General features: G+C 44.9%; 2 protein-coding genes across 2 annotated transcripts; one reads left to right on the forward strand and one right to left on the reverse strand.

Moving 5' to 3' along the window:
• Positions 1-17,136: 17,136 nt before the first annotated feature.
• On the forward strand, positions 17,137-18,247 carry LOC120848190 (zinc finger BED domain-containing protein 5-like). The gene is made up of 2 exons (XM_040220178.1): positions 17,137-17,370; positions 17,939-18,247. Exons 1-2 carry the CDS (start codon positions 17,137-17,139, stop codon positions 18,245-18,247), a joined length of 543 nt encoding a protein of 180 aa, XP_040076112.1.
• A 30,037-nt stretch (positions 18,248-48,284) lies between these two features.
• Positions 48,285-50,490, reverse strand: LOC115323400. Its single transcript, XM_040220175.3, has one exon. The coding sequence runs from the start codon at positions 50,488-50,490 to the stop codon at positions 48,346-48,348; it is 2,145 nt and encodes a 714-aa protein (XP_040076109.2). The 3' UTR covers positions 48,285-48,345.
• Positions 50,491-66,640: the final 16,150 nt, after the last annotated feature.

Consider the following 66,640-nt stretch of genomic DNA (forward strand, 5'->3'; position numbering starts at 1 on the left):
TGATGATTGAGAAACAGTGGTTGACCTGGACGTGTGTCATACTCGGCTACCTTGAACTGGGGTGAAAGGGTAGTCATCTGCGCTGCGAAGTCGACATTATATCCACCACCGCTAAAATCTTGGAGCGTACCGTTTTCTCCACGAAAGTAGCCCTCAGTACGTCGTATCTCGCACTTTTTTCTCGTGAGGATCATTCTGTTCGTGGAAAACTGAGAGCTTTCCACTGGCCTGATATTGGTTTGCTTGGTTTTGTAAAAAATAAAAAAAAAATAAACACCAGGCAAGGGAGAAGCTTACGGATTGTTGCCATGCCTAACAACACGCTCTCTGCAGCTTTGGAAAATGAGCAGGCTACAAAATTGCTTCTACTCTGGGGCCGTACAATACCCTCCCGGAGAACAACGAAACCAAAATAAAAAAATAAAAAAGAAACAGATATTTAAAGCACTGAACAAAAACACGTTTTCTTAACGCCGTGGGCACGCTGTCGTGTAGAATGAACATGGGAATTGGACTGAAAACGCCGCCCCTCCTCGTGTTCCATTCTTCAATGGGCGGACCATGCCGCCGTAAATCAGACATGTACAAGTTACTCAAAAAAGTAATTAAGTAAGTTACTCAGTATTGACGTCAAAAGTAATTTGAGTAGAGTCGAAATTACTCAAATGGTAAAAAAGTGCGAATTACTTTTGAAGTTACTTTCGAAATTGCTTTTATATGTTTTTTATGGTAAAAAAGTGAAAGCCGTTTACAACTCCCTGTAACGCCGAATTAGAGCGCAGCTCTTGAGGAGGAGGAGGAGGGAAGGGTACTGGGGGGGGTCACGTGACCTGGGGGGGTTACGTGACCTGGGGTCACGTGACGATGACAATGCCGATGATGTCATCACTGACGTCACTGATGACGTCATCAGTGACGACGACGATGCGGATACCGATGACGTCATTAGTGACGTCACTGATGACGTCATCAGTAATGATGACGATGCTGATTCCGGTGACGTCACTGATGACGTCATCAGTGATGATGACGATGCAGATGTCGGTGACGTCATCAGTGACGTCACTAACGACGTCATCAGTGATGATGACGATGCGGATGCCGGTGACGTCATCAGTGACGTCACTGATGACGTCATCAGTGATGATGACAATGACGATGCGGAAGCCGGTGACGTCATCAGTGACGTCACTGATGACGTCGTCAGTGATGATGACGATGCGGATGCCGGTGACGTCATCATTGACGATGACGGCATGGGGGTCACGTGACCTTGGGGGTCACATGACCTCAGGGAGTCACGTGACTTCGGGGGGTCACGTGACCTCAGGGAGGGGGGGGGGTCACGTGACCACGGGGGGGCTCGCGCGACGCATTATGGGACATTTTCCATAATGCACCGCGCGGTTACGCCGACGCCGACGCCGCTCAAGCCGGAAACGGGCGCCTAAGAGCGGCGCTCTAAAAGAAAGTGCAGAGTTATGGGCTTAAGCTGAGCAAGTTGGTTCATTGCTTGTGAATGGAACCAGCTGAACATAAAAAACACACAGAGAAAAAGTATAACATTCGCACCGCTGGACTAGCAACATTTAACGATTCCTCTTTTTCCTTTTCTGTGAATCTTTGGTTCCGGTTTTCTTTTTCTTTGCACTAACTTAATTGTTTTAATCCTTTACACTTGATTTAGGTTTTCTTTTTCTTTACACTTAATTCGGAATTTCTTTTCCTTAAACGCACTGACTTCTCTGCTGTCAGAATGTTCTCATCCCTTTTCTTCTGTCTTCTTTAAGCGGTCTTCCTCTTCTTCTACCTTTTCCTGGAACTCATGTCACTCCGCAGGAAAATCTTCTCTGAGTTGTGTAGTGCAACGGAAGGGGCACTAACACAGCCCTCGCCTTCCTCTTCGATGGCTAGGGCTTCCAGTATTTCACGGGCAAGTTGATTTTTATGTCGCCCCACGATGTTTACGTTGCACAACGTTGCCTCGCATTGGCATGCGCGACAATGGGCTGCAAGGTGTCCTGCTGCTGTCAAGTTCCGTAGAGATGTGGCATGCTCCCTGGTTCTATCATTAATACAGCGCCCTGTCTGCCCAATATAACGCCTTCCACATGTTAATGGAATGTTATAAATGACTTCTTTTTGACATTGGGCGTACCTTGTTTTGTGTGCGATGTTACATGCCTCTTGGTGCCTACGTTGGTTCTCGTTTAGCCTGCCGCGCATTGAATATCCTTTGTTCGGCGCGGAGCTTATCACGTGGACCCCTTGCCGGCCCGCGACCTTTTTTAGCCGGTGAGTGATCCCATGGAGATATGGTGCTACCACTATGGGATTGACAGTCTTTTTTTTTTGTTGTTGTTCGCTCGATGCCTTCCTGCCCGCGCTTCAACTTCTGTGAGATATTTTCACATATTGATACCAGTAGTGTTTCCGGATACCCAGCATCAAGTAGCCTGGATATCTGAATGTCAAAACTCTTTTGGATCTGGTGTTTGCATGACTTCTTTAAGGCAGATGTTAGTGACGTGGTGGCGACCCCACGTTTCACGTTCTTTGAGTGTCCGGATTCGAAGGGAAGAAACCCTTTGCGGGACCGAGCTTGGTACCACCAGCAGACGTGGCCATCTTTAAACTCTAAGGCAAGATCAAGGAATCTGATAGATTTGCTACGGGTAGTTCATGAGTGAACTCAAGTCCTGAGCAGCTCTGTTCAAAGCACCTCATGACACACTCGCGGCAACCGTTGCCTTGTTCTTCTACCTTCGTGTTACAAAGTAATAAAAAATTATCAACGTAGCGGAAGATGACATCAATCCGGGGATCTTTCATGCTTCGTTGGATCGCAAGTCCGCATGTTGCGAGAAACACATCGCTGAGGTAAGGAGCCACTCGAGACCCGATGCAGACACCCCTTTTCTGCACATACTGCTGATCTTGATAGGACACCATCGTCGCCTTCAGGTAAACACTTGGCAATTCCAAAAAGCTGTCGAGGGACATGCCAGCCGCACTTTGGAAAGATGCGAGACCTTGCTGTTCAATTGTTTCTCGAAGTATGTGTAGGAGGTCTGCGTGGGGGATGGAGTAATACATATCTTTTATGTCAAGGGAAAATCCAGAGGCAATGTTTGGACCATTTTCTTGCAGAAAGGAAATCACACTTTCTGAGTTTGGAATCTTGAAAGTGTCTTGTACCTGCACTTGGGACAGTTGTTTGGCCAGAAATGTTGACACTTGTGCTTGCCAAGTACTTCTTTCTGATACAATTGCCCGGAACGGTATTCCCTCTTTATGTGTCTTGGCTGAGAAAAAGACCGACAGTTGGTTATTCTTCGATCCTTTAACTTTCGTGACGAGACTCCCTAGCTGGTTATTTTCTAGTATCTTCAAAATGGCTTTTTTTTATGTACTTCTTTTTTGATCCACTGGAATGAAATTCTCTGCAATGGCTTGATTAGCTCTTTCTCTGTACTTTCCTTTATCGAGGACGACAAACCCTCCCTCCTTGTCTGATACGCATAGTTTTAGATCTTTGGTCCGCAATTCTTGCACTGTATAGACAAAACTCATTTTCTGATGTTGAGGGTTCCTTGGGCTTGCAAGGCAAGCAATCCCTTCAATTATGATCGGCGATGCTTTTTCTTCTTGAGCTTTGGCCGCGATGTGTCTTACTAGTCCAACCTTGTCAACGGCCTTAAGCTTTGGCGGTACTGCAAACTTTGGACCCTGCTCTAATAACTTCTTGGCTTTTTCTGTAAGATTGACGTCACCAATGACGCGAAGCGAAGGCCTTTTAGTGTTTGCTGTGGTTCTTCTTGCTAGGTGGTGTTTCCATGCTGGGAGGAACTGTTGCGTCCACATCCATTCGGTTGTGATCCTCGTCATTTTCAGTTGAGCTTGATTTTTTTTAGTTAAGTAGTTAAACTACAGTAACTTGAGTATAGTAATCCTATTTCGTAAATATAATTTTTAATAGTCTACATCCTACAGATTAAAAAAAGAAAATTGGGTTGTGCGGATGTCAAGACAGCGTGTAGTTTGACAGCCATTTCGAAGGAGGGACGAGTCTCTCGCTATATATAAGCAGTTTAGCCAGTGCGGTACGACCTTAGGTACACGAACGCGTGATACACGAACGCGTGATACACGAACACGTGCCTGCACGATGCTCATCCAGATTGAAACGGACAGGGGCCGGAATTCTGCACATAACTAAGCTTAAAATTATATCTATTTTGTTCTTTTTTTTCGAAAGCCCTAATGAGATGCGCGCAGGAATGCATATGTGTGCGCACGTATCCGTCAGGGCTGTCATCTTTCTGCTATCGTGTTTGTGAGCGTATGAAAGTTCTGCCGCGCGTTTTCTGTTTGTGGAGCGTTCGAAACTGAAAATCGCCGTGGCAGTTAACGAAGTGGGGATCAGGGCGGCAGCTATGATTAAGCGATTAGTTGTTTTGTGTTAAATTTCACGAGATAGAGCTGATCCGTCATACTTTTCATGCATTGCATAAGCCACACTAATATGCAGACGAATCTCCAAAGCAAAATGGCACCTTCCTATCCGCATATAGCTCAAAAAGCAATAGAGCGAAGATCCGGGCTAGTTGGTACATAATTAATCTTTCATGCAGCAGCTAGCCTATCAAAGAGATATGCGGACATCATTGAGCGAGCTCTTGCTGAGCTTTCGTGCCCAGTCGCTGAGATGCGTGCTTACGCGAGGGTCACACTTTTGCGTTTCATCTGTTAACCCTAGCGCACGGCACCAATGGCTCATCGTGTTTTGCGAAAGCAAAAGAAATAAAGCCAAATTAGCAGCTGAAATAATACGTTGGCGTCCACAGCCAAAGCGTTCCGCGCAAACATCCGTACAGTTGCCTGAAAAGGGAAACTCGATTGGGATACTGATTTAAAACGGGTACGAACCCGAAAGACTATGGTCGATAATCTGGTGGCATCTTTATAGGTAAGTCTGATATGCGACCGCCTTGAACACAGCCATAGTTATCTCAATACTACTTTTATATATTTAGCTGTTAGCGTACGTAAAAAAAGCGAGCATAAGCCATCAGGTTTGCCTTCATAATGATGCGATCAAAATAAAAACAGACGTGAGCCTTTGTTATTGTGGCGGCATCTGTAGTAAACGCCCTTCAAATACTTGGAGCTGGCAGAACTATAAAGAAAAGATTGCGCTAAAAAAGGGAAACAAAATTCTGCGGACATTCCTAAAAATAGAAAAAAAAAACATTACGTTAGTGAGCATCTTCTGGCAAACGAATCGAAGAAAAACCGGCATGCGTTGTATAATGATGTCTTCCACCATAATATTTTTTGTCGGAGCCTGAAGAGTTTCTGGTGCCCACCACAAGTAAATACTAAAGATCCGTTCCTCGTAAGTAAGCTCTATAAACGACGGCGTCATTTTAATAAATACATACACTTGTCACGAGGCACGAACCTACCGCTCTGGACTGGGGTTGGTATTGCGAACACATACAACAATTCGAACACCAAGGCTTCGTTCATAACTGATTATAATTTAAAGACACGTACCGGCACATTGCCGTCCCGAATGACCATGGGTGAAATAATCCAGGTTTGTGCAGGAGCGTTGTAGGAGTTTAGGACATTTTGGTGTCGTTACGTTTCGGTGCATGGCATGTCGGTGCGGTCGTGTTAATATTCAGGTTTTTATGCAGAGAGGATAATTTTTCTGAGAATGGCGCATCCGAGTTTTATAGTTCGTTTTTCTTTTCAGATAAGAATATTTGCTTAAGTGCTATAGAAGTTGTGTAATTAACTAAATAATCAGCATCCAGGAAAAACGTACATGAGGATTAATGCAGATTTTCCAAGTACATACATTTTGAGGCGTATTTATTTAGATTTGAGTAAACCATTTCGTGATAATAAGACACACGCAGACTTGTACACGTTTCTGAAAAAAGTAAGGAATTACAGTTACAGTTACTCAGGTCCGAAATGTAATTTATTACAATTACAATTACTCTTCCGTAAAAGTAAGTGACCGTTACTCCAAAAAGTAATCCGTTACTTTCGCGGCGTTACTTTCAACTTTACCGCATTATTAACAGGAAACAAACGAAGAAAGGGATTACAGAACTATTTATTGTTTGAGCAAGTCACACTTTGTTGATCTTCAGCAGTAGCTGACTCTCAAAAGTTGCATCCGACATCTTTCCCCGCTTCTTTGTAAAGATGTCAGCCGCCACGCTGAATACCCTCTCCACTGAGGCACTGGATGGGAGCGCAGTATTATAGCGCACAAATGCTTGACGCACGCCATCGTACCTCTAAGGTGAGGCGATGGAAGTGCACTCCGCGTCCTGGAGGAAACGCGAAGCTTCATTCTGGGAGATGGAACTTCCCAAGCAGCAGAGAGTTGGCCAGTCATCGGCCAATGGCTGGCAATGGTCCTTGGCCAAATGGCCAGACAGTGGCCAGAGACTGGCCGGTGACTGGCCTTTATCTGGCCACTGGCCATCAGTCATCGGCCAAGCATTGGCCACTCCCTGGCCACTGGCCAAAAGACCATCGCCAGATATTGGCCATTGCTTGGTCAAAATCCGTGCTGCTTGGGTTGATGTCGTTGTCATTGCAAAGCTGAAGTAATCGCTGGTGGAGCGGTCCGCGCCGTCTTCCTGGGCAGATGGTGCGCCAATCGCAGTTGTGCTCCTATAGCAAGGGCGACTCAGCTCGTCCGTCAGCTGCTCGGCGATTCGCTTTAAGCCCCGGCTATCTTCACTTCGATTTCCAATCACCTGCTGTTTTCGACAGACGGTTACAAGACGCCGCCAGGGTCAAAGCCTTCAAGATACGACGCGGCTGGAACACCATCATTTGGCAGCAGCAGCGGCGACTGTGCATATCTCTGATCTGCTTAAACCATTTCAGGTTGGAATTTTATTTTACTACTCTGTGAAATTTTCATATTATTCACGTTTTGCTGCTGCTGCCACAGCTTTCTGTTACGCTACCCTGTTGCTGTTAGTTGCCCGGTCTTTTTTCCTGTGCTGGTGCCATGCCTGATACTTGTCCGTGTTGTGATGATGAACTGCAAGTTGAAAGTAACTCGTTGAAATGTGTAGAATGTGGCTACTTCTACCACCTAGGAGCCTGTTCCGGTGTTACGGACGAAACGTTTAAGTCAAAACGGGAATTCTGGCGTAACTCCTGGCGTTGCCAGACGTGCCAGACGGCGAAATCGAGGGGCAGTCAAAGCGGAAAACAAAAACAAGATGATTGCAACATAGCAGCTGTACTTGCTACTATAAACAGAAAACTGGACTCCCTTGTGACATTGCAGGATACGGTTTCGGCTATCGAACAATCCGTGAATTTGATGTCCGCTAAATACGACGAGGTTCTTCTACACATGCGGCAACAGGGTGGCGAAATAAAGGATTTGAAAAAACGTGTAGCTAACATCGAAAAACGCGAGAAGGACGTGAACTTAATTCAAATGCAACAGGACATGAATGCCCTTGAATGGCAAACCAGGAAGATGAATTTGGAAATCCACGGCATTGCGGTATCTGAACGCGAAAACTTGCTGAGCAAGATAAACCAGATGGCAGATAAACTGGGCGTACCCGAGCTATCCGAAAGTGATGTCGTGGCTGTACATAGGTTGCCAGCTCGGCCAGAAAAAATCCCTGGTATTATCGTTCGTTTTGCGAAGCAGGCCACCCGAGAACAGTGGTTTGACAAAAGAAAAACACTTAATCGCACGGATGAGGATGGGTATATCCTTGAGAACATGACAAATCAAAACCGTGCTCTGCTGTGGTCAGCAAGGGAATGGGCAAGGCAAAGTAACTATCGCTATTGCTGGCATAGAAATGGCAAAATTTTTTTGAGGCGAAAAGATGGTGATGGAGTCATTCTTATCAAATCTGAAGCAGATTTCGAGCGCTTGAACTAATTCTTTGATGATGTTTGTGTGTTTCATTAACGTTAATGCCGGAACAAAATTATTTTTCGGCCTCCGAACTTAAAACCTTTATTGTAACAGAAAACGATGAGTCACTTAAATGTTTTCATTTAAACACCCGATCCGCTCGGAATAAAACTGTTGAACTTGGTTTGCTTTTCGATGAATTTTGTTTTGAGTTCGATATTATTATGTTATCGGAGACGTGGTATGCTGATCAAAGTTGTGCTTTTGAATTACCTACGCATCATGGGTATTTTTTGAATAGGACATCCGGTCGCGGAGGAGGGGTGTCCTTATTGATTAATAAAAGTTTTCGCAGCGAAATGTTAGGGGAATACTCGTGCACCAATGATGATTATGAAGTGTTATCCTTGCTTGTGGACAGTAACATTGTGTCAGTCTTTTACAGACCACCAGGTGGAAATCTTGCGGCCTTTTTTGCCTTCCTTGATTCCTACTTTAGTTTTGCTAATGACAATAGGTATAGCATTATTGCGGGGGGTGATTTTAATATTAACATGCTCGCGGATACCCCAACCAGCAGACAAATGAACTTGGTAATTAGCAGCAATGGTTGCACAAATCTCATCACGTCACCGACGAGAATAACATCAGAATCATCAACTTTGCTTGATTTACTTATAACAAACTATGACTCGGCACGTACAAAATCAGGAGTGATATGTACTGATATTAGTGACCATCTGGGTGTGTTCATGTGCGTGACAAAAGTAATCAAGAATAAGAAAATTCAAGAAAGTGTTTCTTTTCAGAATATTACCACAAGCAGCCTTTCCGAGTTTAGACACAAACTTGCAGCCTTTGACTGGAGTGAAGTCACTCAAAAAGAGGATGTAGATGGCGCTTATAATTTGTTTTTAGAACATTTTCAGCAGTTGTATAAACTCTGTTTTCCTTATAAATCTGTTCGATTCTCTAAGAAAAATCGTAAGCCTTGGGTCACTTCAGAACTTATAAACAAGATTAATAAAAAAAATTACTTGTTCAAAAAATTTGTAAAAACAAAAGATTCAGAAAGCCTTAGAGCGTTCAAATCCTTTCGCAACAGGCTTACAAAGGAACTCAGAAATGCTAGATCAAGATACTTTCAAAATTACTTTTTATCAACATCACACCGAGCAGATATCACTTGGAAAAAACTGAATAACGTTCTAAACTTGTCACCTGAATCAAAACCAATTGAAAGAATCTGCTTAGGTAACGTAGAACTAACAAAAAGACGGCTGGCAGATGCTTTTAACGATTTTTTTGTGAGCTTGGCACGAGATAATCCCGACGAAAATGCTTGTGTGTATATTGAACACGATAACAGTAGCTCTCTTTTTCTTCACCCTGTCGTAGATACGGAGGTGACGCAGACCTTTTTGTCGCTAAAAAATAGTAGCAGCTGTGATGCCGACGATTTTCAAATAAGTCCGATTAAATATGTAGTTGATATAATCTCTCCTTGTTTGACGCACATTTTCAATTTATGTTTTCTGTGTGGTAAGTTTCCTAAAAAAATGCAGATCGCAAAGGTCACTGTTCTTTATAAAAAAGGTGACAGGAATGACTTGGGAAATTATAGGCCCATTTCAATTTTATCTGTATTTTCAAAGGGTTTCGAAAAACTTTTGCTAAATCGAATGGTGCATTTTTCTGATAAATATAGTTTGATCACACCATCGCAGTTTGGATTCCGTAAACAGCTGTCTACAGAGCTCGCGTTGCTAGAACAAAAAGATTACATTTTTCAAACATTTGAGGATAAAAAAATTGCTCTTGGTGTTTTTGTGGACTTTACAAAAGCTTTTGATCATTTAAATCATGATTTGTTAATAAAAAAACTAATGAAATACGGATTCCGCGGAAAAGTCGCAGCGCTCATTGAGTCTTATCTTGCGCATCGTCAACAATACGTATATATTAACGGGTACTCCTCTGACATTAAACCAATCGCATCTGGCGTTCCACAGGGCAGCATTCTAGGTCCCTTTCTGTTCAACTTGTACGTTAATGATATTGTTAACATAAATAAAAACATTAAATATGTCATTTACGCTGATGATACCAGCCTTTTTTTTACAGGATATGGCTTTCACGACCTTGTAATCAGTGCTAATAAAACTTTAAAAGATCTAGTCAGCTGGAGCCAAGATAATGCTCTAAAAATTAATGTTAGCAAAACCAAGGCCATTCTATTTCACTCCAGAAATAAGAGCATTAATATTACATGTGATATTATTTTAAATTCAACTAAGGTCGATATTTTAAGTAGCTTTAAAACACTGGGTGTTATCTTCTCAGAAAGTATGTCATGGGATGAACATGTTCATTACATTTTATCAAAACTGGCACGGGTTGTTGGCTTACTCTACCGTCATCGCTCTATTTTTCCGACGAACGTTAAATTAATGCTTTACCATTCGTTATTTCTTGCTCACATAAATTACTGTCACTTAGTATGGGGAAATACTACGCAAACAAACATACACAAAATTTTTATGCTCCAGAAAAAAATGATTTGAAACATCTGTAACGTTCCATATGATCACCCTAGCAAACCTCTTTTTGAAAATTTGAATCTGATGCAAGTAAGTAGTTTTTATAAGTACCATCTATGTAGAACTTATAAGTCTCATGAGCAGACAAATGTTGCAAATCTTATTCAATTAGCTTCTCTAACACCTAAAGTGACGACGTACCTAACTCGCAGCGTAGAAAATTGGAGAGTTCCAACTTATAGGACAACGTATGGCCAACAAATGATATCTTATACCCTTCCTAGCCTACTTAACTATCTTTCCGTAGCAAATGTGCAGCTATCGACGACTTCAAATAAAGGTCTTCGATTGTTTTTTTCGAATTCCGATGTGTAAATTATAAAGATTTGTAATTAATTGTTTTGATTATGTTGTGTTGATAGTTAGTTTACAAGTTGTTCCTGTGGATCACGTGAATCTATTTTTGCTTTTCGTAGTCACTTTGAGCACAGTCGTGCCATATGTATTGTTTTTAGATTCTTCAACTATTCAAATGTTACTTTTGTGTGTGTTTATGTGTGTATGTTTTTTGTAACTAATTAATTTACCACATCGCCGCTGTGTGCCAAATTGTGTGGGGGCCGAGGGCTAGTCAAGCTGCTTGATGCAGCTTTTTTCCTCGGTCTCCATCCGTCATTGTATGTGATGGAAAATAAACAATTTATTATTATTATTATTATTATTATTAAAGCGCGGGATGAGCGCTGAGGCCAGCAGGAGCTCCCGGTCGCCGTGCAAGTGATCAAACCTGGAAGACCTGTGCACCTACATATAAATCATTTCACAAATATCGCCAACTTTGAACAGGTTGAAACTCGGTAAAGACGCCGGTGGCTAAGTTCTTTTCAGAATGTGCCTTGCAAATCTAAAAAAAAGAAACTGATTTTTTATTATTATAGATAACCAATGCAAAAATCAGGGCGCTCCCACATATAGACTAATAAAAACGAATATTAAAACAAGTAAATGTAGGCGCACGTATGCCATACTTACCGCTTCTTTATGCCGTTAAAGATCGCATGGACCAGGGGCCGGCAGAACTACAGTCCAGTGTTTTCCAGATGGCGAAGACGCAGTTGTAAAATGGTTATTGTTGGGAGCAAATACCCGATGTACATGCTCTCGTTTTTGTGTATGACGTCTATGGCGCACACCAGAAGTTTCATGACCTGCAAGAGTTACGTAGCAGTAAAAAACAGATTATTAAGCATGACATACGGCAGCGACGCAGAAAGTTGTGCGAGTTGGTTGATCATCTAACAAATTAAAACACCGCAAAAATATGAGACAGGAGAAACAAGGAAGGCACAAACAGTCACAGCCCTGTGTCTCGGCCTTTTTGTCTCGGTTTTTTAGCTGTTGCGCTGTTTTATTTTGCATTATGCGATACGGATTCAGTGCGCATTACTTTCAGGACTTGTTTACTCCGTAGGAATACACAAATAAATATATCTGCCCAATGTGTGCAGACATCGGGGTAACGGCATTTCCCAAGAGCTCCAAATACTAAGTAATAAGTTTGAACTACATATAGATTACTCATAAGTGCATGTCGAATTGTTTCCGTGTACCACAATACACTTATTCTAGTTTTCGTATTGCAATTTTTTGTTCATAAAACTTAGCGTTCACGAAAATTAGTATTCAAGGGAACCTGCACTTACGCCGAGATGAATATTTCTGGTTAACTTCCCACCGAAGAAAATATATTTACAGGTCTTTATATATGATATAATCGAGACCACGGTCTATTATAAAAATATGTTTCCAGATTCGGGCTCCTATTGAGAGCATGCAGCCTTGAGCGGTTCTGATCACTAATGTTTCACAGCTCAATTATGCACGCTTAGCTCTCATGCAATAGACGCGCCAGACGCAAGAATGCAACACCGCCGTTTCCTTCGCAACAGCGGACGTAAGCAAGCATTTCAATTTGCTTATAAACATTGTATTGCAGCATTTCAAGGTGCCTTGAAAATAATACTTGTGTTGTATGTATTTTTATGCAGTCGGAAGTTAGTCATTATAATAGACGTCTGGTATATCAGCTGTAGATAAGAAATTTAGCCAGTGCAGTACAGCTGTTAGCCTAGGGTCTTTAACGTGAACCTCACAGTAGTGATACACGACCGTTCGCCGGCACGATGCTATCCAAATCGAAACGGGCAGGGGTAGAAATTCTGCAGCGAGAGCTTTCACTACGCCTTCCAAGCTGAGGTGCGCTAACCCACTCGGCAACCGATTTCCCTTGTAAACGCTTTGAGAGGCGTTTGCACACAAACGAAACGTAACTGATCGCTATGGCTAACCTAAGCATTCCAACATAAGTGGGCTGAAAACACGTGCTTTCAAGTGGCACATAGATGTCGTACGTTGACTTTCAATGTCGTACATTGATAAAAATTAAATAAGAATATGTGTCTTACCTCACAGTATTCCTTCATGAACAGAAGGTCTCGCGGTCGCTGGAACTGCGGCACATGTCACAGTCCGTTGATGTCTTCCCCATCGCAGTCCAGGGCAGTAAGGCAGTCTAGGGCGTCAAAAAATGAATTCCACCGCGTAGAGACTGGTCTCTGGAGGCTCTTCCCGCAGTACTTCATGATGGTTTCCGCGGCGATGGCCGACTGCCCTTGTTTGCACCATAATGCACGACACGTGCCGAAGACCGATCTAAGGGGCCTTGAAAAAATCTCGTGCCGCTCAGCCTCCGACGCATCCGCCGTTGCCACCAAGTTCAAGGTGTGTGCAGAGCACCGATGATGAGGAGGAATGCGGGCTTCGCCTGCGGCTACGTTGTCTAGCAAAGGCGCCACCTCCACGGCCTCGGTAAAGGCTTCTTCGGCGTGATGCGCGTCTTTGACATTCTTTTCGCCAAAAAGTCTGCACGAAAAAGCAAATAGAAATGTTTGAACCGAACTTGCACCCATAAAATTAAAGTGCGATAAACATACCTGAAGGCTTTGACGAAGTTTGCACTGTTGTCCGTTATCACCTTCGTAACCTTTCCTCGCAGACCGCAATCGTCAAAGGATTTCTGGAAGGTGTCTGCAATTTTGTCATAGGTGACTCGTCCGGTCATGCGGCGGCAGAGGAGAACGGCGGATTTCCTGCTGAGGGCTCAAGCCAGGAAACGATAGCTGCCAGGTAGCTCCTAGGATGAAGAAATGGTGCATAGAAGATAATTAACCCGTATATTTCGCCAATTTTGCTCCGTCAGGTCAATACCAGACACGCTGTGTTTTAATAGCATTTAACTACAGAAGCACAAATAAAAAAGAAAAAAAAACTGGTCGAAAACGACACGGTCAGTTGGCCAAAAACTGGTCTACTTCAAGGAGGTAAAGACGTCAGGGAGGCCTTCCAGCTGCCCAACCTCCTGCAAGGGCTTTCTACGTCTTGTAACGGTTAGCGTCTTGTGACCTTCGAGCTTGCACGCACACACCTTGAACTCGAGTTCGAGGGTTAAAAAAATGAAACGCCCAGCGTTCTTGTTCCTTTTTAGCTACACGAGGCCTCAGATTGAAAGCATGCAGCTCAGGCATAGCCGAAATACGGTTTAGATCAGTAGTGAAACAAAGGCACGCCCCCCGTATGACTCAGAAAACGATCGGTGCTTCGGGGAAGACACCATGTCACGTCTGCTTTAAATGCAGTTGAGAAACACATTAATTGAGCTCGCGTTGATAGCTTGAACTGTTTTCCAAGCTATTATGAAACAAGCTGAAGACATACGCCATTATTAGAAAGCCACTACTGGTTGTTCAAAATCGATCAACGCATACTAAAATTCAGGGTTCAGTAAGTAGCTGTCTTTTGAGAAGCTGTGCCAACAACACAGCAGCAAAAATCAGATGCTATAAAAACTTGTGCGCTTTCTACAGGCAGGGGACCAAGAATCCCGGAGAAAAGCTCACCGGAGATAAGCTCACCGGAGAAAAGCTCACCGCAAAACCGGCGGGTGCGGAGAAAAGCTCACCGATTTTTTTTTTCTTTTTCTATGGAGGCTGTTGGATCATGCGTAACATATATAAATTTATTATCATTAAAGTTTGTCAGCTTTGTCAAAAAGAAAATGTCCTTTTTTGTATTATTTGCCAAGCTTATTAAGTGTATTGCTCCCAAAATAATAATGGCGGGTTACTGTTTCCTGCGGCTTACTCTCTAGGCAACTAAAGCTTAACTGAAAATTTTATGAACTTGAATAACATGAAAAAGTTCGTAAACTCGTAAAAGTTCGCATCAACAAATACCTACTTAACTATTAGGCACTACAAAATATTTGAAGCTGAAACGGTTCACACGCCGCTATTCATATTAGCTCACTAAGAACAAACCTCTTTATTTGACAGAGCTACCGACGGCGAACCCTCAGTTGCTAATACATTGTTGTCTTTTTTACCGGTGTACGATGTTCTGATATAATTTTTGCGGCTTAATTAATATACAGAATGGGTGATTACTAATTTCTGAGGAATTAGCAAATATGCCCAAGAATATTACAAGAGGAAATATTTTTTTTAAATGAAGTGGCGAATGCGAATTGTCTTAAATTGTCATGTTTAACGCAGAATCCGCTAAGTTAAACAAAAAAAAAAACACATCGGTGAGCTTTTCTCCGCTTCTGCCGGTTTTGCGGTGAGCTTTTCTCCGGTGAGGTTATCTCCGGTGAGCTTTTCTCCGGTGAGCTTTTCTCCGCCGCCCGGGGACCAAAACCCTTACCGTCGAAAGGTCGTCCAACAGTCCGCTGTCACCGTCACGTAGGTCACCTCTCCCAAAGTTGCCTTGAGCCGCAGCTTCATTGCTTCACAGCTGGCCTCCATTCGCGCCATAAGAATCCTTCGAGTCAAAACGCTGCAGTTCGGCGCCAGTGATTTCACGATTTTCAGAAAGCTTGGTGCCTGAACAACTGAAAATGCTTGTGACGTATCCACTACGAATGTCAGGACAAGTTCGTCAAGCTTGCTTTGCGACACTGCACCTCTCAAAACCAATGGACCTTTTGTAGAAACATCGGTTCGAGAGTAAATGCTCTTAGTACCCTTTCTCTCTTCCTTCTGGCCGAGCAGAGAGGGAAGATGGTTTCCTCGTGTCGACTTCAGCGCAGAAGTTTACTCACGATGGGGACAAAGGCGAGTTTGGGGGAGCCGTATCTAGGTCACAGCGTCTCAATGGGTGAACAGGATGTGGCTGACTGTTAAGGTGTCGAACTAAATGGCTAGAAAACAACGCGCCATTACGGGCGCGTTGTTTTCTAGTAATTTAGTCTCGAACGCAGTCGCGTGCCTAGGTGGCAACACATATTCGCTAAAAGGTCCATTGTCAGCTGCTTCTGAGCTGTCAATGGGGACTCGGGCGCCTTCCTTTTCTTTAGGACACTTTGAAAGCCAGACAGCTGGCTAGAGTGTTGCCGCCAAAAAAAAAAAAAAGAAAAGAACAAAAACAACACTGCGGGTGGGAAATTTATTACATTCCACGGCAGTGGTTCTCGAATGGGGGTCCGCGGACCCCAGGGAGTCCGCGAAGCCACTTGTGGGGTCCGCAAAACCCTTAAGAAAAAAATTTTTTTTTTTTTTTTAGTTGGCACGTTTTTTGTATTTCAGTCCGGCCGTGACTGATTTGCAACCTGCTTCCGGAACTACGGCAGCAATCCGCACAAGGTCATCTCAGTCACCTCCTTTCCCTCTTCCCCACACCTTCCCGAACTACGTGTCTCGGGTGCCCCGCAGCGGGATTATCATACACAGTGTTGCCAGATTGGGCTATATATAGCCAAATTGGGCTACATGTTTTTATAGTAACTTAATCAAAAGTTGTAAGTGATTTTCTCTAAATTTCAATGGGAAAATGGCCGCCGACGGAGTTTTTGAACACATGGGGCTCTGTGACACCAGAAACCGAAAACGAGCAAAAATGGGCTCCATTTTCCTATTGAAATTTTCAGAAAATCACTTATAACTTTTGATTAAGTTACCGGATCGGGCTGAAACTTTGGCATTGTGCTTGGACCGCTAGGGTTACATTCTGGCGGAATTTGAAAGTTCTGCGATGCGTACTTATTTTACGCCGGCCGAAAAGTAGGGTTTACTTTTCTCGATCTGACCCTGTACTAGGAGGGGGCACGTTGCAATATTGGAGCCTAGTCACAAAAAGTTTAAACGATGTTGTGGCCAACATGACCGTGGACCTCTCTGGCTATTAGTACGCGTGACATGTCACGTGTGAGATGGATGGTTGATTCTAGAAGAATTCCTGCAGGCTTGCCCGCGCTCCGTCCGGTAGGTTTTATCAGATCGAAGGCTAGCTACGGTCACGTGATGTGGTCACGTTGGCCTGATAAATGAGGAGAGTAAGGAGGAAAATGAGAAAGAGGCGAGGCGTCAAGGAAGCATGGCTTGTGGAGGCTACGCGGCTGACGTCATGCCCTCTCCTACCCTTGTATCCTCCTTGGCAGGCCCGGTAGCGCGTCTTCAACCCGGACGCATATTGCTCTGCCTGGACGAATGACTACCTTCCAGTCGTCGCCCGCCCCAAGAAAGGACAACACAATCGGCATCGGTGGCTGTGCCGTGGAGTCTCACCCGGTTGGCCTCGGACGCAAAGGTAGGTGTTTGTCTGAGCCGCGTAGCCATGTCCAAGTTACGTGGCTACAAAGAAAGTTATCTGAAGTTTGGCTTTGCCGATATCGGCGGCAAACCGCAATGCGTTTTGTGTGGTGAAGTACTCGCTCAAAGTTGCATGGTGCCGACGAAGTTGGCACGCCATCTCCGGACAAAGCATCCAAGCTTCCAAGACAAGGACATTGAGTTCTTCGAAACCAAGAAACGAAAGTTGGAATCCCAAAAGCTGGATAATCCAAACAAGGTGAGGTCGAAATTATCAAACCACAGTTTTAAATAAGTTATTGATCAATGGCATCGCCTTGTCGTGGACGTGCCTGCGGTGTCCGACCGGCCGCTAGCCTTGATCGGTCGCCGAATGCTTGTTCGCCGTGCTTGTGCTGACGATGTTCACGGCAGGCCGCAGCCGGCAACCCTCAATGTGCGTTTCGTTCGCCGTGCGTACGCTGATCGGCACTTCAGAGGCTCAGGCCTCGCGGTTAGGTGGCAGATTTTGCTAGTTCGCTTTGGTGCATGTGCCGTCAACTTCCGACATGTATACAACGCGTCGCGGGATGGGGAAAACGAACGGGGGAGTTGCGCGAGATCGGATGGGGGGGGGGGGGGGGGGGGGGGGGGGGGCTCGCGGCGGCCTACCGCCCCGGGCGCCGCTGACCCTCGTGACGTCACTGGTTCAGCGTACACAGCTAGACTTGTGTTTCAGCCAGCAAGCTCGGCGGATGCTATCAAGGCAAGCTACATGCTCAGCTACCACGTGTCCAAACAGATGAAGCCTCACACCATCTGCGAGACTGCTTATGCCCTGCATGAAGGACGTCGTCGGTGCTCTCATAGGCAATGAGCACGTGAAAAAATTGGACAAAATACCATGCTCGAACGACACCGTAGCACGGAGAATCAAAGAAATGGCGTCTGATGTGCAGGATCCAGTAATTGAAAAATTGAAGTCGGCTGGGAAGTTTTCCCGTGCCATGGATGAGAGCTGCGACGTATCCGGGAGCCCACAGCTTGTAGCATTTGTGCGCTTTGTGGGTGGCCTTGTCATTGCCGAAGAGCTTCTTTGTTGTCTGGAACTCGAGACCAGACACAACAAGAGGTCAAGACATTTTCAATGCCACTAACATTTTTTTTTTTGTTTCGTGCGGTCTTCGTTGGGACATGTGTGCAGCTGTGTGCACCGACGGCGCTCGAGCCATGGTTGGAAACAATGTAGATTTTTTAGGGCTCGTTAAGGATGTAAACAGTGCCGTAGCATTCACTCATTGTATGCTTCATAGGGAGGCTTTGGCATCAAAGGAGTTAAGCCCAGAGCTTGCGAGTGTCATGCAACATGTCGTCAAAGTCGTGAACAGCGTAAAGGCAAGGCCTAAGGCCAGTCGCCTCTTTAAGGTTCTGTGCGAGGAGATGGGTGCTGAGCACCAACACTTACTCCTGCACACCGAGGTGCGCTGGTTGCCGCGCGGAAAAGTGCTCGCAAGGGTGTTCGAGCTTAGAGAGGAGCTGAGTGTTTTTTTGTTGTTTTTTTTTTGGCAGAAGATGGGGCGCTCGCAGATCCTTTTCATGACTCTTCTTTTGTGACTAAGCTTGTGTAACTGTGTGACCTGTTTGAGCACCTGAACCAGCTTAACAGCAGCATGCAGGGGATGGGCACAAATGTTGTCTCTTCTGGGGACAAGGTGAGAGGTTTTTGTAAAAAGCTTCAAAGTTGGTTGAGCCGCGTAAGCAGAGACGATTATTCTCTTTTTAAGCTGCTCAGTGATCTTGCAGGCTCTGGGGCAGTACCTGGGAGTGACAGAACCACGATCATGGCCCATCTGAGAACATTAAGGTGCCACATCAAGAACTACTTCCCAGAATCTGCCCCACACATATGGCTGACGTTGCTTGCTTGGCATATATATGAACGTGTCGAAGCTGAAAATGAGTTGATGGAGCTTCAGGAAAACACAGTGATAAAGGCAAGGTTTCCCACTGTGAGCCTTGAGGCATTTTGGTTGGGGACTGCAGAAATGTTCCCCCTTCTCCATGAGATGGCTGTAACGCTTCTATTACAGTTTTCTACAACGTATGCATGTGAGCATGCTTTTTCCAGGCTTGCATACCTGAAAAGTAACTACCGGAACAGGTTGAATGTGGCCGCAGATATGCACCTCTTTTTAAGCGCGACTGTGCCACGTATTGATGAACTGACCAAAATGAAGTGGTGTTGCACTCTTGTTTTATGTTTTTCTGCTACGTAGCAATAAAAGGCACCTGTTTCATATGCTCCAGATGTGTTAACTTACTAACGTCCCCCCCCCCCCCCCACTGGAAGGGGTCCCCCATCACTGCCTGCGGTCCGCAAGGGGTCCCCGACACATCCATGGCTGAGAACCACTTACGGGATTAATATTAGAAGGTCCTAATTTTTGCAAATACGCAATTAAAGAACGATTACGAAAAAACAAGTTTACAATGACGAATACATTGCATATCACCCCCATGAAAACATTTAGTGCTCCCAAAATATTCGCGAAACTGACACCTTCCGAATTACAAGAAATATTGACCCAAGGGAAATTAAATGCGTGCGTAATATATTCGTTATGAAACTAATCAAGGTGAACTTACCTGAACGTGTTTCCTCAAGTTGGCGTTGGTCGACTTCGCGCATGACCAGAGCTTCTGTTTTGGTTTGCAAAGCAATCATTCAAAGATGATATTACCGTCACTCCTCATTTCGCTCACTGAGAACATAGAAACTAGCTGAGGCCACGGCGACTTCGGGCAGCGGTGCTCCATGGCGAACGCAAAAGACAGGGTTCATGACGACACCCCCGATTTATATACCATCGGTGGTGATTCACTGTAGAATCAGCAGACCTCTCGCCTCTAGTCCGGAATCTTCACTCCTAGCATTGTCACAGCTTACGAGCCTACTTGAGCCATCATATGTTGGTTAGATATTTTTAGAAAAAAAAAAGAAGAAAAAAAAACACAGCGGTAAGTTCCACTTCAAAATCCTTGTTGAAGTGATAATGCATTTTTTGTTGCAGAAGTTGTTGCTCAAAACATTTTTTTGTTTGGTAACAGTAACGGTAACAGTACAAAAGTACTGTTACCGTTCTCAAAGTGCTCTAAGAAACTTGACCTATACGCTCCGTGCGGGAACTATAGGGGGCGCTTTGAAAAACGCGTGTAGCGGCGCTAGCGGAGGAGCTGGTGTTCGACAGTGAGGCGCGTTCAGCAGCCTGCGGCGCCTTTTCGCATGCCAAGCTGTGGCGGCGGAAGCGCGCACGGACGAAACTTTTGCTTTTTGAGCCGATAAGTTGAGCGTGACGTTGCATGAGTGCTGGAAAAGACATAAGAAGGGTATCTAGCTGTTCTCCACTTCTTATATATTGAGTTTGAGTCGTTATTAGGGGTAATTTCTCTAGTTGCGACCGAAAAAGGGTTTGGAGCAATTTTCCGAAAAGCAAGACGGCAGCCACCATAATTGTTCTGAGTGGGAAATTTGTTTCGCTCGTCGCTGTAAACGGGACTGCTCGAACGATGATATTTGAAGGTGAGTGAGATGTTAACTAAGTTTGTGTACGGAGTGTGCCAAGTTTCATTAAAACAGCAGGTGGGAAAGTTATGTTTCTAACGAATAACGAAATAGAGCTGTACGGGATATCCAATATTGGACCCAAAATGTTGTGTAATAACCGGGCTGTGCGAAGCGCAGGTTTGGGCACACAGATGCTTGGGCTTGACAGTAACATGACACAGCACTTATTATACCAAAAATAGGTGGCATAGGGAAGCCAGGTAAGAATTTCGTTTGGGCGGCGTAACTCAATGGTAACCGGTTTCGACCATGAAAGAAAGGGCTGTCAAGAGAATACCACTCGTCGTGGGTGGTGGAGACTTTACAAATAGGAAGGGACTAGTGGACTGTACTCCCGATTGAAACAATTGTACAAAAGGTGGTTCTAAAGCCGAGAAAACAACGTTGTCGGTCAACACACGGTTTGGCCGTCAAGGGCTTTGCGGTCAGCTGTTGTGTAATAACCTGTTGCGCGAGGTGCTGATTTTCGGCACACAGGTACTCTGACATGATCGTAACTTGACGCAACACTTATTATACCAAAAAGAGTTGGCATAGCGAAACCAAGTGGAAATTTAGTTTGGGCGGCGTAACTAAATGGGAACCAGTTTTGACCGCCAAAGGCTGTCAAGATAATGCACTTATCGTGGGAGGTGCACACTTCAGATGCAGGAAGGGACCAGTGGATGGTACTTCCAGTTCGAACAACTTTGTGATAGGTGGCTCTAAAGCCGAGAAAAATATTGTTGTCCACAGAACTCGGGGTGTCAGCGTTTCCGCGTCCAAAAGGAGGCTCATCAAAAAAGAAAGTACACCACATAAACTTCCATACTCAATCGTCGATTCTCCAGTGATTCCGAGTTTCATTGTAGTTTTCCTTAGATTCATATTTGTCACTTTTTTTTTTCGTTCCAATCTTTCTACATGAAGTACAGGTTGGGTGCCATACTTATTTATTTATTTATTTATTCAATACTGCAACCTCATTGAGGTTTTAGCGGGGTGGACACTGTGGTACAACAAAATACACCAATCTTCACGAAAAAGTACATGTGTCCGGAAATATAATCGACACGTACGATGGGGACGAAACTTCTTTGAAGGGCATTCCTCCAACGAAATGGGCACCGCATACCCGCGAGTGTGGGATGGCATTTCAGTTCGTTCCATTGGCGGTAACACATGTAGGCGTCACTGGTACGAAAACAAACGCAGAGCGCAAAGCGGCAGTGTAGAATATGTCAGCCGTGCCGACACAATGGCAGATATGATCGGGAGACTAAATTTCTTGCGTAGTACGGCACGGGTCCATCGTTGTCGCTGTCCCGCAAAACATCCCTTACAAAAAAATTAACTGACTTTCAATTGAAAGTGTAAAGGACTCACTCAATAGACCTCATTCAGTCTCAATTGAAACTTAATTGACTTTTTCTATTGAGTCGCTATTGATCCGTCCCAGACTATTGGCCACTGAGTCTTAATTGAATTTTTAGCAATTGCATTTCAATTGAATTTTGGCTATAGTGTTTCAATAGAACTTTTGCTATTGAGTTTTAATAAAAATATTGCAATTGACTTTCAATTGAATTATTGCAACGTGCTTCAATAGAATTTATTGCAATTGCATTTAAAAAAAATTGCTCTGGTTGAGAATTTTTGTTTCACAATTCTTTAAAGCATGCAACATGAAGGACACAAAGCACATAGAGGAAACGAACACAAACATCGTAACTAAGCACTCACAACCCACTAATCATACTCCCTTGACTACCCCACCGCCTTATATACCCTACATAAGAAAGGTATTCATTTGGCCGGTGTCCAACTCAGCATCTACTTAGGTTCCCAGTTTCCTATTTCCTCCTTGAAAGTCTCATACATGATAAACAGTGTTTCGACGTCATTGGACTCTATTTTTTAATAGAAAAACATTGGTACAAGCAATAATCGTTCGGTGCACATGGGTGCAGTAATCTACAAACGACCAAACTCAATTGCATTCCTAATGAGTAAATTCAATAGAATCGATATTGACTTTCTTATGACCAAACTCAATTGCATTCCTAATGAGTAAATTCAATAGAATTTATATGGAGTTTCTAATGATCAAACTCAATTGCATTCCTAGTGAGTAAAGTCAATAGAATCGATATTGAGTTTTTTATGAGCAGTCTCAATTGCATTCCTAATGAGTAAATTCAATAGAATCTAAATTGAGTTTTTTATGACCAAACTCAATCGCATTCCTATTGAGTAAATTCAATGGAATTGATATTGAGTTTCTAATTATCAAACTCAATTGCATTCCTAGTGAGTAAAGTCAATAGAATCGATATTGAGTTTCTTATGATCAGTGGCAGAAACTAGAGTTTTTGCCTGCCGTCGGAGGTCGCGTGTTTGACACCCTCTGCTGGCGCCATTGTTTTCTCTACACCTTTTTAACTTTCCCCACTCATTTAATAGGTATTATAAAGATACCTTGATGTATTCAAATAGTTTTAAGAATTTGATTGTTTTCTAAAAAACATGTCAAACTCGTAACTCCGGTCGTTTTTCGGTCAAATTTGACAGGTCATTACTTTGTCTGTACTTAAGGTAAATTTTCTTTCTTCGGCTCTACAGAAAGCCCAAAGCAAGCCCATTTTAGATATAATATTATCATTATTATCTGCCAAGTAGCCGCTTCGCTACTTTCACGTAAACGTTGTGAAAGATAACAAATGTTCACACATTTCACGCGATTGCGGCTCAAACAGAGGACATACAACCAAAATATCACATTTCTAGACTGTTTTTTCTTGTAGTCGACTAATATGTCTAAAATAATTTAAAAAATAAAAATTTACAAAAATGGGGTTTTTGAGAAAATCGACCTCAAACTTTCAACATTTGTTATTTCTTACAACGTTTACGTGAAGGTAGCGGAGCGGCTAGTCCCTCAAGTAATGTACAACAAACGTAGGTGAAGGTATCTAGCCCGTTATCGGTCCCTTAGACTCTCAAATTGAAACCTTAGCTAAATCAAATTGTCCTGAAGCTAAAATACCAGAAGCTATCACGCAAACTGTCACCCTTCAAAGGTTCCATATTTTCTTGTATTAGTGCAGCAGCTACCACTGGACTGCTGTTTTCCTCTGTTGTCAAAGAGTCCAGCTGTAGGGGGTTTGGAAGCTGATGAGGCTTTTGGGAATCCGCAGCAGTGTATCTTTTAATTGGAAATGACAGTTCATACTAAACGGCGTATTTTTCGAATACACAAGGCTGGAATAAAGGAAGAATGTCAGGAAAGGAGTATAAACATACGGTACTATTGCTGTGAATATTTTGGGCAATTCAGTACGTCTCATACAGGCAACTAGGGGTAATTTGGCCGTGTTTCCTGCTACCATATAAACTAATTTCGAGTAACTGTACGTGTTCTAGCTAAAAAATAAAAAAAGTGCCTGCATACATGTACGAACCACATCGTTAATTCACGAAGAATTTGCATTTATGTAAAACAACCCTTCTCCACGAGCATTTCAAAGGCCCTCAGACCCAGGGCCTTTAAACCACATGTGAACCAGCGTATACATAGTACAGAACGCGCAGAGTCCGGGTCTCGAGCTAATTTGCCGACCGTCCAAAGGCCTTTGATATAAATGCCATTCGAAATGCCTGCGAAGCGGTATGTAATATTTTCCTAAATCATGAACATACAAGGAACAGAATTCCAGCGTCCGAAACACTCACACCGCAGCTTCACCGACCCCTCGAATGATTGCCTTGTACCGGTGGGCCGACAGGGAGGTTCATCAGCGGAATTGCTTCCGCCGATAGTTTTCGGAATTTTTAACCAAATTATAAAGGTAAAAGTTACAAGGAAGCACGTCGGTATTGGCCAAACCCAGCGTTTTGTACACCGGGCAAACGAGGCCCGCTCCTCGAAGTGCTTGCGGCACAGAACGGCCAAACCAGGAAGCCGGTGCAGGGAAGCGAGCCGGATGCGAGATCGCAAAGCGCAGTCCTTCGCCTGTCGTCGCGGTGCACCTCACCCAATTAGGGCGCGGCGGCCGCAGCGACGCTTGTGTTCGTTCTCGGGGCCAATAGACTTTCTTCGCACTGCCGCCGCCATCTTGATTGGCGTCACTCCTCTATGGGTGAAAACATCGTTTTGCTCTCGCTAAGCCATTGAACGGTGCTCACGCTCTAAGCGCAATCGTCACTCTTTTTTGTTTCTTGCCTATATTTTGCGTGTCTTTTCAAGGCTGAAGCATTCACTTTCTTTTTCGTCGCCCATACCCTAACCGAAAGCATACGACTGGAGACGGGGGGCAGTGTCTATACTGGCGACAACCATTTTATGCTATGTTGTCAAAGCTAGCATAGCTTCAACAGCGCAGCAGCCTTTACTGCTGAGGGAGCACGTGGCTTTGTCTTGCGTCCCATTCGTGCGCGTTCCCGTCACTTGTGAGTCAGGACATGTCGTTGGAGCGCTGCGCAAACTACGCTAGTCTTGACAACATAACACAAAACAACCTATTTTTTTCTTTATAGATGCGCCTTGGTTTTACGAGTGCTCAGGCTACCGAAGCATTTTCACCTATGCGCTTATAACTGTGCCTCGCTGCATCCAGCTCGTAACCACCGTAGCGAAAGCAGAGTCACAGGTCTCAAAGCTTCGGTAGTTTCTCCCGCTGTACGCGGGTTAACGCAACCGAGGTATGTCCTTGAGTAAGGAACACGTGTTTCTAGGTTTCGCTGCGCTATATCTTAGGAGCTGGTTCACATATTTGCGTCGGTCGCGAAGAAAGGCGACCAACCTCACAATAACGACAGGGCCGCGGGGACAACATGAACCCATTACTATTTGACAAAGCTGCTTCTTGCATTGAATTGTGATGTCCTGTACGGCGAACACTTTTCACGGCAACTTTGCTGTTGCTATCTTTGCAGTCGTGCTGAACTGAACATATATGCAAATGTCTGAACTTGAGGCGGGACACGTTTTCTGCCTGTTGCCCCAACCGACTCTGTACCGTATGATTTACTTATGGTTATTGGCTTACACTGTATCTGGAAGAGACACATGGCAGTGCGGCATGTTGATTTAGATGCTCGACCAGTATGTCACTGTTGTACTCAGAGCATTAGTCAGATTAGAGAAGTGTATACACCAACTCATGTTTACAAACAAACCGGAGCGCTCCTAGCGGACGCCACCGGCGCCGCGCATGCGCGATGGGGGTGTGGGCAAAAAGCTTGCCGTCGCCCATAAACAAGCCCTTGAAATGCGTTGTTGTCGGCGTCGGTGTGAGTCCCCCTGCCCTTTTTCGCGTTCGAATTGTTGATTCTACGTATTCCTGGCGAATTCTGACTATCTTGAGTGGCGCCAGCGAAATTACCGAGACTCGTTACCCCGCAAAACTTCGCGTGAATAATGTGACATGTGGCGATTCATTCCGCGTGGACGCCGCAGTATGTACGCTAAAACCTGATTCGCATGATGAGATCTCGCTCGCAATTTTCAGTCGCGACGCCGCTCGGGCTGCAAAAGCTTGAGCCGTAGCTGAGATGGTCGATGTCGATACTAAAAATCGCAAGCAGAATCGGACCAAGTGAATTAGGCATAAGAAGTCGGTGATGGTCACTGGTAACAATGAACAACATTTCCTTGTATCTACTGTTTGCATCGAGCCTGATTACCAATCTTCGAATTTAAGTCTTTTGAGGCCTGCACTTACTTCTTATCGCAAGTACCGGGCCAACATTTGATCTGCAGGCCGGCGTCGTCTAAGAGAGCAGACGACAAGCAGAAACGTTTCGAAGAGCAGACGACAGTTCGAACGATCAGGCGGCCGTTTGAACTTGAAGACGCACTGAACGTAGTCCGCAGGTGGTCCGCACAACTTGACGTTTTTTGGCGTTCATGTTGGGCCAAAACAAGCAAATATGATGACCACAAGTATCTGTGAATTGAACCCAAAGTGCATCCCGCCCAAGCAATCGTTGTCCGACGGCGTCTGCGTTTCCCTTTTCACGGCACATATCCAGATTCTCGGACGAACCGAGCACGTGAAAACTGACCTTCAAACCTTTCTCGACACTTTTGGTACTGCCCAAGTCGCTTCGTCTTGACGAGAAGGCAGGTTTTTGTCTGGTTTCTGTCAAAACAACGCATTAATGCACGTCTGGCATGGGGATCCCCTTACGAAAATGGCAGATCTAACCTTATATAAAAAAAATTATATGGATATATAAAAAATTAGGCAGATCTGGCCATATTCAGCACATCAGTTTATATAAGCTGTATATAGCCAGATTTGCCGAATTTTTTATACATCCATATCTGGGTCTGCCAAATAGGGGTATATCTGCCTCCCATATCAGGTTTTTTTTGTTTTGTTTTTTCTTGCAGATTTGTTTTAAAAAAAAAAAGTCATGAAAGCTACAATTATGCGGTTTCAACGAGTGAGTTATACGCCAAGGGGGACATTACGTGGGCGCTAAGCTTTGCGATTACTCGGCTAATTAATTAAAATTCACTAATGAACTTTTCAATTAGTGAAAATAGACATACGGTTCCAATAAGCAGCTAGCGGGGCGTCGTCCAAAATCCCTAAATCAGTCATTTTCAGAAAGTCTTTCAGCGCGTGAGAAGCGCACTAAAGTTACCAATCGTGGAGCAGGTACAAGGCTAGCGGTTTCGGTAAGGCGCCGGCGCAATTTTTCTGTCTGTTATCTAGCCCCAGCCTTGTACCTGGTCCACGAGTGGTAACTTCAGCGCACTACTGCGCTTCACACGCGCTCAGTCTTTCTAAAAATTACTGGTTTAGGGGTTTTGGACGACGTTCAGCAAGTTTCTAATTGAAACCATGTCTATTTCTACTAAATAAAAGTTAGTTAATGAATTTTAATTTATTAGCCGACTTATCGCAAATATTAGCAAACTACATAACGTCCCCCTGGGCGTATCACTCTCGCACAAACCGCATAAGTGTAGCGTTCACGGCTTCTTTTAAAACAAATCTGCAGAATAAAAAAAAAACGGTATTCACCATGCTGGTAGTTCACTCTTCGACCCTCCACAGTGGGAGCAATGGTAAACTGTGCCACGCTCGGCTGTAGCGATTACCCGGTATCCCGACGATCGTTTCGTCGGCATGAACCGCGAGACAGTGTGTCCGTCAAGTTAGAGAAAGTACGAGCGGGAGCAGAGGGATACGCCCGCGGATGACCGAGTTTGCGGCACGCATCTCATAGCGGCCGGCGAGCAACGGCACTTTTCTACCGCTGTTTACGTTCGCGCACGCCTTTGCATCGGCTTTTGCCCATTCGTGGAGTAGATGTCCTGTGCCTATCGTTACATAACGCCGATAACGGCGATCGGTCGGCGGCGGCTCCGTGTGCAAGCTCGCCGAAACGCCGCCGTCAGGGGATCGGTTTGTGCCGTCCGCGAGACGGTAACCCTTGCAAGGAGCGGAAGTATGTTGGCATGCCGGTTTGGAAACATCATAATATAAAGCCTGAGTCAGTGAGAGTTGTCCGTTATTTGATTTATCCTCATCTCAGGGTTTAGATTATGACGGTAGCCTACCATTGTTCATCAGTATTTCGCAAAATCGTAACAATCTTTCTACAAGCGACTCGTAAAGCCGGTCGTCGAATTTTGGAACGCGTAATTAAGAGTCTGTGTTGCTGTTGTTTTTTGGCGACACGTCAAAACTTTGTCGGCGGCATATCGAAACTTTCTGCTTCTAGCGCAATCGCACCAATGCCGAAACATTCTGCACAATGATTCTCCCGGCTGCCAGGAGATAGACACGGCCTAAATCTAGAGGTAATGTGGAAGAATACATTTAGGAAAAACGATCAGTTGTCACGAAGTAGGTTGCAGCGCACTTACGTTGACGAGAGGCGACTTGAAAGGTGTTATCCGAGGGAGATGTCGACACGGCCACGGCAAAACCACAACTCGAACACAGAAACGAGAAGGTGCCCGTGAAGATTCAACACGATGTAGCACAAGCTGTCGTTTGTAGAACCGAACACTAAACGCATCACAAAAAATTCTTGGGCTTCTTTGAAGAAATCGCTTGCAGGAGCAGACATACGCAACAGCCACAGAGGGAGAATTCACACGCCAAACTGGGTCCGGCTAAACGCATTTCGAGATCGGCAACGGCTGATGCGTCATCCGTCAAACCACGTGACCACGCACCTTTTACAACGCTTTCAGCTTAGGAAGAGAGGGAAGGGTCGAAGGAGAGGCCAAAACGGGGTTTCACGAACAAAAGGCCTATCTTATGGGGCCACAACAAGGGGGTGTGTCACTTGTAACGAAGGTTGACAGTGCTGTGAATGCTATGTGCGGCCTTGGGCGCTAGGCAGGTGCGATGTCCTGCTTTGTCACCAGATTCTAGACTATAGTCACGTGACCCTAACCGGAGACACGATTGGCCTAAAACGCGCGTAGCATCTACCCTGCTGTCAATACCGAGTGAACATACAGCTCTATTAATTCCAGCTTTTGAACTCAAAACGATGCGAGTTTCAAGATTCTATGTTTTACGCTGTATAACCCATATTATCATTTGAAATAAAAAAATAAACGCGAATATTTTTGTGCATGATGTCGACAAATAAATAGATAAATGAATATGTATATATATATTTTACCAATAAATTTAAAATCATGTGTACACTGTTTCAAATTTTTTTACGAACGAGTTACACATAAAACACAGCGCATCTTCCGACTTCCAACACACGATGAATCGCCGATGTTCTCAAACGAACGGATGCGATGCTGCGTGAACAGTTTTGAAAGAGCTGCGTATTGTACTCCATGCGCAAAGGCTTCCGTTCGAAGGAAAAAGGATTCGGGACGGTGAAGTAGCGTCTTGCATCTTGAGTAAGCTAACGGTTCGTGTTTACCCGCTCAATTTAGCGGGGAAACATGAAAAAAATTAGATTCACTGCCACATTTCGCGGGAAAATTGACTTCACGTGACATACGTTCCAATTCAATTTCTCGCTAAATTTAGCGGGGCGGTTACACCGATGGCGACGCCAACACCGCTTAACTCGGAAACGGGTGCCTAAGAGCTGCGACTAAAATCCATTATTTGATTAACTCGCGCTCCGATCGCACTTCGTCATATTGTCACACATCAAACGTACAACCAAATTTAATTTGTCTTTCAATCTTTAAATTGCGCAATTGATTAATTGGTCCAAATACCTGGAATAACTTCACTTTCAGGATGTTGACAATAGTTAACCAATTACATGAGACTCGTGCAATATAGATCAATCAACTAGTGTCTTAGCGAGTACATATAACTTGTTGCTTCCACAACTGAAACGGGCCCATACATCATTATCTGGGGCTATATTCCCTTACAGAAATGTCATATATGACCCAGATATATTTGATATAGGGCCGTATATGGGCATATAAGTAGACATATACGGTCATATATTGCCATACAAGGGCTGAAATCAGGGCAGATATGGTCAGGTCACACCATATATGACGATATATATTGCCAGATAAAGTCATATATGGTGCCAGTGGCTGCCATATATGACAGTATAGGATGCCTGATACTCCTGTATATGGCACTATATGGTGCCAGTCAACGTGTAGATGCAGGTAGCACTCCGCGTCGGCCGGTATCGGGACTACGCCGGCCCGCCCATGGTAACAGGATGGCAGCGCCTGGCCATGGGCACCGGGGAGCTACCGGCCCCGGCCGGCGTCGGGATTTCGTCTTGCTCATTGGCCAGTCCAACCGTAGAAGTTACAGTGACTGGCCGGCGTCGGGTTTTTGCTATCTTTGCTGGCTAGTCTTTCCTTGGAGGTTCCAGTAACATGGCCGGCATCGGTATTATGCTGTCTTTGATGGCCGGTATTTACGGAAATTCAGTAACTGGCCGGCACCGGTATTTTACTGTCTTTGATGGCCAGTATTTACATGGAAGTTCAGTAACTGGCCGGCATCGGTATTTTCCTGTCTTTGATGGGCAGTATTTACATGGAAGTTCAGTGACTGGCCGGCATTGGCGCTTTGCTGTTTGCAGGCTGGCGAGCCCCGGGAACTTCCGTTTACTGACCGGCATCGTTCTATTTTTTTTTTTTGCCTTTTTTTACAATGCAGTCACGTCATTGAGATTCCGACGAACTGCGGCGACTCATATGTAGCGAGTGGAAATGTTTGCGTTGATCAATCCTTCGTAAATGACTGCCGACGCTGGCGTATTTGATCCCACCATGGCAAGGCTGACGTGCTTTATCGCGAAAACGCGAAAAAAAAAAAAAAAAAAAACGCCGTGAGGAAAATTTGCAGTCCAGGATTTGAGAATCTGACCCCCCTACGCCACGAAAATGAAATTTTACAACGCCGAACGACACTTTTTTTCAGGGAGTTAGTTTAATTAGATGTACTATACTTAAGGTCTGGCGTTATACGCAGGTGTTTGGCTCTGATAAAAAAATAAAAACGGTATAGCGGAGCCTCGAATGAAAAAAGAAAAAAGACGTGGCATGATTGAGCACGCGCTTTGAGCTACAAAACAATAATAAACATTACTTTCCAGGAACTAGAAAAGTAAGAGATCTGTTTATTGCTTATGACGCTACGAGAGGTACATAAATCTCCTGAGAGGTCATTTTAATGGTGATTTTAATCTAGTGTGAAAATATGCTATTTCAGGCAGGAATTGACTGTTTTATGTGGCAGTTACCATATAAAACGATCATCTAAGAGAAATATTTTAAATGTTCACATAGGCCAAACGGTATCTGTCTCTTTAATAGCTTATGTTATACGACATACCGTACCAGAGGAACGCGAATATAAAAACTTTTTTTCTTTACTCAAAAAAACGACAATCACCAATGCGTTCTGGATGTACACACTGCTGGGTTTGCGAATGTGACCCCTTGACACTACGAAAAATAAATGTCACAATGCCGAACGATAGCATTTCTGAAAGCTAGTTTAATTATCCGCGCTGTACTTGAATCTCAGGAATAAAAAAAGTGTTTAGGCCTAACAATAAGTAAAACCGCGGAGCGCAACCTGTATAAGTAAGACCTGGCGGCACGCGGGGAATAGCGCTGATCTACCAGAACAAAATTAAATACTACTTTCCGGAAGTCAGAAAATTAAGAAACGTGCTTATGAGCTATGAGCTCAACTAAATTACTGCCTTAAAATGGCGGTATTTTTGTTTCAATAGTGGGTGAAGATGGACCGCTTTCATGACAAACTTTGGCTTCATCACTGTGGCAGTTTTATCACTTACATTTTCCCATTTTTCTCTAAATGTACCCATTATTATTAATTCCATTGCTTCGTTAAAAGGACTTGCGCTGTTTGCCTACTACACTGACCCACCTATTAGCACGGAGGGAGCGAATCATCCCGGCAAAACAAGAGGGACAGGGTTTCTGAATTGCATCAATTCAAATGTGGGTTCGCACTTTTTATTTTCACCTTCTGCGTGATTGTTACCCCGAAGAATGGTGCCGACGGCAGCATGCACATAGAAAATATTTAAAATATAAAAAACTAATACACAAAGGTGAGAAAATTTTTAAAATAATAAAAACAATTTTAAAATGGTGAGAGAAAAATATAAATAATAAAAAGTAATACAAAAATATGAGAAAAAATATTTAAAATAAAAACTAATACAAAGAGGTGAGAAAAAATATTTAAAATAATACAAAATAATACAAAATAATATAAAATATTACGAAATAAAATAAAACAAAATATAAAAGGTGAGAAAAAATATTAAAAATAATAAGAACGAATACGAAAAGCTCAGAAAAAACATTTAAAATTGAAAAACAGTGTAAGAAAACAAATAGCGCTTACCGCGATTCGAACTAACAACCACCAGCTCAGAAAACCAGAGCGTCAACACGCTACGCTACCGCCGCCCGGATGACCTCCGCTCCCTTTCTAGAAGGTTGCATGTCCGTTGAATTAGCCTCTCATCATTGCAGGCTTAGTTTCGTATTTATTATTTTGCAACATGTTCAACACTTATTCATAATATCGTCGCGAAATCGACATGCGAAATAATTTATTATTGCTGTGTCTTTTATGAGTTTTATAATGCAGTTTGCTGATCGTTTTATTTCAAACGTGTTGAAGATACGAATACAATGCCATCGAAGCAACGGCCTCTCTTTCGCACGTTTTGCCGGCCGTGTGCGTTTGAATGCCTGTGATCACGGCCGGCTAACGGTCCAATTACCCGATTAGTGGTGATGCGTGGAGTTTGCCTTAGTTTCAAATGTGTCCGACAAAGACGGAAGTGACTGTGGGACGTGGAACTACGTCAAATCTGCTCAACAGCCAAGATCATGGCACAGGATCGAAGTAAGTTCGTGTTTTGTTCGTTTGGGCTAGATTATTTTCTGCGTTCAAAAGGCTTGTTATTGTCTGTAGATTGCTTGCTTTTACCAGTATTACTAATTGTGCGCGGATGGTGTTATGCGAGGCTGTTTTTCTTTTTTCGTCGATGCAGAGGCTGTCTACTCGCTTAAGGTCGATCAGTTGCGGCGGAACTCTTTGGGAGACGGATTGGGGGTGGGGTGGGGGGGGGGGGGGGGGTTGATTTCCTCCCTCCGCCGTATTGTTTACTGATAGGCTAGAATGTCTGGAAGAGCGCGGTGCCCCTCCATCGCCGATGCCACTCTCCGTACTTGCCTGCTGAGAGCTGGACCCGACAAAAACTGCGATTGATTGATCGAGCAAGTCCGTAGCTATCGCCATCCCAGTCGTCTGCAGACGCCTTCATTTTTGCAGTTCGTACCCAGAAAAAAATTGCCAAAAATTGGTGCCGCGATGAATTCACCCCGTGGTGATTAATGCATAGCATACCACTTCCGATCGCAAGAATTTGTGCCCGCGAAATAATTTTTGACGCTGGCATTTATTCCTCGCGAAATGTCGAGCTCTAAAGATCATTTGCAGTACACTTGTTTCATATGATCCAACGTACGTGTAACGAATTTCACACCTCCAGAAACACTCAGGCTGCTTTATATGGTGAAGCATTTTTTCTCTTCCTACTGGTGTTTTTTTTTTTTTTTTTTTTTTTTTTTTTAGGCTTTGAAGTATTAATTACAAGCTTCTAGGGAAATGTACATGCATGTACTCAATTAAGGTAGTGTCTCGCCAGTTTTTGGTATCTATATTAGTCGAATACACAAGAGTTATACGTTCAGCGCGTGTGCTTGTCTTTCTGTGTATCTGGTGTGTGATTGTTTCCCTGCACTGTCACCGTAGAATATGCAAAAATGAATAATGACATTGGCATATTTGTCGTGCCAAAGCCTGTCACAATTTTTTCGAACTCTGATCTCCACGAGATCACAATACCATTGTTTCTGTTGTAGTGGCACGGCAGAGTCTATACTTGTTTTGCTCCAGTCTTTGTAAGGGGGACGCTGTAATTCGATTCTACTCAATTATGGTGTACTAGATAGCACTATATTTGCAGAGCTAGTCTTCGGTTTTTGTAGTTCTATCGAAATATATTTCAGCTTTAAAGTTACTTGTTATTTAGCATGTGAATTTCCAAGCTTATCTAGATTGAAGGCAGCAAATATCTTGCCAGCACTCATGCTACGTGTTTGAAGTATATTGCGTTAACATAATTGACCCAACCTTTGATTTTTATTTGTCAGTGCCTCAAGGGAAGCAAGGAAAAGGAGTGGATCCCCGCCCCTGCCCGTTTCGATCTGGATGAGCATCGTACCGGCGTGCGGTTGTGTGTCACTACTGCGTGGTGCGCGTTAAAGACCCCAGGCCAGCGGTTGTACCGCGCCGGCTAAATTACTCTACAGCTGAGACATCAGACGCGCACTGAGGCAAGCTAACTTCCGACTGTATAAACATACACGCAATTTTTTCTTTTCTTTCTTTTTTTGAGGAGTGGGATTATGTAGATAAGCTAGTGGGTTTTTCTATGGATACGAAGCTGTCCGAAGTAAGGTCAGAATGGAAAAAGCACCAAGTTCCGCCTGGTCCCAAACTGCCACAATAATGAACACGGAATTCAGAAGAATAGTAATACGAAGGACTTACGCAGGCAGCCACACTTTTTGAGTTCGCAATGACATTTGATTATGATCACAAATATTCCTGCTTTGCTCAAGGTGGCCTAGTTTACACACCATATTGGTGATCTTTAGCGCAGCAGGAATATTTTTTATCAGAATTTAACGTCATTGTTAATTGAACAAATGTGGCTGTCTGTGTAAGTCCTTCGTGTTTTTATGCTTTTTACTTGTGTGTTCATTATTTCATTTTTTTTCTCGTGATTTAGTCCTTTTGTTTTTGTTTCTTATGTGTTCATTATTTTATTTTTTTATTTTTATGAGGTTTTAGTAAAAAATATGATGCCCTCGTCATTTCCTAGTCCGGGAAACAGTGCTGACCTCGTCGTGTTCAAGGAGCAGTATGACCTTTTCATCTTGTATTGCTTCCACGGCGAACAACTGTGTCTGTGTGCGTGTGTGACGTATTAATCACACGGGAGGACTTGGCTACCGAATGGAAAAACAAGGCCAGCGAGGAGCGACTGGGGGCATTGAACATATCACACGGTACGAGGAAGGACTTCAACGACGAGGCTAGCAAGGAAGCCCTTGTCAAAACGGCTGTGCTCGACCGGAGAGTTGAATCAGGACTGTGACTCTGTGAGTAGGAATCAACGACTTTGAAACTTTCGTATAGTTTACAACTTAATTGTTGCCTTCCGTTTGTTTTATTTTAATAGGTGTTTTTGTACTATTACATTTTTAGTCTATTTTAATGTTTGTCCTTGCTATGTTACAGTTTTGTTTCTTATCATTTTTTCTTGAATGGGGGAAGTACTTGTTTAGAGTTTTGGCGCTTTTATAAATAAAACTTCTTTTGCAAACCATATTCTCGGTCTGCTCCCTCGACAACCAACCCCGCCAAAGGGCTGTTTACTTTCCGACGTCGAATGATATGTTATAGTGTTTCCGAGCTAGCGATCGCCTGCATTCTATATTTGTAGCATACATATTTGTCGGAATGACAGATTCCGAACCAGAGCAATAAGGATTGGTCAGTGGCCTATTCTGTAGATATATCTACGTAAGCACACGTTTGGCAGTGTGGAATAGCAGCAAAATGTATATTATGTGGATATTCATAGAAATGCATTATATGATCCCATGTCTGGACCTGGAAAGTATGGTACCTGCCCCATGGCAATAATTTTCATGTGATGCTAGAAGGAACATCACGTGAAAATTTCTTTATATGGGGTGGGTACCCTATGTGCCAGACCCAAACACGGGATCCTATAAAGCAGTCTATATATGGTATATAAGAAATTGGGCAGATATGGGTTTATAAGGAACTGGGCAGATATGGGTATATAAGGAATTGGGCAGATATGGGTATATAAGGAATTGGGCAGATATGGCTATATCCATACAGATATGGCCTGATTGTGCATATCTGGCCATATCTGCCCAATTCCTTATATATCCATATCTGTATTTTTTAATATAAGTCCAGATATGACATTTCTGTAAGGGTTTGCACGCGTATATGGTGATATATGCCCGTATTTACGCACTTATACGGCCAGATCTGGCAGTATTTGCCCACCTATATGCCGAAATACGGCCGTATTAGCTCCCATATCTGGCGAAATACAGCCCTATGTGACTGTTTATATTATCATATCTGGCCGTATATAAAATATATCAGGGCCATATCTAACATTTCTGCCCACAGCCCTAGACCGGAAGTGCGACCGACGCGCCACCACCGCGCCGTGACGTCACAGAGTTGAGTTCGTGTATAAGGTTTTGGGAGATGGGCCTGATTGGTTGCCAGGCCTAAAGTCACTGGACCCTGGGAAAGTAGCGTCATTGCCTTCCCTACCTGCTAGCCGGACACAAACAGATACTAACATACAGACGACCCAAACCTAGCAAGACGATTGGCTAATCGGTCTGCGTTGCCATGGAAATCGCCATCTTGGTCCATTGAAATCTTCGAAGCTTCCAGAGGGTCGTTCTAAACCAGACGCGCCAAGATTACCATGGAGCATCATCGTACTGGAGGCGTTCCTCGCCAATATAAGAGTCTTTGTCACTCTGTATGCCATCAACTTATTATTCATGCCCATCTCCATGAATTTCTTACAATTATATTGTTCTTCTTGCGTATTTCAAAACAGTAAACTTAGTTTTCAGTGCCTCCAAACACCGACACAGCATCTGAGCCCGTTTTCTCGAACGCGAACCGTGGTTTAAAGTTAACTATTGTCCCTAGAAGGGGGAATTCTAGGTCACGTGACATGGATGCAGGGGCGCCGAGGGAGGAGCAGTACCTAGAAGCAAAGTGGCCGTGGCGTCGCTCAACGAGGGCTAATAATTCTGCTTGGTTCTGCTGAACATTAATTTCGATCCGGCTGTTATATTAATGACACACCATCTACCTATTAGCACGTCAAGCAAAGCGGTAGTTCAGAGGGACTACTAAACTAACCGACGGCAGCATTCCGCGAACGCATCACTCTTCAGCAGTCCGGGATCCAAGACATATGACGGTACATAAGCCTTGCAAGTGTTTTTATGGTGAGTAAAAAAGTGTTTTGCGAACGAGTGTTGGTATATATTTATTCTAACACGTTTAATTTGTTACACTATGCATGCCAACTCGTGAGCAGCGATTACTTTGCGGAGAAAGGGGGTTATCCACGATAAAGTCTTCGTTCCTGGTGAACAGGATCGCTAGGTTGGACATTTGAGAAAAGGTACATGGAAGTGACGTAATGGAAAGGAGGAACGTATCCTAGCAACACTCACGTGGCGGCTCTGCCCACTTTGACGCCGCTACGTTATCGCAAACTTGACACCTGTCACCCGTTTGAGCGACGTTCGGAGCCAACCCCCGACGAGCGGAAGGAGCTACGCATTCCCTGAGGCGTCCCTACGCGCGGGATACGGGGTAGGATTCACTACGACGCGGGGAGCAGTTCCTGCGTTTAGCAAAGGAACGGCAACCAATCCTGTGCGTCGCTGGTCGTCGCATCTGTTCTATTACAGGTGAAAGTATTGAAAAACAATCAAAACCTGTTGTGCGTTGTTAAAACAAACCGCTTTTTTGTGTCCTTTTGCAATACATTTAAGAATTAATTGGAGAGAAAGTTGTTCCAATATTATGCGGGATGTGCGCTACGCGCCTTCTTCAAACCAAAATGTCGAACCACGAGGCGCCGGGGGTGCCGGGGGTGCCGGGGGCAGCGGAGGGGTCGGCGGAACCAACGGGAGCGCGCGAGTGACGGCTGCTTTAGTCAGAAACAATTTTTGTATCTTTCGAGAACTTGCTATGGCTGTTTTTAACTATTGTGCTCAAATAAGACCAGAGTGTTCAACAAGATATCTGTGATATATACTTCAGATTGCCCAATTGTTTACATGGTTCCAGTCGATGCTCAGTTTTACTTCCAAGAATGAAATATTACATTCCATTTTATCACACTTTTATTCATGAAGTCACAGAGTTTTCTTTAAGAAATAAAGCAATTTTCAAAACAAACTACATGTGCACTGTCTTGAGATAACACAATCACATAACTTTGATGAAGTACCATAAAAGAGATAATAAAATGGAGCAGAAGGCAAGACGCTTTGAAGCATTTGTAAAATGAAACAATGTCCCTGACAACAATAACCCTGGTTCAATCAGCAACTAAGAAAGCAATCTCTGCAAAAGCAAGCATTCCTTTCTACAGGTAGTCTAAATTAATTCTGAGTTCTTTGCAGGGGCAATCCAGATGACCTGTTGGTCTGGCAACTAAACCTCCGAACCTTTTCTGTCACTGTCAAACTGCGTCTCGTGCCTTCTGCTCATAAAAATAAAAAAAAAGGCTGTATCGATTTCACCGCGATGCACTCGACACGTATCCGGAGGCAGCACGCTGGCTGTGCGACGAACTTCACAAGGTGTAGGAGCGGAAGAGAGTATGTAGCTTGTGGACGGCCATGACTGTGGAGCAGGAAGCGATGTGTGCACTTTACGGCTTCCACGGGGAGGGCTTCACTGAGGGCAAGGATGTGACGGGGTCCTTGGTGGTCAGGACCTCAGTCGTGGTGGCGAGAAGTTCCCTGTCGCTGGCGGCGTCCATGCTGGGCACCACCGCGGCGAGGGCGCTGAGGGGCTTCCCGACGGTGTACTCGGGACTACCGTCGTGGCGGCGGACCCCTTGCGTGTGGCGCTCCGCACGGGCACGTCTGCGGCGGGTTCCGAACCGGGCGACAAGGCGCTGCCTCAGAGCCTTCCCCCTGTCCGAGAGGCCGACCGGAAGGCCGACCGGAGGGCCGGCAGGAGCCAGCCTCTCGGGAGCCGACGCTGACCTCTCCGAGCTCGGCTCAGACTCCGATTCTGACTCTTCAGGGTCGGAGTCTGACTCCGGTTCTGGCTCGCTCGATGCAAGGCAGATGTTGTGGAGCACTGCACATGCCGAAATAATGGCGGTGGCTGTTGAAGGGTGGTAATACAGAGCCCGGTGCCTTTGCAGACACCGGAATCTGTTTTTCAACAGCCCGATGCAGCGCTCCACAACAGACCGGATCGAGGAATGCGCCTTATTAAACCGGCCGCAAGCGGTGGAGGTCGCGTGGTTCCCGGGGACAGGGGTGATGAGCCAAGGCTCCAAGGGGTAGCCGCTGTCACCTCCACATGTAGAGGATGGAACATATTACATTCTTTACTTTTTAAAATGAATTCAAGAAAACAGCAAAAACAGCTGTGTGCAACTATGTCAGTTATAATGTAACTTAAGTGTGACTTAAAAGTGTGTTAATATTTCTGCACTACAGTATCAGTTTACATAATGATTAACACCAGCTTGCCTGCAAACTCCCTGTTATTTCATGTAACTATGTGTTTTCCTGGTGGGTTGTATGGGATGTGTGCACGATTCCTTAGGGGTTCTGTGTTGTATGCAAGTGCATTATTAGGCCCTTGCATCCGACAGATAAAAGCTCTGTTGCTTTTGGGAGTGTGGCCGTGATCTTAGGCACGGGCAGAGCAGAACACGCTGGCCTTGTCTTTGGCAAGCAAGGGGATAATGCGCCAGTTCGACGAACCTCTTTCCTAATCCTCGGTGGAGTTGGAGATGGGGAAAAGAAAGGGGGTGGTTAGATTGGAAAGGAGTCAGGTCCTGTTGGGACACGGAGGGTCTAATAGGAGGAGCTATATGGGCAGACCGAAGAAGAAGGGTCAGGGAAAAGAATCCAGTGTGTGGGACAGAGACGACCCGAGGACAGATTTGGCGAGCCCCAAGTGGCCAAGGAGGAATCGATCCCATTCCGTACAAGCTCAAGACCGTCAAAGCGACCAGGCGAGCCCCCAGGGATCAGTGAAAGAGCTCCAACTTCATGCAAAAACCAACCAGCAAGAAGGTACAGGCAGACAGTAACAGTGAGTGGGCCGAACCGGACAGCGACTCGCACTGCGGTCGCATGCCTTGTGCAGTCTATCACTGTCGTGAGATTGGTGTAGTGTGGCTTTCGTAGCCTGCAGCGTGTGAGAGTTATGTGGACATAAACAGAGATTAATGGCCAAACTTTGGGTGTTGTCTCACTTCAAGGAATTCCAGCAACTGTGTCTGTGTGCCTCACAACAAGCACAGTACGTGTGGTACTGTGGCTTTCAAGCAGTGGGAGCCACCGTGTGCGTAAGGAATGAATTTAGTATACACACCAAGCAGGAACCGGCCGTCGCGTGGCAGCTGCCCTTGCTCGAGTTAGTTTCGGAGCCAGGAAAATTGCCACACGAAGGAGTCGTGCACTGACCCGGGATACCGTGGGTCGATGCACATTATCCGGCAGTCGGCGTCACACACCTGAAAGTGAGAGAGATATTGACATGTAATTACCTGAATCCACAAGTAGTAGATTGAACTTATGGTTCACAAATCAGTCGCAATTTCAGAACCTTTTAAGTTATTTTGTCTGACACATGCATGTCAACACACCTTCCTGGATGCAAGGTACAACTAACTACCTTAAAACAAAAATAATGTGTTTTTTTGTTTTTTTTTGTTTTTTACGGAAGCTTGCACGTTTTAACAGACAAGTATTATTTTTGGGAGAAGCGTCTCACGGCTCACATGCTACGTAGAGCACACGCTCACGCAGTCCTAAGACCCCACAGCCCGCAGTCATAAAACGGCATACTTAAACCGTATCGGCAATACGTTTTTTTTTTTTTTCTAGAGATTTGGGGCGCGTTTTGACAACGTAACATGAGTGTACTTACCACCATCACGTTGAGGGCGTAGAAGCACTTGCGGCACCAGTACGCCGCCTTCGTGACGGTGGGGTCGTTCTTGGACGGGCCGACGATGGAGACCATGGTCCCGTCCACGCAACCGTTGACGCCGGGTATCCTGCCGAGCAGCCTGAAGCCCTTCTCCGCGTCGAACCTCTCGCTCGGCGTCTCGGGGAAGTGGATCCAGCCACGCTGGACCCCGAGACGACGCACGATAGCGACGGACACGGCGCGGACCGCAACGCTGACTGTCTTTTGGTCCCGCGCTACGTGTTCGTCGCTCGCCACCATGCCTTGGAAGCTCCCCGTGCCGTATAAGCGCAGTGCACACAACACTTGAAGCTCCACAGTCATGACCGTCCACGAGGTACGCACTCTCCTCACCTCCGGTTCCTCGTGAAGTTCGTCGCACAACCACCGCACCACGATCTTGGGCAGGCGGTATTGCTTCCGAAAGATCTCCTCTGGGAGCTCGAATGCATCGCGGTGTTCCCGATACAGCCTTTCCGGCGAAAAAAAAAGCTCTATTAAAGAAAAAGTCGAATTGACGAGACGGCGACGCCTCGCCGCCGAAAACATGCTGCCAATGACACCTAGTTCCGAGCAAGTACCTTTTGAAACGTACTCGGTACAAAACGAAACGTCATTTTGTTGTCACGTCCGGTAGCCGACTCCGCCCACATTTTTCTAGGGAAATTACGTCACTTTTGCTTCCAACCAATCAGACGTGATGACGTCACTTCCGTGTACTAAAAAAAAAGAACCTGTACAATGTCGAACCTAGCTATCCAGCTGGGACATTGTACTGTTTTTTTTTTTTTTGTTCGCAGTGCACCGACAGTGTGCCGACAGCATCGAGGTTTCTACATATCCCCGGTGGCCAGCGATTCAACGGTGACGAGAAGCTTAGCTTCTCGTCACCGGTGGATCGGTTGGACAAACGGAAGAGAGGGCAAACAGTTGAAATAAGCAGGAATCGCAGAAACGTGCGTCGCCAGGAACAAAAACGAGACTACAGCACCGGCGTTGCCAAACTGGAAGGAACACGGGAACGTTATCCGTTGTTTATGGCGAAACATATTGAAGGAAATTTTTTTTAGATTTTCGAATATTCGTCGACAAACTATGGCATAGTAGCTAAAATTTCTTCGTACCATCGGAAGCAAATAAATTGGTCTTCAAGTACAACATTACTATATTTTGACTTAAAATACCATACTAGATCGATAACAACCAGCGCAGAGCCGTATATGTAGAGAGTTTGGTCAATGGGAGGAGCGGGCAGAGCCAGGGCGTGTGGCAGATTCGGAAAGAGGGCTTGGCATGCTCTCTTGACCAACCAGAAGCCCAAAAAAATCCCCTAGCGGTGGTAGCGAGAAACAGTTCTGAGCCGATCGATCATCGAAGGCATCGAAGGTCTATGTTCGTATATGGTTTTAATAAGTGCGTAAGAGTGAAGTGTAGTAACTCTTTGTGGTTGAAAATAGGGTTCACGTGTTGTTTCATCATGATCATGCAGAAAGATGTAAGAAACGAATGCGCCACTCAACTCTGTTTTGCGCGGACAGAGTGTGACCGCTCTGACGGCAGATTCCCGGCGCTCGGCGTTTGGCGTAAGGATTATGTCGATCTTTCCGCTAGTCGCACTCTTCCACCATCATTTTAGATGAGTGTGATTGAAACATCTTGTGTACCATATTTTCAGCCATCGAGAGTTACTCCAATGCAGTTATCAGGTTTGTTTTTCGCGACCACCGCCAGGGTATTATTTCCGGCTTCTGGTTGGTCACATTCGAATTTCTGAAGACGCCCTGGAACACGCCCAGCCCGCTTTCGGCCAATGGAGCCGCTTCATTTGTCTCCTATACTTCCCAACGAATGGCCAAACTCTCTACATATACGGCTCTGAACCAGCGGAAAAAGAGGATAAACAAAATGACTGGCTTGTTTCACCGATAGATGGCGCATCTTATTGCCCAATCAATGAGTATGGATATGTGATGGTGCAGAATATCTCAGAGAGCATGAAAAGTATATAATAGGTAAGGGCAACAGAAATGCAGCTGTAATGAAAAATAGAGCACTTTGGAATTACAACAGGTATGAGGTGGTGAGAGAGATTTGGAAAGGGGTCATGGTGCCTGGCTTGACTTTTGGGAACGCAGTGCTATGCATGAAATCCGAAGTGCATGCGAGACTAGAAATAAAACAGCGCGGAGTAGGTAGACTGGCTTTGGAAGCGCATTGCAAAACGCCAAACCAGGGAGTACAAGGAGACATGGGATGGGCGTCATTTGAGAGCAGGGAAGCGGTGAGCAAGATAGAATTTGAGGAAATGGATGGGGAGCAATAGGCACGAAAGGTTTTCAGCTATTTATACATGAGGACTGTAGACACAAAGTGGAGACAGCGCACTAGGAAATTAAGAGGAAAGTTTTTGGGCTATAGCGAAGATACGGAAGAGCAAGTCTCAGTTAAGAAGAAAGTGAAGGCCACAGAAAGAGATCGGTGGCTAGAGGGAATGCAGACAAAGACGGCTCTGGAAAGCTATAGATTAATCAAAAAAGTTATTGCCAAAGAAAGCATTTATGATAATTCTAGGGAAGCTCATTGCTGTTTGAGGCGAGGACGGGTGTTCTGCGAACCAGAACATACAGAGTGAAGTACCAGGAAATGGATACAGTGTGCACTGCTTGTGGAGAGGAGGACGAGACGGCTGAGCACTTGATACTCTACTGTAAAGGGCTTCACCCTATGCCTACCGAAGACAACATAGATTTAATAAAGTCATTGGGTTTTAGAGACAGTGAAAAGAGAGTGGATTTCAAGACTGTAGAGATTACCAAGCAAAGATTAAGTGAATGGTGGCAGAAATCGAGAGAAAACTAGGTATTTTCTTATTCACTGATGGCAAGGGGGTTTCATAGCCTCACTTTCTTTGCACTGCGGAGTGAATATAGATTTCACATTTAAATATTCTAAGCTTAAATGGTAAAGCAAAATGGCTAGGTGGCGTAAGCTACCGCCCGATCCAAAGGGCTCAGCCGTATTCATCCATCCATCCATCCATCAAAAATAATTATTGTTGTTCTATATCCAGCCGTTTATTACAGTACCTAGGTACTTTTTCCTTCCTAGGCACCGTGGTTTACCAAAATGGGTTTACTATCGCTTCGAGAAAACCGGCCAGGTACGAAGGTGTACGCTTGTTTCGCCGGTCTGTGGTTAGCAAAGTCTCGGTGTACGAAAAAACCACTCCATAAAGCTACCCGTCACCAGCGAATCTAGATCGGCTCACCGAAAACGTCGGGGTCAAGGAGAAATTGCTCACTTTACGGACCAAGATGGCGACCACACGGGGAGCTTGGCTTTAGTTTCCCAGGATCCAGTGACCTTAGCCAGGCCTAGACGGACTGGTCACTTTAATATCTTGCTAATCAGCGTGCGTCAGTCGTAAAGTAAGCTTGACCTTTTTCACAAGTGCTTCTGAAGGTGTATTTTGTGAATCATTAATGCCTGGCAATAAAGAAAAAGAAAAGGGGATCGGTGGTCGGGTGGCTAGCGCACACCAGCTCGGAGCACGTGGAGCGAAAGCTCGCGCTGCAGAACCGAGGAAACTGGGTTCAATCCCCACCCCTGCCCGTTTCGGTTTGGAGGAGCATCGTACTGGCGTGCGGTCGTATAATACTACTGCGTGATGCACGTTAAAGACCCCAGGCTAGGGTGCCTTCATGTGCGCTTTGCTTAGGGTGGTCGCATCTCGCACAATTTATTTTTATTTTTTGTTCAGAAGCCCGTAAAAGAGCGTGTCCCTGCACGCTTTTTTGGCGCTGACTGTGCTATGGCGACATTTTGTTTTCGTGGATTTCTTTGTATTTTCCCCGTGAGCGCGTGCTGTCGGCATCGGGTACTACAAAGATTGGCATCACCCTAAACAGAAGGACATTAGAGAGAGAGAGAGAGAGAGAGGTGGCGTGAGAGAAGCAGGGGAGGTTGTTTTAGCGGGAATGCTGAGCTTTTTAGTAGATCGTTTCCATGACTCTGATAACGATACCCGATACTCCGCCACCGCCTCCCTCGCGCATGCATGGCATCGTTATCGGGGCTATCCGAGGTATCGGAACGATCTACTAAAACTCTCTATTGAGGCACCCTACACTCTTAGAAAAAAGGGTCTGTATATTCCTCCATAAAGGGAGGAACGATCTTGTAACGTATGTTCCTTTAGAAAGAGAGCAACTTTCCTCCCTGCAAGCAGGAGAGCAAACTTCCTCCATCATCGAGGGGAGCAACATTTGCTACATGATTTACGCTGATGGAGGAATGTGGCCTCCCTTTCAGCCGCATTTTAAAATGGCGTCTTTCGACGGCAAATGAAAACACTGACGCAAGCTCTCGCGTATGGTTATTTATTGCCAAAGGCAACTGTCCGCGAAAGTGAGGAAGTTCGCGCTCCGAGCCCAACCTCGCATCGTCGACATTCAGACGTTTACACGAAAACGGCCAAACCCCGCGGACCCCGCAATGCTCACAGCAATGACGATCTCCGCGTACTCGACGTCCTACCTTTGCTATTCCTCGCTTCGCGATCCCCTTGTCACGCATCGCACGTTACGAAAAACCGGTAAACAATAGTCGAATGCGTGATACCTAAAGTCGACCTCAAAAGAGTGCACAATTAGATCACAGCAAGCAGCGAAGAACTGGCGCTGTGCACAGTGTGGTCAGCACGGTTTGCAGAATTCTGCCAATTCTGCCATTATTGCTGCATGAAGTTACACGAGTTGCCGCCAGATGGCAGGCCCAAGCAACGTACACCAGAGCCGACTCCGTCTTTTAGGGTGGTGACAACTAGAGCACTATATAGCTCCTTCGGAGCAGAGTAGCGCAATCTAGAACGCCGTCTCTCGGCGACTAGCGGCGAACGCCCGGAGGTTCCAACTGCGGTCAGAAATGCATGGAGAACGTGAGAAAATCGTTGTTTCTTCAGTTTTGTGGGGATGTGCGGAATGGAAATCATTTTTGACATAATGATGAAACATTTTAGAATAATATGCGATAAGTTTTGTGCCATACAAGGACGTAACTTTTTTTAAAAAATTGCCTGAGCGGCATCATGCAGCAGACGACACGGCGACGTCACACCATTCACGTGACCCGCTCCGGCCAACCCGAAAAGCCCATCTCCGCTGCGAGCAAAAATCGTCTGCTTCAAACGCCATTGCCTTGGAAATTGCCTTCTCAAAATTTGCACACGCATCCGATATTATTAAAACTTTGATAAAGTGTTTAGCGCTTTACTAACTTCACGACAGGCTAGCTTTGAAAAATGTGACCTCGCCGTTAGTTTTTTAATCAGCCGTGTTATGTCGATCTCCATGTATTCTCCCATAGGGCGGGCCGCCTCTTGGAACCCTGAGTACCACGTGACTCGCGCCGAGCCGCTCTGTCGGCCATGTTGTCGGCAAAACACGGGGTTCAAAGGATTGCGCTACTCTGCTCCGTAGGAGCTATATAGTGCTCTAGTGACAACTCCAACCATTGTTGCCAAACGCCCGCTCAGACGGCCGCCAAACCTGACGAGCCGCCATCTTGGTCCCCAGCTTTTGCGTGGAAAACGGTGCAGGGGTAGCAATTTGCACAGATTTCGTTGGTACAGTGACTTTTTACGTCATTTAGCAGCAGAAAAACTGTTTTGTGGTGATGGGTGGTGGTACTTAGCTTAAAAGGCGAGTTTTTGGGGCTCATTCATACGATAAATAAATCAATGTTTTCACCCAAAAATGTCGTATGCAACTAAAATTGCTCATAAAAAAGGCAGCAACTCTCCTAAAATAACCTTTATGTCCACATTTTCCCATTACGGTTTACAGTTGCAAATTGGAGTAAAAAATGAAAACGCATTTTTCTTAGTTTTTTTTTATTAGACTTGAAATTTTAATAAAAATATTTGACTAATATGACATATTTGGAGGAAAGTTGCCAATGAATTCTTCAAGGCCCTGAATTTTGCGACCTGTTCTGGTGAAGAGCTAATTGACTAGGACAAAAACGTTAAAGGGGCTTTTCAGTCACGATCATTCCCAGTGTTGTAGCAAAGGTGGGGGGGTCAAGGGGGACGGTTATTGGGGGAGGGGGGGTGCCACCTCTGCAAGCGCGTAGCCAAGGGGGGTGTTCAGGTGCCAGAACCCGCCCCCCCCCCCCCCCCCCCAATTTTATTTCGTTATATACATATATATATATATATATATATATATATATATATATATATATGTATATTTTTTGTGGGATTTGACCAGCTCCTTGAAACACCCTCCGAAAATATTTTGTGGCTACGCCACTGCACCTCTGGCAGCACCCAGCACCCCCAGCCCCGCCCCGCTTTACCGGTAGGTTGCGATCTCAGGGAGTCAATAGGGAAGGGGGGGGGGGGGGGGGGAGTGGAGGGTAAGGACAAAAGACATAAGGGCCCCGGGCGCCGGATGGCGTAGCTACACCACTGATCATTCCTCTAGCATGAGATTCCCGACCTTCGATAACTCTTCGCATCTCGTGAAGTTTGAGCGTGAACACGTGCAGCCAGAACAGGACAGAAGGCAATGAGCACGTGCTGGATGCTGGTCATCAGAAAAGATGACTAGGGGCCGGTTCTTGTCCTGTCATTGACCTTACCATTATCATTTTGCTCAGCAGTAGGAAAAAGATTCCCTTTGTGCCGGTGAACGAGTCAGTATGAGAGGGAACTAAGATAGCTAGAAAAGCTGATAAACATTCGCAAATCTGGCTTCATGAAATCTAGAACTAGCCAAAGAATGTGTCACGTTAAAAAAGACAATGTCCACAGCATGACATTGTTAGCGTAAAGAAGCAATACCCGGTTTTCACTGTTCAACTTTTACAAAAAAAATGATATCACCAAAGCTACTTATGTAGTGGAAAGGGCTCATTCGGGCATCAACTTATGCGACAAAAATTTGCATCTCTTAATCCACTATTCGAGCAAAATGAGAAAAAGCGCTGGTGGCGTGTTCGTGCTAAAAGTGTAGTGCAGTGTAAATGAATGCAGCCTGCTACATTGATGAAACTTAATGAACATTTAATACTTAGGAAGACCTGCAGGGCACAAATCACGTGACACACATGTTCTGAAGTAGGACAGCAGACAATAATAAGAGCATAAAATAAGAGTATAGGCAAAAGACCAAATAATATTTACAAGAAAGCAAATTCATCACTCACTGGTGACAACATGTACCAATAAATCACAATGTCACTGAATTGAGAAGTACTCTTCGTGATAAAACACACCATTCAGCGGTTAATTCAAGTTTGCCGCAGCACATGTCTTGCTCGACGCTCCGTTTACTTCCTGTGCGTACTGCTGTCGCAGGTGAATCCTGATTCTTGTTCTGACATACTTTTCAAGAAGAATCTTCTCCACACAAGCTTTGTGTATGTCACAGCACCCTAACTCCAATGTTACAGATTTGCGCAGGAACTCCAGAATAGTGGCAAATGGAGCCTTGAGCGTCAAGATGGCATCTAGTTGGGTAAAAGCCTTGATGTTCTCTTCACACTCTATCAGGACACTCATCACAGCTTGGCTGGGGTAGACAAGGTTCCCAGCACCCTTGACATACTCTTTCAAATGAATCAAACTGCTGTGCGTATCATTACCATCCGACACTAGGACACCTTCGCAGTCCTCACAGTTGCCAATAGACTTCTTGACAAACCTAAGAATAAAACCTCCCAGGTAGGCCAGAATGTCGCACTCGACTGCAGTTAGTTCACACACGAACAGGTTCTCCAGCTCTTCAGACTCTTGGTTGACATCTTGCACCTGCTTCTTGAGGGCTGGATCAAGGAGGTCAGCCAGGTGCATGCTGTCATCAACATTGTAGCTGGAAGATGTCGGGGTGAAGAGAAACTGACTGACACAGATCAACTTCAAAGCACACTTAATGTCATATGCACTTGGCACGGGTTTTCTGAGTCGCAGCACAGAGAAAATATTCTCAAGGCAGTCCTGGCTCAACCTGCCTGTGAGAAGGTACTTGTAGTTGTGCCTGTTCAGAAGTTCGTTAGACAGGCGCAGAACAACAGTGGTAGAAACAAGAAGCCCGGCCTGCGACGGTTTCCAATGAGCTGTTGCTCCCATGTCCATCCGACAGAAGGTGGTGATTGCCAGGTCCAAAGTCCCGAGTGCTTCCGTGTGCTTTGCAGCATCAAAATGACTCAGAGCGAATATTGGGTGACGTGACGACATCAAGGTGTACCACCTAGTCATTAAATCAAAGAACCAGGCTGTTGCCTCAGCTTCAGGCGGCAAGACTTTTTGCTGAATTAGGTAGCGGATTGCGGGAGGAGCCTCACGGAACAATTGCACAGCAATGCTCACTTTCATTTTTGTGAAATGTCCATTGCTGATGTGAATGCCAGAAAGCCTGTTGGCGATTTTGAGTTCATTGTTTGCATCGTATGCAAGAACAGCTTCAACATGGTGGATGTCCACGGTCCCTCCTGGGAGGTTGTGCTCTCTCAGAGTCTCTTCTCCTAAAGTAAAGGTCTCTGAACGAAGCAGTTGGGCACGAATATTTTTTAAAACATGCGCTGGATCAGCCATGAAATAGAGCTGTCTCCCGTCGAGGTGTGGGTGCGGGACAGAACACACGGTCTCAGAGTGCCTGTGATTTGAAAAGTTGAGCAGACGCCACACAGCACGGTTTGCTGATCCCATGTCACTTGTAACTATGAGCACCTTGAGAGAGATGTTGAAACATAGTTCAATGAGATGAAAGACAAGCTCCTTCAAAGCACTTTCATCAGTTGATCGTCCAGTGAAGTGGTATGCAATCACTTGCTTCCACCGCGTGTTTAATCCCCCAACCATAAACACAAGGGCATGGTTCGCAACATTCACACGGGATTCTGGGAGTGTGGTGCTTCCAAAAATACGATCCAGCGAACTGTCGTGGTCAAATCCCTGACTAATCTCCATCTCATCCATAAAGAGAACACAGTCTTTCTCTATGTCTTCCATAGTCTGCACTTTCCGCTTTAGCACTTCAAAAACTTCGTCAAGAGCCCCAGGCAGAAACTTAATGTGTTGGAGTCTCCGAATCAACGTTCTGTTCGAGGGTAGCGGATATGACAGGGACCTCAGCAGTTCATACCCTGATGTACCGCATGCGTGCTTGATTTGAAGGGCAACTCGAATAGTCTTCTCTGACCACTTATGTCCCTTCATTGATTTCACAGTCAAAGCCTTTGTTTGGTCTGTGGTCAGAAATCTTGAACTTTTCAAAGCACTTATTTCTTTCTGAGCTGATGTCAGTTTTTTTGTGAGACTTCGCAGTCTTGATTTGGCTTCATCATGGAGCCTTTGCAAGGTTCGGTACTTCCGGGCTAGATCGGAGTTTTTCTTTCGAAGCTCGGAGTTTTGGCGATGCATCAGTAACATACTTTGGGTGTTACTACTTCCAAACGTGAAAACAGCGGACGAGCTTGTTAGTCCTTCTGAAGACCCGACTTCAGGCTGCAATTTTTCCTTCAGCTCCTGAACAATTGGAACTGGAAAACCACCGGGTTGTTCCAATGCAGTAGAACAAACAAGCTCAGACCTGGGCTCTGGGGTAATGAAAAGGGGAGATCGAGCATGGTGGTCCGGGTCACATTCTCCATTGTCGAGAGGTGGTTGTTGCCGTGGGACGGTTGTCACTGTGCAAGTATGCTTTGACCGAGGAGCATTGTCTGTGGTACTTGCACTGTCGTTTGGGGCTAAGGGCAGTGAAACGGCTGTCGCTGTACAATCCTGCATGAATAAAGCATTTTCTGTGTTGCTTGCAGAGATATCAAAAGCTAGTGGCTGACGGACGGCTGTCACTGCAGAAGCATACTCGGACTGAGCAGCATTGTCCATGTCGCTTGCACTGTTGTCGAGAACTGGTTGCCGTAAAAAGGCTGCCGATGAGCAGCAAGTATCGGACCCACTGTTCGTAGTGGTTACGCTCTCGTCGGGGGCTGATGGCATTGAAACTATCGTCACTGCACAGGCACGCTTGGCTGGGGCGTTGTCTGTGCTGCTTGCAGAGATGTCGAGAGCTAGTGGCATAGAAATGGCTGTTGCTGCACAAGCATACCTGAACTGAGCAGCGTTGTTTATGTTGCTTGTAATGTCGGCGAGAGCAAGTTGCAGTGGAATGTCTGCCGCTGCACAAATACGCTTTGATCGAGGAGCATTGTCCTTGGTGGTTACACTGTCGTCAAAGGTTAACGGCAATGGAACGGCTGTTGCTGCACACGCACGCTTGGACTGAGCAGTGTCTGTGGCAGTGACGTCGAGAGCTTCTGGCAGTGGGGTAGCCATCACTGTACAAGCACGCATAGGTGAAGCAGCACGGTTCGCGTCGCTTGTGCTGCCATGTAGAGTTGGTGGTGATGGAATGGCTGTAGATCCCTGAGCACGCTTTTTGGGGGCCTTTCTGTGTTTTGGGATGGCTGTAAAAAGTCAATAAACATATATACATTAGTATTAATGCATATGCATTTTTAAGAGACTGAAAAAAACACAATATTAAAAATATACAGGTTTTCTTTATCAGTCCTTAGGTACTAGATAGAATGCTATGAAATAAATAATAGAGTGTTGCCAGGCGGCATTCAAACGCTTTAGAGGTTGCGGACCCAAACTGTTTGCGCATCACGTCTAGTTGTTCAAACTGTTTAACAATTAACGATCTTGGTACTGTGAGAACTAGTCTGTCTATATTTCTTTTTACGAAGTCTACAAAAGACGAGAATATAAGACTGTAGTTCAGAGAGAATATTACATTAAGCATGCATTGTGTAACAAGAAAATGCTGGGAAAGAATAGTTTTAAAACATTACACAAAAATAAACCCTTGGAAGTTCAGAAGTCCACTCAAATAGACCTATGAACAGGCTTACACAATATTAAAACTTACCACGATAAGGAAAAAGTGTTGGAACAGCATCCGGCCTCAGTTTTTTCAACCCGTCCTGCCGGTTTTGTTCGAAACTGCTGTCCTCAAAATGAGCCTAAAAAAAAGTGAATTTTAAATTAGTTAGCAAATACTCCAAAGACAGCACTGTGCCTGCTTGTTTAGTTGACTAACACTATAAACAGAATTAGGAGTGAACTCCATCACCAACTAAATTTTTTTAACACACTCACAGTTGTTATGTGAGGTCTGCTGTTGCTTCGCTAGTCAAGCGTTAGCCAAACGAAAAAACAGAAGAGGCATTACTGGATCAATGTATCCAATACACACCTGCGTACGGGACTTAATCAAATTACTGAAAACTACCTAATTTTAGCGATGTTTTAATTTCTCGATTTGAAATCAATCCCAAAAATTTAATCCTGTGAACGAACCACTACGTGGTGAAGAGACTTGCGAAAAATGTGTTCAAGAAATATTTTTGGAAGCTGAACAAGTCGAGAAAAATCGAGTAAGCAAAAACTAGGTCCTTATCAAAATGTTTTCAAAACCCTTGTTTTTTAATATAAATCCTGAGCCAAACCGTTGTTTGCAGCAGCTTGGTAAACGAAGCTTGTATTTTTGTTTCCCGAACAAACTTGATAGTACTCATCGGTGTGGGTCCGGATATTTCTTTGAACGCCATTTCATAAAACACCGTTTTATCGAAGCAGTTTTATCAAGCGCAGTTTTATCGAACGCCGTTTCATCGAACGCCGTTTCATCGAACGCCACCTGCTTGAGCAGTAGGAATTCTACATCTAGGAAATATTTTTCCTTCTTTTAGCGCCGGGAGGATAGCAGTGTTTTAATATTTATTATAATTTATAAACTTATACATATATAAAAAGAAGAAATCTTTTTTGTCACCTTCTATTTTTTTTTAATAAATGATGACCTCCGTTAATGAGGCCAATAAGAAACGGGAGCACTAACGAACATTTTTAAAGCTGTGATCATCAGGTGCAGTGATAGATTCTGCTTCAAGACGAAGCCGTCCTTGAAGCAGCTTGTCTCCGTGTCCCATGATACGGGGGAAATAAAGATGTGTCAAAGATCGGACAAGTCCACAATTCTGTCGGTTACAATAAATTAACGAAAAGGGGAGACTCGTCGTTTTTAAGAACATATATGTTCTTAAAAAGAAAGCAATTCTCCTAGGATAAAATGAAAACACAGGTAAATCGACAAATACAAAATAAAAAAGGTGCTGCAGAGAATAGCTGTTTCCCTCTTAAGAAAGTGCGTTTCACGCAGTGAAAGGCACTTTCACTGCGGTGAAAGGCAATAAATAGACAGATGAAGTGGGAAAAAGTGTGTGGCCGAGAAACTCCGCCTACCTCGCCAGAAAAGCATAAGTCGCGTATCCACTCAAGTTCTGATATGATAGCTACCTTCTATGATTCAGTAGTCAACGTTTAGGTGGACAAAACATTGCCCGGGTAGTAATTCTATTCCCGGTGAATTTTGACCGGCGCCAAAACTATTTCAGAGACGAGAGTAGATTACGTAAAAAGTAGTGTATTACTCCAAAATTCAGTAAAGGGAAATTCGATGAAACAGCGTCAAGTGATTCGATGAAACGGCGTGCGATGAATCGGCGTTCGATGAAATGTCCCGGTACCCTCATCGGTGCATTCAAAACGCGTGTGCAACGCGCGCGTCCTGAGATCGACGTGCGGCGAGCAAACCCTGATACGGAGAACGCAGGCTCCGTCTCAACCTGTGATATTGCAATGCCGCTAAGGCTCGAATTCAGAACTCGCGACGTTGTTTATGTGCTCCCGACGCGCAACCGGAGACGCTCGCTTTTTGCAGAGTGACGCTAAACATCCCACTTACACTTGCGATCAAGGTGCAACAAAACTTGTACTCACGGCGCAAACACGAGCAGCTGCAGTGGGTTCCCAGCGGTCTCGTTTGACTTGAGCGAGCCAACGTTTCTTTCGAGTAGGACTACCCGGGAAGCGGAACATACGTGTGCCCCGTCTGCAGTGGTTCGTGCACTGCGGAACAGAACAGCCAGGCATTTCTGCTTCTCACGCCTCTCTTGTTACCACACTTCTTCGCTGCGAACGACTCCGCAAAACACACCAGCACCAGCCGGAGAATGAACACGGTGCGGCGCCGTTGCGAGTATCGAAGCTAGGCCTGGCCAGCCTGGCCAGCCTGGCTGGACGAGCGCCGAGCTGGCAGCGGGCGGTCTGGGGATGGATGGATGGATGAATACGGCTGAGCCCTTTGGATCGGGCGGTAGCTTACGCCACCTAGCCATTTTGTTTTACCATTTAAGCTTAGAATATTTAAATGTGAAATCTATATTCACTCCGCAGTGCAAAGAAAGTGAGGCTATGAAACCCCCTTGCCATCAGTGGATAAGAAAATACCTAGTTTTCTCTCGATTTCTGCCACCATTCACTTAATCTTTGCTTGGGACCAAGATGGCGCGGCGCCTTCTGGTGGCCATGGCAACCGATGCTGGCAACACTGGTGGGCGGCGGGCGGCGGCGAGTGGTGTGTCAAAGGATGACACCACCCTACAGACGGAGTCGGCGAGTATGTAGGCTCCCTAACGTACACACAAAAAACTGACACCAGGTAGGCCAGATGGCGCTAGGCACCGCCTACTTCAAAAATTCCAGCTGCCATGCTGTATCCATTTATTCTGTGTCAAATTAAAAAAAAGCGTTTTTTTTCTTCTTCTTCTTCTGGATTTTACAGGCTTTAACACGCACACATTTTCCCACAAGCGTCTCTGCCATCGAGCATGCCACTCCCACTGCACATGGACAAATGCAAGGCACACGTGATACTTACGCACAGACTACACAGACACTGTAATCACAGAATAACCGTACCCCACTCACCGACTGCGATAGAAGCGCATCCGTCTTTTATACTCGACATTTTGGCAGAACTTCTGCGCGGGTGATCTGCTCAGCATTGGATAACGTTACAGGTATGCTTTTTTATCTCACAAATATTGTTCTTTAAAATTTATTTCGAATGGGTCAAGGGATGTATCTCCTAGTAGAAAGTAAATGTACGAGCCGTAATTACTGTAAAAGACTTATTTTTCGCGGGCTCAATACTTCGCGATTTAGGTTAAAACTGAAGTTTTTGGAAGAATTCGCGGTTTCTAATCCGGAATTGTTCGGCGGACCTATTTTTGCGAAATCTAGGTGATTCACTAAAATTAGTTTCTTGCGAAAATTAAGTCGTTTACAGTTTACAGAACCACCAATCACCGGTTAGTTTTCGTTTCCCCACAAAGCACCTCCTAGAACGGGGATGACGGAGCGAGCCCACAGTAGTTCGCTGAATATACTGCGTTTTATACTAGGTCCGCAAAGCTACATAGGCTGCTGACGCGACTCGTCTGTGGAACCTCACGGAAGAACGCGCCTTCATAACGGAATATTTTGCGCTCCGTTCACGCGATGCTCGGCACCGTTTCTCAGAGCAGCGCGCAAAATTATTTCTCGCTTTTTTTTTCTTTTTTTTTTTTTTGTGTGGTTGGTTTATGACTTTACGTTTCTGGACAGGACGAAAACTTTAAGCGCTTTGAGTGTGAGCGTATGTATCACTCCCGCTGCGTTCCCGCTTCGCGGCGGCGGTCTGCGGCGGCTCATGAAAAAAAATGTTTACTTACTTGATCCATGCGTATACGCCGCTTCGCGGCAGTCGAATTTGCTAAACGAAGGCTCATCGCCATTCTCTCTAAACTGGGTTTCTTTGTAAATTGATTCGATAAACGGGTCGCAAAAACTGCGTTCGCTAAAACGAACTTCTCCAAACCGCATGCGTCCGAGCAGAAGCTACAAGAGCGAGCTCCGGGCTTTCAGCGTCCCTTTCAAGCACGCGCGCTCGTGCCGTACAAGCACTGTCCAGGGCCACATCTCCTGGTAAGAAGTACGGGAGGTGGGGAGATATGAGGCTAATAGAATTTTGGCAGTGCAACCTCTAAAAGAGAAAGAGGTGTACAAAACGAGACTGTTTACAGCCAAAGTATCCATGGTAGCTAAACTTTGAAATTTTTAACATGCAGGGTGTATTAGTGCTGCTTCTCAGCACTCATGCTACACATCTTGATTTTCTCGTGTTTTGAACACCTCCCACTCATAGGAAAAATCTAAACCCATATATCGGTTCACATTTTAAACACTTTTTTTGGTGGCTCCAAGGAGCTGGCCTACATTTGAATCCTGGCCATGGTGGCTGAGCTGCCGTTGTAACTAGGTTTTGGTTGCACGTAAACAGATCCTTTGTGATCAAAATTAATCCTCAGTTCTTCGCTGGTATGTGCCATGATGCCCACAGTTTTTGTTTTTGTACATAAAACTCAAATTTGATTTTACAACTATTTTCAAATATCACTTCTCATACGTACATAGCACATTACGTAGAAAAAAAATAAAAATTATTTCCCCATTCCTCGAAACCGTCCATAATTCCCCAAATTTACTGCAATTCATATATGTGTACGAACATTTTTTTTTCATATACAATTGCATCGGCAAATCGGGAATTTCTTTCAGGAGGGGATGGGTACGCACCTCTATGATTATCTCCACTTTCCTTTAAACTATACGAAATGGGAAAATTATTATTTGTGCTTGATAGCAGTCACATGTTCCCCTAGACTGCTTAGCTTATTTGGTAATCACTTGTTCTTGAAAGACCATTTGTACTATTCAACCATATACCTTTTGGTTGTAAGCAGTGACGTAGCCACAACTTTTTTTCGGAGGGGGCCGCCATTGGTTGGAAGTGCTCTGTATAAATTTTAACTAACTTTATGGATTCCAACATGTGACAATGTAAGCAGAAAAAGTATAATGAGGGCCTTTCTATTAACCCTTCGATGGTTTATTCCAGTTTCATGCTACCTTTTCCAGGCTCGAGAGCAGCCTTACGACCATGCCTGTCGGTTTGGTGTTAGTGATGCTAAGCAAGTGCTCCAGAGTTGTGTAGAATGCCCTGGATGCTGGCTCATACACAAAGTTCAACACCCAATGCAAGCAGAATGCAGCAATGACTGCCTGCGCTGGGCTCTCTGCCTTTATGATCTGGTTTTCCACTTGGATGACAGACTGGCCGAGTTCCTCCATGTTGTCGGTCCACAGAACAAGTGGATATGCAGCGAACCATGGTGCCTAGAAAACAATTTGAATTGTGAGGCGTACTATCTAGTTTGGGCCCGTCTCTTATAAATAGAAACGGGACCTGGGAAAAAGCTAATAAGGGGCTAACATATTCCAGCTGAGCATGGAAATGAAGGAAATTTGCAAGTGACATTTAGGAAGTACTAATATTGTAGGTCATTATTGTGGTTGTGCACTCTGTGTGTGTTTCAAAGCATGAGGATATCCACATTTAGTTCATTCCAAAGCTGCTTTAAGCCCAATTTCAAGAACATGTATAAATATTCACATGCAGCAAGACTTAAAAAAAAAGGGGAGCAGGGGTTATTTCAATAGTTACCGAGCTTCTCAGGAAAGATGGCCGTTCTTTGACCATCCTGGGCAGTGTGAGCAGAAAAGCCAAAGTTTTCATCCCTTGGGAGTAGGAGTGGGCAAAAACTATAAGGTTCTGTCAAAGCATAGATATTGAAATCTATAAGCATGCATGCAAATATAAGGAATTTCAGTTGATTGTATTCTCACAGCCTCCTTCGAAGACAATTTCGGCCTTGGTCAGCAGCTCCATGCTGAATGTTTCAACTTTTTTTCCCGCCAATGTCAGAAGTGACACCATGTATCGCTCTGCAATTGTCTCCAGCTGCCGAGGGTGCACACCATTGATTCTTTGAAATTCCAGGGAGACCTAGAATGCGGAGAAGCTTAAAGATACCTGCCGCATACGTGCCATGTACACCAGCAGACGGAGTGCCACCCGACATATTGCTTCTGCAAGTGGGGACTGGCAGAACATCCCCCGCCCCCTTCGTTTTATAAACATCCATAGACCCCTGAACAGCAGAAGGTTCTTTGCGGTGGTCTCGATCTGACACTTTTTTTTTTCTTTCTAGCAAACTAAGTTTAACCATAATTACTCCACTCCCCACCGTCACTTTAAAAACAAGTGAAATGGTAACGAGAACAACAAAGCCCACATCTACTCACAGCAACTGACAATGCAAGTTCCTGCAGATTGTGACTTCACATCTGGGAAAGAGCTCGCCAACTAAAGTAAGAGGGTGAAGATTGGCACCGGCCCGGGTATGACACAGAGTTGGAGCCACGAGGGAACTACACAGCTAGGATGCTTGGAGCGCTGCTTCGTTGGCCATTGGACTGTTGACGACAAGCATAAGACCGGGATCTTTCTGGCTTGTGTAGGACCGAAGACCTACGAGTTGCGGGCTTTGAAGTTTATTGACTCCCATCAAGCCAAGTATAAAAACATTCAAAGAGCTGCTGGGGACCCTGAACAAATACTTCTTGCTGACACCATCCAAGATAATAAAACGGTACAAGTTCGATAGCCGCTGCTGACAGAAGGATGAAACTATCTCGGAATTTCTTGCAGCTCTCCTGAAACTTGCAGAGTCTTGCAATTTCGGCAGCACCCTCGACATCACGATCCGGGATCGATTGGTGTGTGGTGTGCATGACGTAGGAGTGCAGAAGAGACTGCTGGCAGTCATCGATGACCTTGGAAAAAGCAATGCGGATGGTACTGGCTGTTTAAACCGCTAGCTAGAATGCTTGTGTCTTGAAAGGGACGGGCCTGGAAGATTCCGAAGTCATCAAGGTGAGCGGAGCAGGAATGAAGGAATGCAAAATGTGGGACGGTTCCCACGAAGCAAAACACCGCAGTCGCAAATGCAACAGCACAACAAATGCAACCAGTGTGGCAACAACAATTACGATGCTAAAAAGTGTCCTGAATTTGTATCAAGCGCATGCTTTAAGTGGAGAAAAGCAGGACATCTCGCTAGGGTATGCAAGTCACGCTCTCAATGAAGTACTGTGGCACGACATGCCAAACCAACGCCATCGTGGTGGTAGAATCAGTACCCGAGAAGCGATTGCATCTTTTGATCAGCAGTGTCAGTGAGTTGCGCATGCACAAGCCTAGACTATTTCGTTGCATATTGGAACCGAGTTCCTGTCAGCATGGAGGTCGACAGCGATTCTCAAGTGTCAGTCATATCGATGAGTGTTTATCAACAACACCATCAGCCATGGCCGAAAATCACTGCTTGCCAGCTGAAGCCGTCATGCTACCTAGGAGTCCTGCCAGTTAAAAGAGTTCTCCACATGACAGTGCAACACAAAGGACAGAGTGCAAAGGCGTAGGTCTACATCTTGGACTGCAATGGACCGAGTCCACGGCCAAAGCGTAATTGGAGCACTATGTCTACTCCACAAGGTGAACTTCGCTGACGTGAAGACAGTGTCTTTGAACTCAAGACAAAGTTTGGCGAGCTGCTCAAGCCAGAAGATGGCAAAATGGAGGACCCACCAGTGCACTTGCATCTTCGGCAAGATGCGTTAAGCCGTTTTACACAGAAAAAAAGGAAGCAAATCTCCAACAAGCCCGGAGCAAGTGGCCTTCATGGAGCAACTAGAAACAGGACCACTTTCGTTGAAACAACTTGCAGACCTGACAGCTGCAGATACGGAATCGAGCAAACTTCGAGGGATTCTGGAAGGATAGCCATAAGCTACAGGATCCCACTCTCGAACCCTTTTCAACCTGCAGAGCAGAGATGTCGGTGGAGGAAGGACTTGTAGTGTGGAAGAGAAGAGTGGCAATTTCACGAAAGGCAGTACGAACAATGCTGCTGAAACTACACTACGCCCAATCTTGAATGACTGCGATGAAGTCCCTGGCCAGATCGCTCTGTTGGTGGCAAAATATGAATAGCAAAATCAAGAACATGACGCGCGACTGGCATGCCAGCAGGTGCTTCCTATGCTGCCCACAAAAGAGAACCACTGTCCATGGCCAGCAGTAACCATTTCCTGATCAATCATCCGGCCATATCGACTATGCAGGGCCAGTCGATGGACAAATGCTGCTAATTGTGGTAAACAGCTTCCCTACGTGGATCGAGGCGATTGTGGTAAAGGATACATAGAGGTAATGATAGGACTTTGATCGTTTCAGAATAGCACACTGCATCGTTTCGGACAATGGGACTCCCGTCACCGCAGGGCAACCCTTCAAAAGACTTCACGTCCCACAGGGGTGTGCGACATGTTCCTATCACCTACAGTTAAATGGAATTGCCGAGTGGGCAGTGCGAACGGTGAAGTTGGCGCTGAAAAAAGATTCCTGCCAAAGGCCTACAAAGAAAAGCTAGACGACCGCTGGTCGCTTTAGTACTGGCGAACACCTAACAGCAGGTTGGAAAAAGCCCCAGCAGAACTAATGATGGGAGGTCATCAACGTTCGAGATTGAACCTCATTTCTTTCTTCCTCCAGCAGGGCTGGAAAAAAAGGAAGAACATTAATCTCAGCCCGCAACTGACGAAGGACTTCAACGAGGAAGAACCGTGTTTATTCGCGACTACGGGTTGGGTTCCTGTTGCATTTCTGTAGTTGTAAACGAAATTAGGGGAACACGCATGGCTGTCGACACTACAGCAGACGGCGATGTTGTCCGACACGTTGGCCTGATCCGGCTGCAGACCCCTCAAATGGAAACACCAACTTCCGAGAACGATAAATGCTGGATGGACAATATCGGCATTCCCAAGATGAAGAACTTGCCCATGCCAAGAAGGTCAACTTGTCCTAGTTAGGAGCCATTGCGAGTCCCAAACAGATGTGAGCTAAGGGTGGAAGAGTGCTACGTATGTGCTATGTATACCAACAGACTGAGTGCTATACCCGACATCCTGTTTTTGTGAACAGGGCCCGGCAGAGCGTCCCCGCACCTCTTATAAACATCCATCGACTCCCCTTGGCAACGGCAGAAGGTGCCTTGTGTTGGTCTTGACCTAACGATTTTCTTTGCTTCTCATAAATCAAGTTTAAAGGGATGCTGAACCAAAATTTGGATTTTGCAAAATAAGGCCGCAGAAGCATTGAACGGGACGCTGCGAACTCCTAAACATCACTCGTACATCAATATCTCAAATGGATGGCCATATTTTTGGAAAAGGCGTAATCAAGAGAGGCGTATGTGATGTCACGATTCTCCTGGAACAGTTGAGAACGAGGGGAAGCGGCCTCGCTTCTCTCCTCCTCATTTAGGTTCACCTGCTCGAGGGGACGAATCGAAGAAGAGAGGGAATGGGAATCGTGATGTGACATGTCTCGTTGGCCTTGTCGGCCGTGTTCAGTCGTGAACTTCTTTTCCAAAAATACGGCCATCCGTTAGAGATATCGCTGTACAAGTCATGTTTTGGGGTTGTGCAGCGTCCCATCTATCGCTTCAGCCTTGTTTTGTAAGCTCTAAATTTCGGTTCAGCATCCCTTTAACCGCAAACTCGACTCCCCACCATCATTATTAAAATCACATCAAAACCGTAGTGACTACCAACCACGATGAAAACGAAGTGCATACCTGTTCGATAAAGAAAACAATGAAACCCCCTGTTTGAGCTCGATAGATTCAGACAAACAGCTGCAGTTCATGTGAAGGTGAATTCCTCTTTGTTTACATGGACGATATCCTTGTTTTAAGCGACAACCGGGAAGACGACGCACACCATCTACGTGAGCTCTTTGCTCACCTTAAAATTAGGGACTGGTCGCCAAGTGTTTCTGAACCACCCCGTCGACGAATAACCTAAGCCAAACGTTCCTGACAGTTCCGAAAAACAGTTTTGAAACTGTTTTTCGGAACTCTGAAAATTGAGTCGCTCAATGCCTGCACTATTCGATTTATCTCGCCTAAATTAAATTAATGACGACATTCCCAGACGGTCATGTGCACGTCTGCAATGCCAGTATGCGAAAGGTTGACACATGACTATGCAACTGGGCAAATTTTCACCTCCTGATTGGCAGTTCTCCAAGATCCACCCTATGACCGCTTCCACCAACTGTCAAAGCACACATTTTTACCTGCGTTGACTGCATCAGGTGGTGGTCCAAGGACATATCAAGTCCATAACAGCAGAAGTCAGCAGCATGTTGGTTATTTATAGCTGCTTAGGAGTACTAACCACCTCCACAACAAATTGAGGAAGGCAATTTGAGTCGCTTTCAAAAACTTTCTCAACTCCCGGGTACAAGGTATATACCATGTGTATGTACTAGCGCCCCAGCCACCACGGAATGGTGAAACGATTAAACAGACAGTTGAAGGCAAAGTTTGAAGGTGAAAGTTACGGCCACACCATAAATGAAGACATATACGATTTTTCATGCTGGGAACATTGACACCTGGGACAAAGCACAGCAGAAATTGTGCTATTGTATGGCCATTTGTATTTCCGGGCAAGTTTTAATATCTACCACCCACACCAATATCACTAATGTTGAAGATTTAAAAAACTGGCTATGTTCCTCATTTAAGAAACTACAACCTATGCCCACAGAGCACTGCAACTTGCACATGGTGTTGTTCCTCAGCCCAGAAGTGTCATGCTATATATATATATCTTCATCCGTACAAACACTGTGAAAACACCGTTGCTAAATTCATATGAAGGACCCTTGAAAGTTTTAAACTGGTGCGACAGATTCTTCATATTGCTCATCAAAGGGCATGAGGAGACCATTTCATTTGACAGAATCAAGCCAGCTCATCTTAAGCAGTGCCGAAAGCACTCCACAATAAGACCAACCCTAGTGCATTGTGTACAGTTCAAAACAAGAGTTCATAACTTAATCACTCATCTCTTAGATCTCCTCATTAGGGGGAAAGTGCCTGTCGACCACCAGCCACGACGAAGACGAAGTACATACCAGGTCGAAAAAGGAATGAACTGAGATTCTCCGTACAATCTCAATAGATTCGGATGAGTGTGCTACGGAGCCCACTTCTAATTTTTTACAGTGCGAATATATTGTAAGCAAACAAAAACTCTTTCAGCAATTCTAAAATGTCTAGCTCTGCAGTGCTCTTCACTTACTTCCTCCACCGCCCCCAGTGCAGGATATGTCTCAAAAATATCTGCTGCTGAGGGGCACTCTCCGGCAATCCACTTTCGACGAGCATCAAATGTTCGTTTTATTGAGCCCCTGACTTTCTCAGTGTCAGGACTGGCTTTTGCCATCTCTTTCTGCATGGAGTCAATGTGTGCTTTGATGCTCAATTCATCTTCAACCATGGCTGCCAGATTCCCTGGCTGGAAAGGGCAAACGTTTTGCAGAATATTGTTAACATAGAAGTTTAAAGGTGAAGTCCGAGTTTACATAGCACTTCCAAATTCAGCGCATATGATTCACACCACACCCACTGCTTCTGCAAAAAGGTTACGTTGAAAGGACTATTTTCTTGCTTCTCTTTTGAGGCAAGCCAAACTAAAAAGACATACATTATGAGTTCAACTGCTTTTAATGAGGAAGTCATTTACAATTTGTTCTCTCAAGTATTACAGTTCAATTTATTTATAACAATATACTGCTTATAACAATCAGTTTCTAGAGTTTCTAGAGTAGACAATCAGTTTCTAGTCCAGATACAACGATAATCAGTTATAACGACTGAGTTTTAGGGTTTCCTTATTATCGTTATAAGTGGAATATCGTTTACACATGTTACTTACTTCGGAGGGAAAGAAAGGTAGAATTTCTTAAGAACGTTTCTACAGCCAGGAGTTGGTCTGTATTGATCTACGGTATGTCTTATGTCTCGGCAGGTGTGCTATACATGGAGCAGAAGGTTGCTCTCTGGACTCTGCTATCAGTCACGTAAAGAGCGTCCTTTCTCTCAAGTGGGGAGAATCAGCAGAGCATGAGCTTTGCTGCAACTAATGTTTCTCCATTAAGAGAAACTAAATAAATAAATAAAAAATCATTCACCCTGCGACTGATCCTTTTCGCACAGTTGTTGTTGTCATCGTTGCATGTGTCAGACTCTGCGTGCTTCCTTCAAAATTTTTTTCGGTTCTCTTGAACAACACCCACATCTTCAATCTTACTCCGCTCAAACTTGACCTTAAAGCGCAGTGCTCGGTGCCAGGAGCCCTGCATAAAACGGCACCAAAACAAAGTTGTAGAGCAGTTTTTTTTTTCTGGAATATAAAGTAACTTACATAGCCGTTGCCCACTCTGTCACGCAGTACACGATGTTGTATCACAAGCTGCCTGGCCGCTTCAACGTACAGGCGCTGGGGATAACTAAAAGAAGCAAGATTGCACTATAGACTGAAGAAGTAATGTTCCAAAGTGGGAATCACACTTCAAATAATTTGAGTAAAACTAAAGTCAAACAGAACATGTCTCAGGTTGTTCATGGAGCGACAATGTAGTACCTTAGGAGAATTTTAATTTTCTATGAGCCCTTGTGCTTTTCATGTTTGTAACTTTGGAGCATTATAAAAGTACGGAGCAAGTGCCCACCTGCGATTTGTATATATAAGCTTGAAAACTCGAGGGAAGAGTGCCTGTTAGGTCTGAGTGGCAAAATGCAGAAGGGATACTTGATAGGGCAGGCTTCACCACTCTGCACGGTTTTGCGTGGAGAAGCGGCTGACGAGGGTGAGCACCTCAGCTATACTTCATCTCACCCTACGATGGACTAAAGGCAGAAGCCACGAACCGCCAGATCCAATCACGATCCATTTAGACATTCCGTGGTATTTCGCTTCGAAGCACATATCGGTGCTCGCGTCTCGGATCACTGATGGGAATGGGCGGACAGTGGTTCGGATCGAGCAATGAGTGACTCAGAAAGTTTACATTGCAAAGAAAGCCACGGCGTGCTGGCTCTTTGCAGTGTCGAAGCTATAAAAATGACGCAGCGTTTTTGGATTCGGAGCATTATTCGTCCAAACCCAATCAATGCTAAGCGTGTCATAGTTTAGCGTGGAACGTGATTGGACCTGGCGGCCCGTGGCTTTGGCCTTTAGTCCATCATAGGATGAGACGAAGTATAGGGGGGTTCAAAAGTCTGGGGAGGTCGCTTGGTATGTCCTTTACTCAGTTTCCAAACATTTCAAAAGTAGTGGGTGGGCACTTGTGACATAGGCACATGCTTCATATTCTATGGTATTTATTTGATTTTGCATAGGTTTTCACGAACGTAATAAAGCAGATATCTTAATTTTTATGTTTTTCTGACAGTGATTGAAACTAAAGTACTTAAAACAATTTCCAGCAGAGGCAGACGTTTAAAAAAAAAACAAAAAAACACCTTTAAGTGGGTATTGCATAAACCACGAAAGGAAGTGTGAAACAAAATATGAGGTGCAGGCGAGCTGCTGGTGCATAATTACCGGTGTCCCGGGGGAAAAAAAGGGGGACAGGACAACAATGTCTCAAACGTTGTTGTCCTGTCCCCTATTTTTTCCTCATGTCTCCACATGTATTTAGTAATTAAGGGAAGGGTGCCAACCGTGGTGCTCCGCAGGCCCAAATTAGCATCTGCAAAGCTTTAAAGGATTGTACATGCAAAGAGCAAGTCGTCTGCTTCTTGCCCAGCGGTTGCGGTGACGTCAAAATGATGCAGTTTGATTGGCTTTGATGGAATCGGCCAATAAGAGCTTGGCGTTTTGCCTTCACTGTAACCTCTGCCCAAGAGAAGACGAACTTGCGCTCCTCATTAAAAGCTTGTCTCATACGTTTTGTGGCGAATCTTCAGATTTGTGAAACATTAACATCCTATTACTGGAAACATAGTCATCTATAAAAATGGTAGTAGTACTGCTTTGCTCGACTAATGTGATAAATGGACACAACCTCCAATGTTTTGGGTTAGGGAGGCAATCACTCAGATTGGCACCATCAGCGACTTCACAACCTTTGTCTGCGAGAACAACAATGGCAAAAGAAACAGATACTGATCTTTCAAAAAAGGTGTTAACATTCTGGGTTTTCGAAAGACTTTGGAAAAACGCTCAGCAGTTTTTATAAACCTTTCTTTATCTACATTATTTGCACATCCCAAACCAACATTTAAGAGAGCGAGCCTACTTGGGTTGAGACATGTAAGCTGAAGGCATACCAAAAGAGTGCAATTGAAACTGCAATGTTGACTGGCATGCATGTCAATTGATAGCAAGCATGCAAGGCAAGGCTGCGGATAACCAAAAGCTAGAAAGTAAGGAGCCTCAGAAAATTGTTTCAGAAGCCGGATGTGGTCCATGGTCTTAAGTTTTTCTCATCACTAATTAAAATAGCATCTGTCTGTTAATTCCCCTTATATTCATTGACTTGCTCTCTTATCAAATTTCTGGCAAGGGCAGGGCACTTACAGTGTATATCGGAAGAGGTCGTGGCACAGCCACTCAATTATTCTGTTCCTGAGGCTCATGGGTACCAGTGACTTTTCACCGAGTGTGCTGAGCCGGATGGCTATGTATGCTGGTGCTTTTGGAAACACGTATGTTGTCGGATCAAGCTTCTTCAGTTCCTGTTGTGCTGACAACATAGGTGACATCTCGGGACTGCAAATGTAAGATCCCAATAAGATGTGCAGCTCTCGACAGCTATAACTGAAGTCTTACTTGTCCACACTGGTCGCACTAGTGCTTGGCTGGC

The sequence above is a fragment of the Ixodes scapularis genome, unplaced genomic scaffold (assembly GCF_016920785.2).
Source record: "Ixodes scapularis isolate PalLabHiFi unplaced genomic scaffold, ASM1692078v2 PGA_scaffold2__306_contigs__length_199485367, whole genome shotgun sequence".
Lineage (NCBI taxonomy): Eukaryota > Metazoa > Arthropoda > Arachnida > Ixodida > Ixodidae > Ixodes > Ixodes scapularis.

Excerpts from the sequence above, each read along its gene's own strand:
- LOC120848190 (XM_040220178.1), top strand. The coding sequence starts at position 17,137 with ATGTCCAAGTTACGTGGCTACAAAGAAAGTTATCTGAAGTTTGGCTTT. Across the intron at positions 17,371-17,938 it reads AGCTGGATAATCCAAACAAG|GACGTCGTCGGTGCTCTCAT; the intron begins GTGAGGTCGAAA and ends CCCTGCATGAAG.
- LOC115323400 (XM_040220175.3), bottom strand. The coding sequence starts at position 50,490 with ATGTTACTGATGCATCGCCAAAACTCCGAGCTTCGAAAGAAAAACTCC.